General features: G+C 40.8%; 1 protein-coding gene and 1 pseudogene across 1 annotated transcript; one reads left to right on the top strand and one right to left on the bottom strand.

Annotated features, from left to right (window-relative positions):
* The first annotated feature begins 38,570 nt into the window (after window positions 1-38,570).
* LOC137035704 (double-stranded RNA-binding protein Staufen homolog 1 pseudogene) lies at window positions 38,571-41,796 on the top strand (annotated as a pseudogene).
* Window positions 41,797-56,809: 15,013 nt separating this feature from the next.
* Window positions 56,810-63,755, bottom strand: LOC137035990 (uncharacterized). Its single transcript, XM_067409877.1, has 2 exons — window positions 61,613-63,755; window positions 56,810-58,299 (listed from the first exon to the last, which is right to left on the bottom strand). The coding sequence occupies exon 1, from the start codon at window positions 63,178-63,180 to the stop codon at window positions 62,053-62,055; it is 1,128 nt and encodes a 375-aa protein (XP_067265978.1). The 5' UTR covers window positions 63,181-63,755; the 3' UTR covers window positions 56,810-58,299; window positions 61,613-62,052.
* Window positions 63,756-72,089: the final 8,334 nt, after the last annotated feature.

Here is a 72,089-nt window from a genome sequence, read left to right as displayed (position 1 = left end):
AAATTAACTTGCTGGCTATAGAGGCCTCACTGAGCCATCGGATTTAATCAAAAATATCTTAATTTGTGTTCCGAAGATCAGATTTAAACGAAGGTCTTATGGGTGTAGAACGTCATGATGGTGAGTAATAATTGACATTATTTTAATTTTTTGGGTGAACTAACCTTTTAAGGCATTTCTCCTTATATAGAAAATGGCTATTAAGTGTTCTTTGAGTCAAGAACCCTAGGGTTCTATATAGCAGCCCCTTGAACCTTTTGACTCATTACATTTTTGGTGGAATGGACTTTCTTTGGAGGGACAGAATTCTCTCAAGTCTCATTAAAAATATCTTCATTTGTGTTTTGCAGATGAATGAAAATTTTGTGTATTTCGAATGACGTAAGGGCGAGCAAATTATGACAGTTCATTGTGTTTATGTCTCTTACCGTTCAGAAGCACACAAAGGAAGCCTGAATCAATTAAGGAGCTGGGTATCATAGGGGTTCTGTAATTAAATGCGTTGTGAGTCTCAGGGTCCTCACACCGCCCCCAAGGCCCTTGTTAAATGAATGAGCAGATCATAGAGTTGATAAATGAATGTGAAATAACATGGAGAGGGACAGGAGAGGGCCACTGACTTACTGTTTATAACACAAATAGTAAAAAGAAGAGCACACACAGGAAATTCTCGAGGGAGTTGCCTGTGCAAACTGTAGCATTTTTTTAAGTTAAGAACGCTCTATTCTCGTCTGGCTCTCTTTTCAGCATCTGGACCTAGTGGTTCGGGTCCCGCTCACGCTGAGACAGATCATGGGGCTCTCAGATGGACTTTGCCGAACAGTTTGAGAGGGGTGTGACCGCTTACCGCTTCGGCGGCTCATGAGAGTGAGCTGCTGGGAGAGGATGCATTGTCATCTGCATCCTCAGGTCCAGCGGCGAGTGCACATCCAGCCAAGCAGGAAATGGCTGAGGAGGATAGAGAGGGTGAGTTTACTGAATCCTCTCAGCCACCCTGTCCCACGTATGCTGAGCTGTTGGAGATTATGGAACGCGCTGTCGGCAGATTACAGTTGCCATGGCAGCATGTTAGGTGAGAGACCGCGTGCATTTGAAAAGGCATGACAATCGTTTTCTCTCTGGCCATAATCCTACAGCTCAAGTGAGCTTTCCATTCCTTCCTGACCTGCATACTGAGGTTGAAGGGGCATATTCAGAAAAAAATATAATGCCCTTTTAGGCTCGAAAAGAGTGGTAGACCTTAACATTTTCCATGGTGCTAGGTCACCAGGTTGAACTGTTTGAGGTCTGGTTACTATTTAAATACTAAAGTATTTTCTTTATAGGCCACTGTTCCCTGTGTAGGTTTTGTGGAAGGAATATGGGTATGTGTCGATGCCACCATCCGATAGTAATTATAATAATAAATGCTCCTTTTTGGGCCTTATAGGGTGGAAGACCTCACGTTCTTCATCGTGTTAGGTCGCCAGGGTCGCAGGGTGAACTGTTCTAGGTCTTTTAAATTAATTAAATACTTTTGGTTTTTTTCTAGATCGATGTTCCCTGTGTAGGAAGCGTTTGGGCATTCATCTAATTCTAGTAAAGGATTTTTAATGTGTGTGCAGGGGTGGCGTCAAGCACCGAATGTAATGACTGTCATTGAGCAAGTATGAAACTGGACAAAACCCCCGAAATCATAAGTTGCTTTATTTCATTGCGCTTTGGCTTTGCATATACTGCATACAGTATCCGACCATACACCGGCAGCGCTTTCTCTCTCTCCTCTCCGACAGCGAGTTCACGCGGCATGCCTCGAGACTCTGGGTGCTTCTCAATTCTTATTTGTGCATCCTTGTTTCCTTTCCTTGCTTCCTTTCCTTGCTTCTTAGCTCCACCCCTCCAGGATGCGAGGGAAGGACACAAGGAAAAGATGAGAGGACGGAGGAATTGAATCAAGTGAAATGATAAATCCTTGCTCCCTTTAGCATCACTTCAAAGCGTCATCAGCTACACTCGAGGGATCTACCCACATGTTGTTAAAGTTTGGTTATTTAAAAAAATATAATAAATATGAATAAAGCAAGATGCCTAGTTGAAATATATGAGATATAAAGTTTATTTAATCTGTAAAAGTAAAGCATACATTTAAATTATTGTGACAGATAAGAAGGGGGAGGAGAATTTGTGCATGCGTCAGGTTACTCGATGAGAAAGACTTCCGCAAAGGATGCACCTGTGTATCCTCGCTCATAACTCCTCAGGAAGTCTCCTCACTCCTCGTTCCTCGCCTCCTCGCGGTGCAATTAGAGAATTGAGATGTCCTTCAAGATGGCTGAGCTTGATCGTTTTCCGGGTCATAGGATGGAGGACGGAGGAGTGAGGAAATGAGGAGGGATATTGAGAAGCACCTCAATATCTCTCTGTCCGGTGGAAGGGTTTTTGTTATATTACAAGCGATATGACAACTTTAGCACATTTATCAGCTATACATTCATTCAGTGTTTCCCATTAATGATACTCGCTGCTGCCACCATTTCATAATGAGCTGAAAATTTAAAACATACTACGTTTGCCAATGAGCTAAAATCAAAACCGTGATATGGCTTTGTGCCTTTATAAAACAGCAAAAGACATTGATTAAGTATATATACAGTCTGTCTGTGCTGCGTGTTATAAAGAGAAGTGTACACATTTGCGCACGTGATCAGCTGGTGATCAAAATCAAGCTCAAGGATTTATCTTTTAAAAAGAAATGAGTACAAAAGTATTGTAAAAAAGATGTTTGAACCCTTTTTAATGTCCAGGTTCAAGTCAATGCTGTTTCGTTGTTCAATTTGCACACTGTACATGGGTTGAAGCTCTTAATTTTGAGTTTCCAGAGTGCACCAGATTGATGCATTTAACCTTAAAATGTACAAAATTTTCTTCCGGGGGTGCATGCCCCCTAGAGCTGCTACATCCAACAAAGTTTTATAAATTACAGTGCCAATTAATGTACATTTTCTAAACAAGAATACGACAACAAAAGCTCCTTTCATGTCAGTAAAGCTGTTAATAGAAAATTAAATTGTCTTTGGACAAATATAGATTTGGGCTAAGCCCCGAATGTTAACAATGTCTGGCTCCGCCCCTGTGTGTGTGTGTATTATCTGGTTAGCATCACTCATCCTAAAATTAATTTAGGATAGCTAAGGCTTTTTATGGTATTTTTTAGCCACCTTAGCGGTGTCAGTTTGAGTGATCATGCCTCCTCTCAGATGAGAGTTGTTCTGTAGAGGCTGCTGCTCTGAGGAGCGCCAGGTAGATATATATTTTGTGGGCTGGCCCTTACCCGGGCCACCCTGACAGCTGGCCTAGGCTTAGCGCTAGGAATATGAAGGCAGTCTGTAAAGCATTCTGCCTTTGACCCCTCATTAGGTGAGTGTAGGTTCCCTTTTGCATCCCTAGTGCTGGCCTCCTCTCCTTTGAGAGTCGTTTGGCAAAGGCCCGCCCCCTTCTGCATTGGGGCATAATGCAGTCTGGTGTGGAGGCAGAATAGGCTGTTTAGGCCCCTTCTTTGAATAGCATCTCTTTGCTGTGGCCCGCTTTTCAAAACTAGTTACTGTAGGCCCTAGCTAGACTCTCCTAAGCCCGCTGAATGGACGCTCAAGAGTTGGGTTCATTATGGGTGGCTTTTTAGATAAAGAGTGAGGCTTCTACGAGGCTTAGCTGCTTTTTAAACAGTCTATCTCTGCTACAAGACTTGCTATAAGGTAGTTGGCCTTAACAGGCCTCTCTTCAGTGTGAGTCCTCACCATGTTGGGCACTTAGCAGCCAGCACATGCGCTGTCAGGTAGCTGGCCTTAGCAGGCCTCCCTGTGAGCAGCCCCCAGTAAATGGGTTCCTGATAGCTAGTATATTTTTATCAGATAGTAGTCCATCAGTGTGGATGTTGTAGCAACAAGACACGCTCTTGGCAGCTAGCTATGGCTTGCTATCATTTGGATGGCCTTAGCAGGCCTCTCTGAAGGCAAGCCCCAGCAGTGTGGGTGCTGTATTTAGCCATATAGTACTGGCTGCCAGGCAGCTGGCCCTAGTGGGCTGCCTTGGAGGCGAGTCCCCAGCAGTGTGGGTTTCTGGCAGCTATCGAATGCATGTTATCAATTATTGGCTTTAGCAGGCCTCCCTGTGGGCGAGCCCCAGTGTTCCAGGCTTTGACAGCTAGCTAGACTTGCTATCAGGTAGCTGGCCTCAGCAGGCCTCCCTGAGTATTAGCAGGCCTCCTTGTGGACGAGCCCCAGTGTTGTAGGCCCTAGAAAGCTAGCTAGCAGGTAATTGGCTTCAGCAGGCCTCCCTGAGAGCCAGCCTCTAATAAGTGGGTGCATGGCAGTTAGCAATGCTACTTCAGCCAGTGAACTTTTGCTATTGATTTGTTTGTTCTTACTGGCCCCCTCTGAAAGCAAATTCCCCACAGCGCGGGTACTTCTCTACCAGTTAAGACTCGATAGGCCACTGTAGGCCTCCCTGATGCGAGTCCCCGGCAGTTGGGTATCGGTCAGCAAGGTCATGTTGTCAGGTAGTTGGCCTTTCCGGCCTTCCTGAGACTGCATGCTACTATGTGTTGCTGGATTGGCTAACCTAGTTCACCTTCGTATACTAAACTACACTGCAAAAAATGCTGTTCTTACTTAGAATTTTTGTCTTGTTTCTAGTCAAAATATCTTAATGTTCTTAAATCAAGAAGCATTTTCTTGACAAGTAAAAATTATTTTCTTGTTTTCAGGAAAAATAAGTCAAAATTAAGTACGTTTTTCCTTAAAACAAGCAAAATAATCTGCCAATGGGGTAAGCAAAATAATCTTATTTCAAACCAAGAATAAGCTATATAATCTTGTTTTCAGTTTGGACTAAGATTATTTTGCTTACCCCATTGGCAGATTATTTTGCTTGTTTTAAGGAAAAACTTACTTAATTTTGATTTATTTTTCCTGAAAACAAGAAAATAATTTGTACTTGTCAAGAAAATGCTTCTTGATTTAAGAACTTTAAGATATTTTGACTAGAAACAAGACAAAAATTCTAAGTAAGAACAGCGTTTTTTGCAGTGTACAGCCTGGTCGACCTAATAGGTCGGGCTTGTACTCTCCTCATTCTGAGGGTGGGTTTGAGTACTTAACTCTCTAAGTCTTGTCAGAGGTTGAAGGCTTCTCTCGAGGCCTCCCAGTTAGATCAACCCTTGGGTTGTGAGCATTCCCCTCACAAGGGTTTCTTTTTAGAGTGCATGGCATCCTTAGCAGTTGGGTTACCTTATCCTTACCTCCTTCTGGGGTGCCTTTGGGCCCCGTAGCTACCCTCCTTTAAAGGGACCCCTTCTGTTGAAGTTGTTGGTTCCAGGCCTTTGTGCAGCCTTGGCAGGCCTTTATATGTAAATTATGGAGGCCACTTTGAGGCTTATAGCTGAGGGTTTGCCCACTGGGAGCGCTGTCACTGACAGCTCATTTGTGACCTGTAGGGTGAGTGGGTCTGGTGTTTCATTTGAAATTGCTTGATTCTGACAGTTGTCACTGCCATATGTTGGCATGCACTCCCCTCAGCATGGCGGCATGGGTATATCGTTCCCCTTAGTGCTCTGACGTAGATCGAGATCCCTTCTGAAAGGGAACGTCTCAGGTTACGCATGTCACCATGGTTCCCTGAGAATAGGGAACAAGATGCTGCGTCTCTTAGCCATGCCTTAGTGCCCACCTGCTTAAAGTCCCTTCAGATAATAAGCAGATGACATGTTATTTGGCCGCCCCTTATATACTTGTGGGTCACATTGTTATGATGTCATGGGCTGTCGCCGGTCAATATGATATTGGTGAAATTGGATTGGTGGTTCCCCTAGTGCTCTGACGCAGCGTCTTTTTCCCTGTTCTCAGGGAACCATGGTTAAATGCGTAACCTGAGACATTTTCTAGATAATTATTATTGGTGTGCAGTCACACAAACAAAATACAGATGGATAACATAATTTCTCTGAAGATGACTTTATAAATTGCTTAATGTAAAAAAAAAAAAAAAAACCTTTGGCCTGTACAAAACTACTGGTCTACTCTGCTTTAGTGAATCTCACGGAATATGTCAAGTAAATGTTTAAGTCCAATTTCACGCCAACCCCGTTGTTTTTATGATACATTTCCCAGAATTCAAAAAAAGAAGAAAAAAAAAAATAGAAAAAAAAAACTATTTTACTTTGAGGTACAAATGTTTTATTTTAAGGTACAACACAGAATTCTAAGCTCTACTGACATCTGTGGTAAAATAAAAGAAAAAAGGGAAGTTACTTGTTTAATAGCAATGCAACAAATGATAAAAGTCAAATTTCTCACCATACTCAACAGCTCTAAATATAAATAATAATTATAGGCTTACCAGAATTAATTTACTGAAGAGTACATTAATGAGTCTTGTCAAAAAAAAATTGATTAAAAATACTGTAAAAACAGTAATATTGTGAAATATTATTATATGTGACAGTATGCCCCCCTCTGGGAAGACGCATTCTTGCACCGTAACAGTCTAACTGAGGAGGGAGGGTGGGGGCCCTGGAGGGAGGAACCATGGTGGAGGCTTGGCTCTTGACACCAGGGGGTCAATGGATGGAAAGCAAATGGGACCGTGTGACACTGATGGTCCTGGATGCTGAATTGGAGCCGCAGTGAAGAGCATCCGAGGTGGAGCCAGGGTGCCGAGAACTGAGGCAGAGCCGGTGGGACTGAGGACCAAGGCAGAGCCAGAGGAAAGGTGGAGCTAGACAGAGCCAAAGGGGTGGAGAGATGGAGCATAGCAGACGGCTCAGAAGTCTCTAGCATAGGCACCAAAGGTGTCTCAGAACCAGTGTGGGCACAGAAGAATTTGAGATGGGCAGAATCAGCATGGGCACAGAAACTTTGAGCTGGGTGGAATCAGAGGAATCACAGGAGACTTTGAGCTATATGGAACCAGCAGGGAGGGGAGATTTAGGAACACATCCTCTTCCAATGTAAAATATATTACAGAGGCCAGCTTTAGCTCACCCTCAGTGGTGGGAGTGTGGGTGAGGTCTTCCTCCATGCCCTCGTACTCCACTTATACTCCCATTATGTTGAAGCACATGGTGAGATTTTTCGTGGCATTTGGGCTCCAGGGCATCATTTGGCTCAGTCCTCTTTACAGGCGCTGGCTCGTGGCAGCGTGGCATGCTTGTAGTGATTGTGGCATGCTTGAGCATTCTTTGGTTTCTGCATTCAAGCTGGTACAATTTTGGGTTGCACAGGGAGCAGCCCAGAAAATCCATGTAGCACGCCAGTTGTAGGAATCCTGGGATGTGTTTTTTTAATCCACATTTGGAAAATATGTCACAACACTGAAGTAAAGTTGATCACAACTTCCCATTTCTTTAAGAAAAAAAAAAAAAAAAAAAATCTTACTGACACTAAACCTTTAAACAGTAGGACCTTTAATTTATGTATTTTTATTATCATTAGATATTATCAAAAATTCTTTGAATTTGTGGTGACAGAATCATGAAGGTACATGAACAATGTTCAGAATAATGTTCATTAGATACTTAGCCAGCTTTCCTTGTGGCAGAGCCTCAGAAAGTTCTCGGTTCTGTTCACAGCTCTTCGTGAATTGTGCTGCAGTAATTTGTCAGTGGAGACAGTAAGCGTTCAAACAGAGCTTGTGAAAGCTCAAGGCTCAGCTATTTACTTCTCGAGATCTGTGGGAAATATCTGAGGTGTGACTTTTGACCTGTCATTCTCACAGCTCTCAAACACACCCTCACAGCATCATCACAAGACTTCCCCTGTGTTTTACATCACAGCTTTCAATAACTAAATCACAAGTACATAAACACACCGTCCTGACCCTGGGCTGCAGTTCATAAAGTTCTTGCCGAGTAGCAATGTACCTACTGAGTTCCTTTCAGCCATGCACATGAAGAAAAAAAGAGAAATATTATAAGAAATGAAGAAAAAAAAATCATTAAAAGAATGAAATTCTTGGAAAGTAAACCTTGGCATTGTCTTTTAATATTATTTCTTAGACAAATATATTTGAACAAAACCTCTTCATATCTTGTTGGAAAAACTGAAACAGATATTTAAAGACTTTTTTTAATAATTAAGATCAGATGGAAGGAAACAAAATATTAAGGAATAACTGGTGACGGACCACTGAATTATTAATAAAATAATGCACACCAGAGGTGGTAGTGTGGCCACGACTGCCCTGTATTACAATTCTTTTAACTTAATGGTTACACCACATTTAAACTTTTAATGAAAATGGTATGAAAGTTTTTCAATACCATATGAAACCAAGAATAATATTCATTGGAAAATTATACCTCTACCTACATTTTTCTCCAAAAACATAGTTTACAATTACAATTCACTGCAGTTTCCAGATAAAATGAACACTAGTGGCAGTAAAACACCAACAACTTTTATTTCTTTTCTCACAAATTATGATTACAGGGACACATAAAAATGTATTGCCCTTGCATTAAACTTGCTTGGTAGCTTACCTGGTACAGCACTACACTTGAGATGGAGAGCTTGTGTACAAGTCCAATGCCTTGGTTGCTTTAGTGCATGCATTTTTATCTCATGTTTGCTTTTGTTGCATCAGATTGCTAACCTAACACTATTGGTTAGGTTTAGGATAGGGTTTATTGTGTGTGGAATGTTATTTTCAAATGCAATTGAGCATTAACCATTCAGGGGCACTCACTGGACATTTAATTTACAAACTGTCACGATACATACAACAACCAGCATAATAAGGTTGCCAGATTCACATTCATCTGTTTTGGATAAAACTCAACATGCTTTTCACACCACTTACTGGATGTTTCCCCTTGAAAGTGTTGCAACACATGCAAGCAATCTAATATTTTACAGAAATGTTGCCAGAGGTATGTTTTCCCAATGAGCCTGGGAACTTGGTACATTTCTAAGAACTTGGCACTTTTTTTTTTTTTTTTTTTAAACTTCTTTGTTACTGACCCATGCGATGAGAGGCACTGCATGAGGAACTGATGTTTTTGGGCTGCACAGCCTGAGGCTTTGGAGGCCTGTGACAGTCTGATGCCCGGGGCACTGACCTCACTCACCCGCTCTATGATCCAGTCAAGCCTAGGAGTATTTGAAACTGTGTGCCATGACATAAGGCCAAAAATATAAAACAATCAGAAAAAAAAACTATCACAATATAAACAGCCTGTTTCCTGATTCAATAAATACAATGTAAAAACATTTTTATGTACATTAGTACATTAGTGCATTACAATGTACATTTTTTTTTTTTCTGGTGAAAATGCCAAATGTTCACAGACAGCTGCAAGCTAAGCTTGATAAGAAAGCAACAATATCTGAATGTGTTTGAAATCAATTTAGGGATGCAAGTAAAGCACATTAAATTGAAATGAGAGAGAAAAGGACAGGCACTTTTCAATGCTGAGACATAAAATGCTGCACAAGCCTAGTTCCTCTTGTTAGAGCAGGTGTCTCTGTTTCGTGTCAATTGGGTCTTTCACTCTCTTTGTTCGCGTCACTGTCACTCACACCCACATGTCCCTCCTCCCTCTTTGTGAACTTGAACATATGTCACTATCCAGCATGTCTGTCCACGTGCCCATTTCTGCTTCCACTTCCACGCCTTGTTATAAACATACCACGTATGAATATCAGCACACACGTACAAACACCCCGCGACACCTGAAAGGTGGCCAATCAACAACATATGTGTGTGGGGTGTGCCAAAGCCAAAAGGCGTCTCTTTAATTAGCCACCCGCTGCTTTCTGGCAGTGAGGTGATCACGGGAAATTGCCAGTGTTCACGTGTCCCCCATCTGAGCTTCTCACTGCAGTCTGGAGTTTTCTCATTTTACAACAGACATGAGTCAGACCCACCAGGAGAGTTAGTGATTTGCAAACACGCAGCTGAGTAATGCTGAGAAGCCTGATGGAGAGGAAGAGCCTCAATGTTTGTATCAACTTATGCAGTTGATTTACAGTGCAATTGTCATACAAAATACTGCTCTACTTGTGATGTAAAATCTGCCAAAAGTATAAAAATGACATATTTAGATTAAAGTTGGCCCTATTGTGACATATATTTCTGAGTTAAACGGCTTCTTGAGCAAGAAAAAAGATGTAGGGCAGGACTTGGTTTTGTCCATCGGGAATTGATTGGATCATTGTGGTTTGCTACTGCTGCGATGTCATGTGATTGACAGGTTGATCACGCCCTTATGCCAGTAAACACATCATCAAAGAAGAAAAGAAATGTTGCTGCAAGAGGAAGGGAAAGTTAATTTGATGATAGATTACGGGGGCACTTGAATTAAATATATTTATATTAATATATATATATAATTATATTATATATATATACAGCTATGGAAAAAATTAAGAGACCACTTAACATTGATTTCTGAACTTGGAGTGGTCTTACAGACATACACACACACACACGCACATAAAAAAGAATTGTCTATTTTAATTTCAGTGGTCACTTTAAGTTAGTGATATCAACTTTACAAGAGTTCTATGCAAATAAACCATAATGTGCGTTCACACAAATTATGAAAACTATAACATTAACTATATATAAAGATTTAATAATCATTCTAATATATGAAAATAGGGTCCACACCACATCTATAATGATAATGACACAATGGTACAATATCATTGGAATCACTTTCAGAACTATTTTTATTGCAGTTAATGAATGATAAAATCATTGACATTCAATCAAAATTTGCCTGACTTTAATGAGCTCGAGCATTTAAAGCTTTAGAAAACAAAACTTCAGCGCCTGCTTACAATAAACAGATTGTTATTCTCTGTTTGTGGGGACGCTAATATAGTTATCATTATACTTATAGTAATCAAATAAAATTAACTGTGACAGTAAAAATAAACCTCACTGCCTCTTTCTCATTTGTTAAAAATTAAGTATGTTGTCTACACAGACTAAGGTCTATTGTTCCTTTATTTATGAGGCTTTAAATCGTTTAATATGCACCTCATCCATTCTATGTGAATGGGCAGCAAAGTGCTTATGATCTTGAACTACTGAAGACAACATCACATGAGAATTTATTATATGAATTCTTATGAGACAAAAAAATAGTCAAGAAATAATCAAGAAACACCTCAGATCAGCCAAACAGACCTCAAGATTTGGTACATAAATATACAACAAGGACAACTATCCATAAACAAATCATTTTGTTGAAGAGCAACAAATTCATTCTGACATTCTGACAAAAACTGAGTAAATGGTTATTTTTTAAGCATTATTTACTTGATCTAAAAAATCATTTACAATGACTGTGGCTTTATGTTTGATTGAGAAGCACCTGCTCCACACAAGCTCTCACCCCAGGCCACTTGCTGGTGGATGTGGCATGCTGTAATCTGATCATGGAGCCTTTGATATCGAGCCGACCTCCAGATGAGCTCAACCTTGATCTACAGCTGCAGAGATGCAACATGAAAGGACGTGGAGTAGGATGGTGGTGGTGTGTTTGCAGAGGCCTCAGATGCACTCATACAGGCACACTTACCCATAAAGCTACATGTCAGCATTTTTGTGAAGGTGATTAGGATTCTGTTCAGAAGCGCAAATCTGTCAGACACAGCTAAACAACTGCTTGAAAATCCTACATAGTGCTAAACAGAATGATTCCGGTGTTATCTGCCTTAGTGACTGTGGGTGTGAATCAGTGTCTATGTACAAGTTCTCACAATCATGGAATACATGTAACAGTGTGGGAGAAATGTGTCAGGTTACACATGTAACCATGGTTCCCTGAGAACGGGAATGAGACACTGTGTCCAAAGACACTATGGGAAACACCTCCAGCGTGGTGGTGTCTGAAGCACATGATTCAAACGGCTGTTAGTGACACTATTCCATAAGCCACAACCTAGGCCCATGCCCTAAGCAATTAAGAATGGCGGCCTCAGCAGAACAACTTAAAAAGGGAGAGGAGGCCAGCCCTACTCAACCTTAGAGACAGTTTACCAAGTAAGCGGAGGCCTCAGCAGAATGACTCTCAGAAGCCAGCCAAACTCAACTAAAAGACAGTTATCAAGGTGGCCACACAGAGTGCCAAACACTTGATGTCACTGTTTAACTGGAGCTCAGGTGAGCGGAGGCCTCAGTAAAACAACTCTCTATAATGAGAGGAGGCCAAACACACTCAACCTAAAAGACAATCTTTCAAGATGGGGGGCTCAGATGAGCAGAGGGCTAGGCAGAATGATCCTCAGATCGAGATGAGGCCAAACCACACAAGCTCACCACAGTGGCCCACAGAGGGCCAACACACTTAGTGACAATGTCTAGATAGAGCCCAAGAGAGCGGAGGGCTCAATCGAACAATCCTGGGATCGAGGTGAGGCCAAACCACACTCAAGGCTAAAGGACAGCTCACCACAGCACACACTTAATAACACTGTTTAGATAGAACCCAAGAGTGCAGAATCTTCAACCGAACGATCCTCAAATCAGGATGAGGCCAAACTCAATGCTAAAAGACAGCTCACCACAGCAGCCCACAGAGGGCCAACAAACTTGGTTTCACAGTCTAGCTGCAGCTAAGGTGAGCTAAGGCCTTAACTTTTGCATTGCTTTATAGTAAGAGGAGGCCCAACATACTCAATCTCAGCCACCACAAAACCTCAGAATTATGTAAATAAAATCAAATAACAGTACCAGATCTTGCAACAATATTCCTGTTTGACTGCCGTGCTCCACCTACAACCCTGATGCTCGATCCCGCCTAACTGCAATGTCGGCTGCGGGACCTAAGATGCAGAAAGTAGGTTCTTAACCAAACGCACATCCCACATCCGTAGTAATAAGGATGAAGCGAACATTCATTGAGAAATCCTCACAATGTGCTCATTCAGCTCCCTCGAGAACTAAATGCATGTGCTACTCAGTCATGCACAGAACAGACGCTTTCTGTTCAAAAGCTCAGCAGAGTGCTTCTTCATGATAATCACGTTCACAAGTACGCAGAAAAACGTCTCCTGAAGACAAAAGAAATTGTTGATGTGTACTACAGGTGGCCTCTTGTACTCACAATAGCACATGTAGCCACGTCACAGGCTGTCGCCGGCCAATGACATTGTCGCAATTGTCTTCAGACACCGTCACACTGGAGGCGATAATGAAATTTTGCAATAAGAATTATGAAATTTCAATTGTATAGAAAGTTTTGATATCATAAAAATCTTATTTAAAGCAAAAATTACTATATTGTGATATATATCATTATCGTGATATAAAATGTATCATATCGTGATATAAGATTTTGGTCATATCACCCAGCCCTAGCTATCATCATGTCTAGATGCAGGTCCTTCATCTCATCTGGATACGGCCTGGATCTGGCAGGCTGCGGCAAACCTCAGGATAAACAGAGTTCCAAAGTTTAGCTGCTAAATAGAAAAAGGATCTGCCGCCTGCAGTTGATTTTAATATTCTAGGTATTATCAACTGGCTTGAATTCTGAGATCGCAATAGACATGAAGGACTATAATGCATTAAGAGTTCGCTCAGGTACTGGGGAGCTAAACCATTTAGTGCTTTGTAGGCAAGCAGTAAGATTTTAAAATCTATGTTTAACAGGGAGTCAATGCAGTGTTAACAGAACCGGGCTAATATGGTCATACTTCCTGGTTCTAGTAAGAAATCTAGCTGCTACATTATAGACCATCTGTAGTTTGTTTAACAAGCAAGTGGAACAACCACCAAGTGGAACAACCACCAAGTGGAGCGTTACAGTAATCTAGCCTTGAGGTCATAAACACATGAACTAACTGTTCCACATTCGTCGTTGAGATCATATGTCGTAGTTTAGATATATTGTTAAGATGGAAGAATGCGGTTTTTCCAATGTAGTCTTCATCGTCGCTGCTCGTCATGCCCAGAATAAAGCCCATTTCCTCTGCCTACTGTATATCAAGTCTGTCATCATCGCTGATCCCAGCCAGCCTCCCTCTTCCACCTCCTCTTCATCATTCAGCCAGTTCATCAGCCCCACCTCTGCTGGTTCCCTTCAGCCCACTATTATATCACTCCATTTACATGACCAGTCTTCTGGTCTCCAGCATTGCCCAGTCAAGTGGATCCCCTGGCTCTGCCTCCAGTCTCTGATCCCATCACTCCACCTCAGCCCGTTGACCTATCGGCTCTGCCTTGGCTCCTTCCTCCCTCTGCTCAACGAGAGACCATCATCCTCATGGCTCCACCGGGCTCCTTTGTCCCTCCAGTTCCGCCTTGGTCAGACATCACCCTGCCTGCACCACAGACTTACAGGCCTTCATCTACGCTTTGTCCCTCCAACCCTATGAGTCCAGCAGGCTCTGCCCTGGTCCTGAGTCCCACCGGCTCTTCCTCAGTCCTCTGGCACCCTGGCTCCATCTCGGATGCTCATCGTGGCGGCTCTGCCTTTGTCTCCAAATCCATCAGTGTCATTCAGTCCCATCAGCTCTGCGTCTGCACCCTGGTCTCTTCTTCCAATAGCTCCATCTCTGTCAGTCGTTTCCCTGGTGTCATCAGCAAAGACTGGCTACTCTTCCTATCATCGCCTCCCTGGCTCCTCCCACCATCATCGCCACACTGGTATCCTCCAACGGAGCCTCTTCCTCCAAAAAAATGTCCCCACAAAGTCAAGGATTTAGGATATTCCCATCACACACACACACACACACACACACACACACACACACACACACACACACACACACACACACACACTTGTATAGATGGTTTACAGGGACTCTTCATAGACGTAATGTTTTTTATACTGTACAAACTGTATATTCTATCCCCCTACACTACCCCTACCCTTAAACCTTCCCATCACAGGAAACTGTCTGCATTTTTTGATTTAAAAAAAAAAAAAAAAAAAAAAAAACAATGTTTAGTATGTTTTTTAAGCCATTTGTTTTACACAGGAAGTGTCCTCATAAACCATATATACAAGAACACTTTTTTTTTGTGACAAACAGAACAGGGCAGGTCACTGTGTCAGTGGAGATAACTCAGTCTCTATCTCTCAGAAGAACTGCGTCTGTCACAAAAACTTTGATCCAAATTTAGTTTCTCATATTTAAATTTTGATGCCTTTATACAAGGAACGTTCCACATATGGGCTGCCACATGTTCTGTAAAAAAAAAAAAAAAGAAAGAAAGAAAGAAAAAGAAAAAGAAAAAAAACTTTCAGTATCTTAGATAGAGGCCTGATGGTTAAATTGTCACTGATGTTTGACGTTATAAGACATAACAGATGTTTTGTGTAGTAAATGATTTGTATGTTAGTACTTCTACTTGATCTATGTTGTCATTAATAATGTTGCCATGCAGTAACTTTCTCTTTGCTAAAGCCAAATTTTACCTCCATTCAATGTTTGATGAGTGGTTATTTTGGACCTGTGTATATGTAATGACTTTTATTTTCTTTACAGTTTTTTTTTCAACTACTTACACACAAAATCCTTACTTGTTACACAATTTCTGAAACCTGACACTCAAACACCAGAACCATACACCAAATCTGCAAAACCATACACTAATTCTTGGCCTTTGACTCAGTTTTCAATTTCATACAACACTTTTTGCAAAACACAACACACAATTCTCTATGTAACACACACAACAAAGGAAGTATCTTGATTTCCTTTTTCAAACACAGCATTGTTTCTGTCAAACCACACGTTTTATGTACTTCTTTTCTTTCATACTTTGTAATACTGTATACACAACCACAAATGGTTACACGAAAAAAAAAGAAAAAGAAAAAAAAAAAAAACTACTTTCAATCTTGTACAGAAATGTACATAGGAGCTCATGAAAGAAGAACTTTTGGTTTTGAATAACTGTGTGTATATGATATATCAAAAAATATAATATTATGGCAAAGGTGTTTGCAATGTAAGACAAATGTTTGCTTTTGAAATGTGTTTGTGATATTTTTGAATGCAGTGCTTCATTTTGCAAGAGAGGTGAGGCATTTTGCATTTTGTGTGTGCAATTCTTGGATTTGTGTGTAAAGTTTAGAAAAAAAAAAAAAGAGGCAAAGTTTTAAAAATGTGTATAAGTAGTTGAAAGAAACTGTAAAAGCTGTAAATGTGCAATTCTTCGTTTTCCAGCAGTCCTGTTTCCACCCAACTAAGAAGATATAGGACCACCCAGGCTTTTCTGAAGATGCTTAAGGCAACATACTCCCAAGGAAATTCACAACTATTATTTGGTTTACAGAATTCGTAAAAAATTGTAGGAGTAGACCTGGATGTGTATTTTTTCTTCTTCTAAAAATCATATTAATCAATCGCCAATTCATGAAGTAGTAACAATTTATCATGTGATCGTGTTGGCTTTAGGATGACATTGTGACCTCTTTTGTCCCTGATTGGTTAACATTTTTTGATGCCCTGATTTCTGATTTATTTTTACAGGACAGTCCATTCTTTGCCTGGAACAGGAAACAATTTACTAGACAAACGGTGGCCATAATTTCTAGTTTTAATAGCAGACAAATTTGTCTCATTGAAAGTTGAAACACATTGTTCTTGACTAGTATGTATTATACTACAGTGTTTGAGTGATGTATGAATGATCAAGCATAAACAGCTTTTAATGTCATGCCAATTTAGCATGTATACTGTAGATGATCGAAGTCATATGCATCAATCATAATATAAGAGGCTTCATCTTTTAAGCAGGTAAAGTGATTACATTGTAGACACATTTTCGAAGGATACATGTGTATGTGTAGATGCATGTGTGTCATTTGACACATTTGTGTGTATACACATTTAACACTCATTGTAAATGCATTATGTGTTCTCCTTGAAGCACACATGTAGACTACACATGGCAGGATACCTATGACCTCATGCAATCAAGCCCTTTAGGCTCTGAGGATCTCTCATTGGTTGGTGCGTGGCTTTAGGATGCTGTCATTGGGTCGATGAGTAAGAAGAGGGGACAGCTATGAAGGCTGAAGAAGCAGAGATTACTCTCAACCTCAAGCATTTCCTCCCCTCTTGTGGCCTTCCTCATCACTTGAATGCACCAGGTGTCTGTCTCACTGATGCAGCTTGACGATTTGGCCTAGATTCCCACAATCCAATCAGGACCCTCTTCTCCCCGACTCTGGTTTCAAACAGGGAGCCCACGCTGATGCTGACAGCTCTCTGTTGTTCCCGGAGGAGGTCTGAAATAGTTATTTACCTAGGTCTGAGTGGAGAATCTACAGCTTTCTGATCTCGAGTAACCTCAGTATCTGAGAGCTGTCAGTTTGTGTTAATGATTTTGCAGGATATTCTGTGGTTGAATGTCAATGGACTGTTTTATTATTCTATCATACTGTTCTCCTCATGCACTAAACCTGCCCTCTGGCAATAGTTCATCCAACAACTGTGATGTGCAATATACAAAATAAAGAACAGTTTGAAGTATGGCTTCAGAAGGAGACTTTTGTCTTATTTTTGTTTAGAGCTTGAATAGATATGCATTTAGAGAAGCAATATTTTTTTTTTTTTTTTTTTTTTTTGCCATGCTTAAACTTAGTCCACCATTAATCTGCTTAGCTTTTTGATAAACCTACTTTTACAAACACTATTTTTTGTCATTATTGTCTACAGATGGTAAATGTGTGTGAATCAGTCTAGTGGTTGAGGTAACTCAAAATGCCCAGTGGACTACTAGCCTGGTAATACCAGACTCTGCTACTTCACTTCGTAGACAGAGTCTGGAATGGCATAATAGAGAAGTGTTTTCTCTCTCGCCAGGGGGCGCTTGTCTGAAGTTTAAAATCATTGGTTACCCGTAATCAGATACGTTTAGTTATGACGTATGTTATGTGCCTGTACAGCCGCATCGAAGCACAGACATCATGCATCGAACTCAAATCTATGATTGAACTTCCACTGTAAACCTGTTGTAAACACATGATAAAACAAATGTTTATCAAACACTCTTCTTGTTCTGGCTTCAGTTTGAAAAAGAGTTGAATGTTCTCCATAACAGAGCGAATTGCATCCCGTGTCTCGTTTCCCATTTCCGCGGTCGTTTCGGTTTTCGATTTCTCTAACCTACAATGTAAAACTCGGCGCTTAGCATCTACGTCACGGCTCTCAGCCCGCCCTCTGTTCGTTGATTGGCCCGGCTGTTTTCAGGCCGGTGGAAAACTGAAAGATAGGCTGCTATCTCAGACTGAGTACAGAAGCGAAATGAAATTAGCGGAAGTAGGAAGTCTGACGTAGTCAGGCTAGTGGACTACAACACTTTGTATTAAAGTTATCCACTAGAGAGAGCCACAGAATAAGAAATCTATTTTTTTTCTATCAGTTTCCATCACTTTGAATTCTTTAATCCAAATTTCACAGAACTTCGTAGACATAGACAACAAGACATTCTGTGTAAACAAGCCAAGTTTTACAAACTTCTGATACTTGGGGCACTAACAGCAATTTTTAAAATATAAGCCGTTTGCATCAATGGGATTCGGAGATGAAGGCTGTAATACTAATGTTGTCCACTAGAAGAAACCACAGAATAAAAAGTTATCACATTTAATGCTCTCTCTCTACATATATATATATATATATATATATATATATATATATATATATATATATATATATATATATATATACATACATATATATATATATATATATATATATATATATATATATATATATATATATATATGGTAATGGAACATGAAGAGAGTGTTGTGGCTCAAGCCCCCCACTTGAGCAACCCTTTCACTTGAAGCCTGCAAAGGAGAAAACGGATCTGAGGACCGTTATTATCTCCAAGAAAGCTTTGAGAAAGAGGTCCTGACATACACCAGAGACTGTTGTCATTCCCTCACAAACTACATGTCCCAGAATCCATTCCCCTGACTCACGCGTGATTGAATTTATCTGTGTCTCATTAGCTCATACCGATGCCTATATAGAGGACTGTTTACACGGCACTGTTTTCAACTAAAAATTTAATTTTTAGCCTAATATTCAAGCAAGAGCTCCATACATAGTTTATATCATCAGCAAAGATTTTTTTTTTATCCTTAAGAAACTTTTAGTTATAATTTAATTTAATATATTTGAAGACAGAAACACAATTTGTTCAGTTAGCTACTGCTTAATAATAAAAAAAGAAGTAATTTTAGGTTTAGTTTTCTCCCTACCTGCTGTACCGAACCCTTACCGAACCGTGACTTCAAAACCGAGGTATGTACCAAACCGTGAGTTTTGTGTACCGTTACAACCCTAGCATAGGCGTGTGGTACGAGTGCTCTGTAAAAGAATGCATATGTGCAGGCGCGTAGTCTTTCTTTACAAAGTAAGATCACCAACTATTTGTCTGGCATGCATAATACAGCTTAATCATTTCCATAGATCCGTGTGAACTGAGATAGTTTTGATAATGTTGACATCTGTACAAAGAAAAACTTTTCCGTTTTTAGTACACTATTGTCGTGTAAACATTCCCTAAGCCTAGTTCATTTTGTCTTTCATTGCAAAATCATGTGTCAGTACTGCTTTTCTGAGCACTCATTTTGTTTCATGTTCCTTTGTTTTAACCCTGTTTGCCTGGCTTCTGGATGTACCCTGTTTGCCAGTCTCCCTGGATTTCCCTGCTTGGCTGTTCCCTGGACTTATTATCTGGTTGGTTTTCCCTGTGGTTTTGACCTATTGCCTGTTGTATGTCTTGTCAGTGCGTCTTGTAAGCCTTCGTCAAGGAACTTGCTCGAGGACCACATCCAGGACTTCCCAAGTATTGCTAATTTCACTGACCTCCCAGAATTTGCCCTCATTGGTTTCTTTTGCCATGGACTGAACAAATGCCTACAGTCAACGCTGATCCGTGATGGTCCTCGAGGATCACTGAGCGAGTTCCTAGATTCTTCCCTCCAGCTAACTGGATCCTCCTTAACTGTCGGGTAGATTGAGATTTCCCTTAATCATTTTTGGTTTTTTGAAACACCAATCTCTGGTTGCCATGGAGCTTGTCCCACCATGGTCACCAACATTTCCAGTTATTATGTTTGCTAGTCCTGTGTTTTAGTACCTTCCCATCCTGTGGTTCATACACCAGAGCCTTTTTACATCACGGATGCCATGCCAGTCTCCAGCCAACATGGATGCCACAGTCTTCAGCCGTCATTGTTTCCATTCTTTATGAACGTTGCATCTGAAGTTATCAAGACGATTCCTAGGCATTTCTAGTCTTCCTGTTTGGAGGACACATTTGGAGGACAGACATCAGTGTGAGTATGTGCAATGGCCATTTTGTGCATTTGTCCAGAGCCTGCTCCAGCCCATAAGTCCACTTCAGAGCCTGCTTCAGGCCACAAGTTAGCACTGGAGCAACAGGTCTCTATGTCCGTGTGGGTCTTTAGTCCATTGGTCTTCTGCTCCACTGTGGGGATATTCAGTCCCACCGGCTCTATTGTGGTGGTCTTCTGCTCTGCTGTTGGGATCTCCAATCCTATCTGCACTGCTGTGGTGGTGTTCTGCTCCGGTCTATTCTGCTGTAGTGTCCTTGATAGCCACCATAGGGCACTCCACCCCAGACTATTGTCATTCCCTCATGAACTACATTCACCAGAATCCATTGCCCGGACTCATGTGTGATTTGTATTCAGCTGTGTCTCAACTTTTGCATCTCCGAGCAGTTCATGACAGCCGCTGTCAAACTTTTCCTTTTCAAAGTAGAAATAATCATTAATGGAATTGTAAAGGAAATTCAATTATTGAGAAGAATCTAAACCCAGAATTTGTTAAATTCTTCATGATTTCCCTTTCTAATGTTGAATGAATAACGTAAAAGCTAATGTTTTTGCTTCTGTCAAGCCTCTTTTACACCTGACATTGGCAAACATTTTTGGTAATCTATCATAGTTGCACTAGACCATTTTAAAAGCCAGGTGTAAATACACCCAAGACATACAAGATTGTCATCGGGACACTGGAACCACTTTCAGAGGTGGTCAAGGGACGGATTGTGACTACATTCAGTGTGATTAAATATAAATGAGCATGCATTTTCATCATCCTCCAAAGTAATATGTCAAGTCAGAAAAACATATGTTCATGCCAAGTGTAAAGGAGGTCTCAGTATGTGCAAGATTGTTTAATTAATCTCCAAATAAAACTGTGGAACAATTTCTCATCTATCCAACACCATATCTGTGCTTGTAATTGTGGAGGTTGACTTGAATTAATGAGCCATCCACTCCTTACATCTCATGATATGATTTCTCACACCTTCTCTCCTGATTTCCTCTCTGCATCATCCTGTCTCTCTGGTACCACAGGGAGTCATAGCGGTGGGTCAGGTCTCTGAGTCCTGGCCAGATGGAGGGAGCAGACCCCTGTTGGAGCCAGTAGATGCTCTTGCATAAACAGCAGAAGGCTGGAGCTCCAGGGGTTCTAGGGCTGAGAGAGTGTTTCAGAATCCCAGTCGAGAGGCCTGGATCCCAGCCCAGATCCCTTGCTCACCCCTGTCTCCTCCACTGGAGATGTGGAATAGTGAATGCATGCCACCCAGAAATGATCACAGACTATGCAAGAGTGAATAAATTTGCACTTGCCAAGTTTATAGAGAGGTTGAAAAAGATATTGGGCATACGATGAGATTTTTTTAAGAGTGAGAGGTTGTTAAATAAAATAGCTAATAAATATCCCTACTAGAGCCCCTTTAGCTCTTTATACTAAAATTTTTCATCACTGTCAGATTAACTGATAGAGGCATATTCTGTAATTATGTTTTAATGATATGGATATATATTATTAAGCACCTGTTTTTCCATTTACTGGTCTAGACCAGTAAGTCAAAGCACTGCAATATATAGAGACATTTCAGTGTCCTAATAAATCTGATTTATTTTGAATGGAGCAGGTCCTTATAGGGGGCAGACATGTTGAGATTACATGACCAGCTAAATACTATTTTCTTTATATCTGTAACTGCCGTCATTTTCTTTCCTAATTAATCGTCATTGGTAACAGAGAATGTCACAGTCATTCTGAAATGACAATGATCACTGAACATTTTGTGTAATACTTCATCCATACCACTAGTGAACCTTTGACAGATTAAAATGGATTCAATATGATTTTACATATGAATACAACATACAGCATTACTAGCTTACAAAAGAATAAACAACACACACACTTTGAAGAACTGGGATTGCAGTCAAGTCCTGTTTGGCATGGAAGACCGTGTTTGGATTCTACCCTCATCCAATAAAAATGTATTGATGAGTATGAAAAGTGAGTGAGTGTCCATGTAAGGTCTCTGTGTCCCAGCTGGACAGGGGCCAGATAACCTCCTGTCCGAAAAGGTACCAGCCATCGATTCATTCTGCAGTCTTCAGAGTGACCAACACTTTTCCTCCTCCCATTAACTCCTAATGCCCAATGCACATTGTACGATTTTGGGCTGTCCCAGATGACCAATCGTGACGATTTCTGTGGCCGTGGCTCCTAAATGGTGGTCCAACGTCATACAGTAAGAGAGGTTCAAAGATGGCCATTGTCACATTCTTGCAACCAAAGATATCCTGCAATCATTTTCTGACAGTGTCAGAAATTTGCATCTCACTGTGTGTTTGCTGCTATGACCTACATCTACTGACTAGCCAATAAAAATGCATCATAAAATGCTGTATTGATCAATGCGACATGGCGCTAAAACCTAAAACCACTTACCTGAAGCTCCATTTACAAAATTGGCATGCCAAGTTTGTCTCTTTTCCCTAGCCATGACCTCATCCATATTCTCTTCTTTCGCTTCCTCCTCTTTTTTCAGCACACATAAAAACACAATTGCCAAAGTGCAATTCATCTTGCTCTATTTATTTACCACCAGCACATGCTGATGATGTTTTATTCTTCTATACAAACTTGCATCATAGCCTATGATTCAATAGGTGTCATCATCGTACAGCCTACATACATGTCGTACCCAAGTTAATGATCTAATAGGATTGCTGAAATCGCACAGTCTGTAGCAGGTTTAACCAGCCCATGATTCCCTCAAACTGTAACAAATGTAGTTTGCTCCTGTCAATATTCACAATGAATAAAGCTGCTCCTTTTCCAATTAATAAGAATGTCATCAGCATCATGCAGGCAGGAGCTGCAGAGTTGGTCATCAATATGACCATAAGCATATTACATATTCAGAGGGAAGAGGGTAATTTAAGAAAAGTGCTAATCATTGAAGCAGATATATGTACTTACTGTGTGTGTATTGGGACAGCGTGACCTGCTGTAGTCCCCCGCTCTGGTCAAATGACACAGCTGTTAACCACTCACTGCACAGGTGCTTTTAACCTTAACTACTAAACCTGAAGAGATTGTATATTAGAGCACTCGCAATCCAAACAAACTCAGCAGCTCTTTTTCATTAAAATGAATTGCTCATAAACCACACACGCATACACAGTTTTTTCTGCAAATGAAAATAATTCTCATACTTTAAATAAAAACTCTGTTCCAAAACCTAAGCTAAGTGAGCCGAGACCATGACACCATGGGTGCGCTTTTGAAGTAAAGTCTGTTCTAATCCTTACAACAAAAAATAAATAAAATATGTTTCAATGCAGATTAAGGAAATAATACTTATTGAAAATGTTTTGTTTAAACGCTGATATGTCAAAATATATTACAAAATGAAGTTCAAGGAACAAGAAAGTACATTTCCAATCTTAAAATACATTTTGGACAATATCACTGTAAGAACAGAAAAGGTACTGCTAATTTTCTGTCAGGCACTATTTGTTAAGTTTAAGTTTATGAACATCTCCTTTTATCCTAAAGCATAACACAATGCAAAGCATAATTCAAAATACGAGTTAACCACTTGTGAAAATCCAGAAAATTCCCTCATGTTAATACAGTTGTGTATGTAGCGTGTAATTACTCCCCATGTATTTAAGCCTTGAGTCTTCCTTAGTTCCTTGTCTGTTATCATCATTGTTTATGTGGTTGTGTTTATGCTACTGCTACAATCTCCTGTATTTGTCCATTGTGTATTTAATATATTCTGTTTAGTTCCTTACTCCTTGGACTTACTGGTAGTCCAGCAGCTCTGCCTGGGGCAGGGGCAGCAATTCCTTTGAGGTCCACACCAGTGGATTTTTACATCTGGCATGCTGTACTTACTTCCTGGAACGCTCATTGTGCACTTTCTACCTCACATGCTTAAATGTGAACAGAACAAAACAAAAACAAGCCTGCCTGGTGTGGGTCCTTGGGGGAATTTCACCAATTTTGTGGAGTGGGTGCTGGGGAACTGCGGGTCCCGATTAATCATCTGCCCTGCCAAGGAGGACGTCACCAGCCCTGCTCCAGACCTAGAGCCCAGCCAGCCGTCCACACTAGCTAGCACAGACTTCATGCCAAAGCCCACCGCCGACACTGAGCCCAAGCCCACCATGGAGAAAACAAAAGAGCCAATGTCTGATATACTTCGCCCTGGAACCCAAGGCCAATCGACAGTCAATGTACCAGTGTACAATGTGACCATGTGCGAGAGACGGCAACATCGTCCGTCCCTGTGGGGTTGCTTGTGAAATTTGAAGGTGTGGAGGGAAGCTCCGCCCACACAACTGCCGCTGTGGATGAGTTATGCTTGGCCTCTGAAAATTATTTAGAGGAATTGGAGGAGGTAATTTCCCTGATTCTCCCATCCCTGCTGGTTCTGTCCAGCTTAAATGGGCATTCTGAAGGCATATTGTAATGTGTATGTTCTGTTTTTGTTTCTTTTTCACTCTGTTTGCTCTGTTCCTGTTTTCCTTCCTTTCCTGTAGTGTGCTCTGAAACAGAATCATGAACTGACTGGCTGGCTCAAGAGTGGATTCTTGGACTGAAGTAAGCTTAGGATTTGATCTTTCATCAGTGATGGGAAATATCGGTGACATCGTACCCACCTCCAAGACCTCCACGCTCAACATTACCGCTGAGATGCCAACTGCTCTAACAGATGTCATCAGTGTGTCTTCTAGACTAGAAGCCAGTCTTAAACACCTTGGAATTGCCATCCTGTCTTCAAATGCAATGTCCATGATGACTGGAAACACAGATAGGTCATCCATGATGGCTGAAGGCTCTGGCATAATTCCCACAATGGCTAAATACTCTGGCAAAACATCCTTGACAACTGGAGATTCTGACGTGGCAGCCATGTTGGCTGCAGGTACGTGTGTGTTAGCCATGTTGACTGTAGAATCAGAAGTCATGATAACTTGAGCCAACTGGTGGCGATAGATCAGGTACTCAATGAAACCCCAATAGCCCAGAGTTTTAAGTTAAAACATTTCACATGACAGTAAGGGGTAATCCAAGCTATTGTTAAAAATGTCAGTGAGTTCTGATTCATGACATTTCAGTCCCATAGCTACAGTCCAAAAAATCAGAGAAAACCCAGAGATCCCAAGTGCCTTCTGACGCAAGGCAGCCAATGCCTGACACTTTGCTTTTAATTCTTACTTAGTGGAAGCTAGAACAATACGAAAACTCATATTGTCAAATATGAGAGGTGTCAGAGGTATGGAAGTTTCTTATCAGAGGTGTTTTAACAGCATGAGGGGGGGCTATATGATATTAGGTAGGTGGTTTTAATCAGCAAATTATTAATCCAAAATATAGTCAATAATAAAAATGTGTTCAGCATTCTGCAACAAATATTTAAATTTAATGTACTGACTTTGGCAGGCATCTATTATGATACTAAGCGGGCCAGCGTATGCCTGAGTCATGTGGGGTAAATTGAGCCACCATACCCCACCATAAGGCAATGAATTTAAGTTAAATCCGAAGTATAAACTGGTGTAATTTCAATGTAATATTACACAACTGGTTTAGTTCATCTTTATTTTCGAGTTTATTTGATAGGAATAGTGTACAAGTACACCAAATCCTTCTCTGATACGAACCAGAGGATGTTTAATCAAATATATCTTCCCACCTGTAGTCTCTAATGGCCGCAGAAAACGCGACATTGCAGAAAAACTACCATTTCAAGAACCTTTTGACTGAAGTATTTATTAGTTTCAGTGATATTTATTCATTCTTATTAAGTTTTTATTTAAAGGTGCCCTAGAATTAAAAACTGAATTTACCTTGGCATAGTTGAATAACAAGAGTTCAGTACATAGAAATGACATACACTGAGTCTCAAACTCCATTTTTTCCTCCTTCTTATATAAATCTCATTTGTTTAAAAGACCTCCGAAGAACAGGCAAATCTCAACATAACACAGACTGTTATGTAACAGTCGGGGTGTACGCCCCCAATATTTGCATATGCCAGCCCATGTTCCCAACAAAATGAAAGGCATTAGACAAGGGCAGCCAGTAACGTCTGGATCTGTGCACGGCTGAATCATCAGACTAGGTAAGCAAGCAATAACAACAGTGAAAAATGGCAGATGGAGCAATAATAACTGACATGATCCATGATATCATGATATTTTTAGTGATATTTGTAAATTGTCTTTCTAAATGTTTCGTTAGCATGTTGCTAATGTACTGTTAAATGTGGTTAAAGTTACCATCGTTTCTTACTGTATTCACGGAGACAAGAGCCGTCGCTATTTTCATTTTTAAACACTTGCAGTCTGTATAATTCATAAACACAACTTCATTCTTTATAAATCTCTCCAACAGTGTGTAATGTTAGCTTTAGACACGGATCACTATCAAACTCATTCAGAATCAAATATAAACACCCAAATAAATACTATACTCACATGACCCGAAGCATGCATGCAGCATACATGACGAACATCTTATAAAGATCCATTTGAGGGTTATATTAGCTGTGTGAACTTTGTAAATGCACTGTATTATAGAGTCGCGAGCTCGATGGTCAGGGAGCATGAGATTTAAAGGGCCAGCAGCCCCTGAATCTGTGCATAGTTAATGATGCCCCAAAATAGGCGGTTAAAACATTAATTTAAAAAAATCTATGGGGTATTTTGAGCTGAAATTTCACAGACACATTAAGGGGACACCTTAGACTTATATTACATCTTGAAAACGTTCGATGGCACCTTTAATTTTACTCAACAAACTCTCTGTTTAGTCTGTTTATGGGAAGGTTACAACTTTAATGTTCGACATATTGTTTCAGAAATGCAAACAATTAAAGATACTGACATTTCAACTTCATTTGGTTGGTTTTATGTTGTTTAATTTAGCTTTAAAAAATAAATATTTGTAAAATATTTACAAAGAATATTTGTAAAAGGAAATTTGATTATTAAATTAGTTTTTAAAATAGGTACATTATCTTTAAAATTTCACCTGGGTTTGATTCAGATTCAGTCAGATGGTCAGTTTACACCCACCTACTGACTCGGATCAACTTACCCCTAACCTGGGGTAAATTGAGCCAGAAGAACACTTTATTATAAGAAGCCATATTTTTAGAACCCTTTGTCATAGATGTATTCTGATCATTTAAAATGATAGGAAACATACTGAAATTACTTTAAATACTTTCATTGTACGTCTGCCTCACTTTTCCTTATCTTGAGGACCACATAAGTAAAACAATGGCTCATCTTACCCCACTTACCCCTACGCACGGTCTAGAGCTCCTGTACGGTGTGCACATTTACGCTAAGTTTATTTTTTATATAAATCCCGATATGTGCGTGGAAAATTGAGTATGCACATTTCAGTGCCTTTTTTGTGTGTACGCAACATTAATACATCAGGCCCCAATTCTTTAATTATGTTACCTTTGCATTGCTAACAAGCAGAGATTGATCTCCAAACTGCATGCGGCACTTCATTTTTTTTGATAGAGGTGGGGCGGAGTTATAAGGTTTGACTAAAAGTTTAAGGATCCAATGGAGTTACGATGTTTTGTCACAAGCTCTTGTAAATCCTTTTCATTGATTAAATATTTTTATAACCCACATACAGGCGTAAAGAGTGACCGATAGCATTGATTTTTTTAAAAAATGATGAAATATAGAGATGAGGTTTCCGCCTGACAGCAACTATAATTTAGTTTAGCATTATAATTATAGCATATAATTTACCATTTATTTTATTTATGTATTTTTTGGTAATTTTCCACGCCACACAAGCACAGTGGTAGGGAAACACTGCAGTAGAGTGTTCAAAATTCTCCATTAATGAGGTTACAATAACCCTGCTGCCCATGTAAGCAAAAAAAAAAAAAAAAATGGCTTAGTCTTCTGATGGCCACGGACTTAGACTAGCATAAAATTTACTCAAACCACTGACTGCTGCAGGTTCTGATGGCTTTTAGAGGCACAAGCTGCCAATAATTGCTGGTATAAGATCAGTTTCCTCTGTAATAATAGTATGCTGGCAAAAGAGATTTGGTGTTTTTGCTCTACTGAGTGTCAAAGGTTTCTATTTAAAACATGTTTTTGCAGCTAACAGCTGACACTAAACTTGTTTTTTTTTTTTTTTTTTTTTTTTACTCACACAGTCATTTTCATTTTGGGTGAACTATGCACATGACATATTTTCACTCTCCACGATATGATATTGTCGCTTTTTTTTTTTTTTTTTTTTTTTAGTATTGTTGCAATTGTGTGTTTATTGTCTTCATGTTTCAGCAGTCAAAACATTTCAGCTTTTTATTCAGCTACAGTGATAGCTGGATGCCTTTGTCCATATAAGGGATTTTCTGGAATGTCATAAGTGTAATGACTTCCCACTTTCAGTATGGATAATACAAGACATGAGTGTTTATTGCTCTATATTTTTCACATCGCCTTGTTTTGGAAAACAATAAAATGTCAGGTATTCAATTTGGCCCATGAAAACCTTTACGCGAACACGCTTGCCCAAAAAAATGCCGGGGAAGAATTTAAGTTTTATCAAAAGTCCCCGTGAATTCTATGCCCATGCTTTCTTATGAGTTAACGTTTTAATCATTGAGCAGTCAGCTTCATTGATTATAGTGAACTTTATATTTCTGTTCAAATTATAGTGGTTTGTGAACTGGCGTTTGTGTAGCCACTTTAATAACAAATAATTTATCGGGTATGTTTATATTGGGATTTGTAGGTTGTTGCTAGGTGACACGTAAATTGAACCTATTTCATGACATTCTAATTAAATTGTTTTTTTAAAGAGGAAGCACACCTCCTTAGCTGGAGTTGGTTCACCCTTTACCTATGGGCATCAGTCTTGGGATTTAGAGTGTGTGTACAGCCGTTGTTGCAATTGAGCTCAGATATATTTCACCCCACAGGCACAAATGACAGTGGGACAGGACACAACCTCTCATCCCTCTTTCTGAGCATATGATGTAATCCCTCTTTTCCTTTCTCCTGTGCTTTGGGTAGTATGTAAATACTTAGCTCAGACAGAGTAAAGGTTGGAGAAAAAAAAGGTCAAAAGAGAACATCTACAACTGAAGAAACAAAAATCTGGGAACATCAAAAAACAAAAAGAAAATGGTAGATTGTCAGGCAAAAAGGAAAAGTGGTGCGAGAAAACTATTTAGAGCAGATGGGTAAAGTGGGAGCGAGAGTGTCAATAATAGGTGAGAATGAGACGAGTGTTTTGCAAAGCATTGTGGGTAAGATAAGAAAACAGAGAGAGAAAGAGAGAGGAGATGTTGGCTCAGGGAGAGTAAAGAGAGCTGAAATATGGACAGACTGAGTGAGTGCAAGGTTCCTGTGTTGATTTGGAATGGCTTAGATGTTGTAAAGAGGCACAATGATGTTCATATTATCATGATCATTCCAGAGATCACATGGTCTTTGTGGGTTCATGGTCATTATCCTCACTGAAAATTACAAGTGTGAATGCAACTCCCACACGTGTTTCCGTGCCTATGTATGTCCCAAGAGGCTGGGATAGGCTCGAATAGCCCTGAGATCATACATAGGACAAGCCGTTTGGAAAATGGAATTCATTAATTATCAATATCTATTTATCAGTTATGAACTGTAACAAAACTCCTTGTAGTAATCAGAAAATCTAAAAATTGTATCACTTACAGGAGGCTCTTTTTCTGATCAGACTCAATGGTGAACTGGAGCCTGTTGCAAACTGGCTGTATTTGAAACAATCTTTCCGGCCTAGAACCCCCCTTTCTGCAGCAGAAATGCACATAATGGTTTGAAAACGGACACAGGCAGGAAACCCGCACCAGAATCATGTCGGTGGAAAAGGGGTATGAGATGCTCCTAAAATTAATTAAATTGCATCATGTTCAGGAACTGAAATCGTGAGATGACGAGGGAAACATTCCACTGTAAGTTATAAGAATCAGATAGAACAATTTGGTAGTAAAAAATAAAGTGTTGCACATTTTATTGGTGCAAAGATGAGCAGTGGCGTGCAGTGGTGCTCTGAAATGAGGAGGCACATTTGTTTTGTTTTTTTGTTTTTTTATGAATCATTGTAAATTCATGTGCATTACTCTTAAAGTTGACAAATCTTCCTTGTTAAATGAACATTACTTTACAGTACAAAAAAAAAAAAAAAGAAACCAAATACAACTCTATTTTGTAATTTTACATTAACAATGCAATGTTCTATTTATCAAAACCAAGTCAATCTCATCAAGCATCAAGTGTTTTAAGCATTTCTACATTCATTCCAAAATAATAACTAAAGGCAATAATAATTTAAACAATATATTTTATTTGTTTATTGCGGTTTTTCTTTTTAATTGTCAACCTAGAATATTTTGGATCATCAGTCATGCTCCATTAACACCGTCTGTCACAGACACGAATTGCATTTTTAATTTCACCAAGCTGATTGCACTAAACAAACCCGCAGTAATCATGCTTTCAGTCCATTTCAAGTTTGATTTTGACGTAACATAAAGCAGTAAAAAATATCTAACTGGGTGATCTGTTTACTTACTTTTCGATTAGTCTTCCTATTGACGCCATCATTTGTTCAGTAAAACCTACGCGCACGTCAACGAGAGGTGGGATTTATCGCACAAACCAATCATATCCAATCATAACCAATTACATCCAATCATAGCGCGATGGAGACATTGCCTCCTCTCACGTGACTTTCCCCCATTCATTCTCAATTACCCCCCACAAACCCACCGCACGCCGGGGGTCTGATGATTTTCTATGGTTTCCTATGAGAGGAAAGGGAGGCATGACTCCATAGACTGTAAAGCATGACTCCTCTGTGTAACTTTACCTGCGGGTGTCGCTGTTGGGCAGTGTTCCTTAAGAAATACGCGTGACTTGCGCTCTTTTTAATGTCATAATTTGTAATATTTGTGTTGTTTTATATGTAATATGGATTATTTTCTCATCCTATTTTTTTGAGGAGGCACTGCCTCCCTTGCCTACTCGGAGGAAACGCCCCTGAAGATGAGTATGTGTATTTTGTACAATATTTGCAATTGCTTTTTAACACTAAAATTAGATGCACCACAAATACTAAATTGTGTCGTCTGTTACATAGGTACTACTGAACAGACATTTAGGCCTAGTTTAACAAGCAAGGCTTAGATTAAGCCAAAATTGGCTATAGTAGTATAGACGCTCATGTGGTCAAATGCATTCGAATAGCCACAAAAGACCGCCTACTCTCTGCCTACTGACCTAATGCATAAACATTGTGGTAAGTGCATTAGCCAGAGAGGATTTAAACTTTGTCAGCTGAAAAAATGAACCAAGCACAATGTTCTCTCTCTTCCTAATTTCTAACACACGCTCACCACGTTTAGCATGGTCTTGGTTTAGCATGGTTTAGCATGGGCTATCAGAGCAGAAACAAAAGCTGCTGCTCTCCATGTGTTTTTCCGTCATCTCCCGTCGCATTTATATGTAAATTACATGAGCTTATTTTATTCATTATATCAAAAGATCTGAAAAAGCCCATACGTTTACTCACCTATAGACCCTCAACTCCCCTCAAAGAAATCAGGACATAAGTGGTCGAAAATGGACAAAAGAGACAGAAGCAAACACCAGGAGTAAACGGGAATGTCTCCCCTGACTACTTGTGATCTGATCGACCAAAGCACATCTTAATAACAGTTGTAAACAGGGCCACACTTGAACATTTAGGCCAAATAGAGAAAACATGTTATGTAAAGTTAAATGAAAAAGTTAGGACATCCTACTGAATTCCATGGGTTTCCATATCAGGACATAACAAAAAAGCATCTAGTGCTTGGCAGGTCTTAAAATTTGGAAAATAAAACCTCAGATGAACAACAACACCTGACATATCACACCATGTCATTATTTATTTAGCAAAAATAAAGCCAAGATGGAAAAGTGACAAACTTGGGACACCCTATGATTCAGTTGCTTGTAGATCCACTTTTAACAGCAATAACTATAAGTAATCATTTTCTGTATAACTTTATCAGTCTCTTGTCTCGTTCTGGAGGAATTTTGGACCACTCTACTTTATTACGTTACTTTAGTTTATTGAGGTTTATTGGCATTTGTTAATGCACAGTTCTCACCACAGCATTTCAGTCGTTATGAGATCTGATCTTCGACTGGGCCATTGCAAAAACTTGATTATTTTCTTTTTCAGCCATTCTGTTCTAGATTTGCTGGTGTTCTTGGGATCATTGTCCAGTTGCATGACCCAATTTTGGCCAAGCTTTAGCTGTTGAACGGATGGCCTCACATTTGACTCTAGAATACTTTGGTATGCAGTTGAGTTTTTTTTTTTTTTTATTAATTATTATAATTTTTGTAGACTTTCTTTCTTAATGCTCTTTCTTTTTTTTTTTTCTCCAGGGCCAGTGAGGACTTGTGTGGAACTGGGGAGGCTAGCTGCTTCATTTTGCGGTGTTTCACAGTGTGTTGTGTGTGCTGATACAACTTCCCTTTGGTGGGTGAGTGTGGTGTTTGCTTTGGTGTGAATTGAGGTGGGTTTTGGATGACCTCCTGAGTTGCAGCCGGCCTGCCTGGTTCCCACTAATCCTGGCCCTGGAAACTATTTCTGCCATTGTGGGTGTGTTTCTGAGAGAGTTTTAATCAATGTTTGTGATTTTATAATAAAGTCTATTTTTGTATTGGTAAAAAATAGTTTCTTTGTTTGAAAGTGAACTCATTTTCATGAGGGGAGTAAGCTGGCAGTTTGTGTCCATTTACAGTCTGATAGAGTCATTAAATGATGATTATTTTGATAGGAGATATCACACAGATTAGGCTTCATTAACTAGTAATTCTATCATCAGACATGCATAACACTATACAATATGAAAAAAAAAAAAAACTCACATAATGTGAATAAGTTGTCACAGAATAAGAATATGTGAATAACTTAGTTTTGACAAAAATGTCAGATAGAACATTATAAATCCAAGGTGATGAAATGTCAGTAGACAGAGAAGATTTTAAAGCGAGAGGTTCATTCATAAATTTGCAAGATCTTACCTTCATTCTGTGGAAATACCAACCGGAAGACATCACAGTGCTGAAAGGGGGCGGGGCCAAATAAGGTCTAAAAGGATGGTCTAACATTATGAACTTCCATCAGACGCTGGGATCTGATTTAAGAAATGCCCAGAGGGTCTAGGCCGTGCCTTTACCGGCTGCAATCTAGCAGGTTGTCAGAAATATGAAAAGCTTGGCATTCGTAAATCAACTTATACTCAAAACCCAGCCCACACTGGTAAAAAAAGATAGAGAAACAAAGAAGAGGTAAAAAGGGAAAGGAAAAAGTGAAGGGATTGAAAGTGAGAAATGAGAATGGCAGAAGAGAGAATGTATGGTGCAATGTGGCGAAGAATGTATTGGACATAAAAGAAAGTGTGAGATATAAAGTAATAAGATTCAAAATTGTGAGAAATAAGGAATATTTCAACTCCAGGTGCCTATCTCCAGATATGTAGTTCTTCACAATAACCAGTCTAATACAAAAACACATGCCACTTTTGCTTAGATTTGAGTTAGTTTGAAGCAGAGATAGTTTGTGTCACTCACTGTCTTCCTCTCACGAGCTTCATTCAAGACCTTCAACTCACAAGGGTAATGCCTGGACAGCCATTCCTTCACACTGACTGATTTCAAACACTGCACACACACACACACACACACACACACACACATGCATTACATCGCCTCAGGCGGCTGCCTACCTGTCACGGTGACCTGAGGGCGATACTAAAAACTGGATCGATAGTTCCTGGTGGAAGGAGGTCAATCCAGACTGTATATCCTTGCAAGTGAGGCAATTGGGATGTAAGCCAGAGCTGTTTTTCACCCCTACTAGCGCTGCTGCAGCAGCAGTTGCCAGAGCGCCATCATCATTGCTAATTTATACTGGATCCCGTCTGAGCTCGAGTGGTTGACAAACTTTCCGAGGTTCAGAGGTGGGTTTGGTACTGTATGCCCAAGTGTTACAGTGTGGCAGGGTTGAAAGCAACAAGAAAGTGCTTTCTTGCTAAAGACCTTATTATGACACTTCAAAGCAGCATGTGGGCTGTCATATGTATAACGGAGCCGGTGGCACTCTTTCCACAGAGCTAATGCTTTTGTTTGTGTTTAGTATTTTCCAGCATTGGCAAGATTGAAAAAGTGGCACCTTTATATAAAACTAACCAGTGGCTTGTCTAACACATCGAGATCAACCCTTCTCAGATTGATGGCAGCACAAATTGCTTCTCTAAGATCATTGCTGATGTCCTTCCTCCTTGGCATTGTGTTAACATACACCTGAATGCTCCAGACCAGCAAACCTTCTGCTTTTATAGAAGTGATTACACTTGCTGATGATCAATTTATCAAAGACATTTGATCGCCTGACCATTACTTGCCCTCTTTCTTACCCACAGAGCTAATGCTAGTGTTTGTGTTTAGTATTTTCCAGCATTGGCAAAATTAAAAAAAAGTGGCACCTTTACATAAAAATAACCAGTGGCATGTCTAACACATTGAGATCAACCCAAACAGGGCTGTTTCACGCCACTGCTACACTGGCGGTGAGTGGCACATTGTGACAAAATTAGATTGCCCCCAATGTTGTGTATTGTGCTTTCTACATTTTGACAATAGTTTTTATTCAGTTGACAGCAAATGGATCTTCACCTACAGTTAATCCACTGAACAACTTTTAGGCTCTCTGTAAATGCTCCCCTGTTACATTAAGGAAAATATTTTTAAATTCTAGCATATTTTGAAGAAATAGAACAAGCAGATTTTCCTGATGCAATGATGACAGATGCAATTCTCAAGCAGGAAAGTTTCTTTGTTTGAAAGTGAACTCATTTGCATGAGGGGAGTAAGCTGGCAGTTTGTGTCCATTTACAGTCTGATAAATATTACAAACATACAATGCATTCTATGAGATGGTAATGTCCACCAAAGTGTGAGTCATTAAATGATGATTATTTTGATAGGAGATATCACACAGATTAGGCTTCATTAACTAGTAATTCTATCATCAGACATGCATAACACTATACAATGTGAAATATATATATATATATATATATATATATATATATATATATATATATATATATATATACAAACTGTAATAACACAAAATGTATTGGGGAAATGCATGTTCATTCATTAGAGAGATTTGTCAGTGAATTAGTGGAAATGATTCCATTTCCATGGGACTGCATGTCTGTTTCTTGTAGCCTGTACATTTCAAAGCATGCACTATTTCCTAAGTGTCTTTTTTTATGTACGAGGGGAGCAAATTGTGATAGTTCTCAGTGGGTGAACCAGACATCACAGAGTCTGCATGGGTGAGAGTTTGTGAAGATTAAATTTTACAATTGTGTGTTTGATCGATCCAGTTGTTACCATGCTAAAGCACATGTAAAGTACATGATTATAATTTTAAATATTACATTGTTAATATATTTATGCAGCCTTTACATGATATCAGAAATGTCCTACTTCCCATTTCTAAATTCATGACTACGAGCTCGTTGCAGTCCTTTGTTGTCGGAAAAAACAGGAATCATTGCGGACACCAGGTTTATTCTTACATATTTTTGTGGAAAATCTTATTAAAGCCAAAATGATATTTAGCGTGCCATTCATTCATTGCCATTCATTCATAGCGTGCCATTCATTGACAACCATTGTTTACCATGCTAGATAGCTTGCTGACAATTCTGGAATTTCTGGAATACAGCTATTTTTGCTATTTTGTATTTTGTATAAAAAATACAATATGCTTCAAATGATTATTAATTTATGTTAACGGATTACTCCACTTTTATATACAATTTTCCTGATAATTAACTCACCCCCATGTCATCCAAGATGTTCATGTCTTTCTTTCTTCAGTCAAAAAAAAATTAAGGTTTTTGATGAAAACATTCCAGGATTATTCTCCTTATAGTGGACTTCAATGGCCTCCAGACGGTTGAAGGTCAAAATTACAGTTTCAGTGCAGCTTCAAACGATACCAGACAAGGAATAAGAGTCTTATCTAGCAAAACGATCGGTCATTTTCCAAAAAAAAAAAAAAATGTTGATTATGCATGTTAAAACTGTATATGCTTTATAAACACATATTATTGCCTTGCACGTGCTTCCACTTTCCGTGTTCTTCAAAAAGCTTACGCTGTATGTCCTATGCCTTTCCTATTCTACTTACGAAAAAAAAAAAAAAAACGAAACTGGCGCTGCGTTTGTTCCGTAAGTTGTCTGATTTTTATAGTAGACCTCAGTTCCCTGAGAAGTAGTGGGGAGTTATTATGTTAGTGATAAAAAGGCCTCCATCCCCCTAGGGATTAGCACAGATAACACTTGGTAGGCCTCCACCCTGTAGCATTTCCCAGTGTCATGCTGATAGAACTCCCCTGTTAAATTCAGGGTCTTTTGCTAGAGTTCTTCGCTCATAGCTCATAGATAGTTTATCTGCCCTGTACCATTGCGGCTCAGGTTAAGCGGAACAGTTAACCTTCCACTTCGGTCGGGTTCTTGAATACGTTCCCTTAGAGCCTGAGCAATGCCACGAGCTGACGCCTGTGATCTTCTGGAGTAGTAGGCCCCTGGTTGGGCCTCCTCCAGAGCATGGTGGCGTAAGACTGTACTCCCCTTGCTTAAAGGGTAATATGTGTTTTTACTGAGTACACTGCTTGCTGGCAATATGATTAGGTATTCCAGGCCTGTAGGCACTGTGCAAACAGTCTATTTATGCTAGTAAAGACTTGCTATCAGGTGGTTGGCCTAAACAGGCCTCCCTGAGAACGAGTCCCCAACACTTTGGGTACTTAGCAGCCAGCAAGACTTGCTATCAGGTAGCTGGCCTTAGCAGGCCTCCCTTAGAGCTAGTCCCCAGCAATTGGGTACTTGGCAGCTATCAAAGAATTGATATCAGATAGCTGGCCTTATCAGGCCTCCTTGAGTGCGAGTCCCCAGCAGTTTGGGTACTTGGCAGTCAGCAAAGACTTGCTTTCAGTTTGATGTCCTTAGCAGGCCTCTCTGAGAGTGAGTCCCCAACAATTTGGGTACTTTCAGCCAACAAATTCTTGCTATCAGGTAGCTGGCTTCAGCAGGCCTCCTTGAGGGCAAGTCCCCAGCAAAACTGGGTAATTGACAGCTAGTGAATACTTGCTATAAGGTAGCTGGCCTTAGCAGGGCCTCCTTGAGAGTGAGTTCACATCACTTGTATTTTTAGAGTGGCTAAAAGCAGATCACTTTTATGTTGCAGGCTCCCCTAGGAGCCTCCCTGATTCTAACCTACAGCCTGTTTTTTATCAGGTTAAGCCTAGTACTCCCCTCATCTAGAGGGTTGTCTTTAGAGTGCTTAGCTCCCTAAGTCTGATCAGACAGTTGAATGCCTCTCGTGAGGCCACCCTGTTAGATCAACCCTTAGGCTGGGAGTACTTCCCTCACAAGGGTCCCTAGTAGAGTACACAGCCTCTTCAGTGCTTTGAAAAGTGCTCTGTAGATCGTAGGATCAAGCAGAATTATACCCCTCAGTTGCAAGGGTTATAAAGCGCTATGCTGAGTCCTGCTCTCCAGGATGCCCATCTCTACGATCTGCTCTGCAGTTTGCAGTCCCTCTTACTGGATGCCTCTTTTGGAGGTAAACATTTTAGAGACTCTGTTTATAAAACAGACAGGTTACTAGAAAAGTAAGACCAGGTCGGACTCCCTGGTGGCATTCGGGGTTGACTATGTTCCCCTGAGAAGTGACTGGCTGGGGCTCCTTTAGGCACCCTGGCCATATTCCCTTAAAAGGACCTTCGATGTGAAGTTGGTTCCAAGCCTTTGAGTGGCCTTGGTATGCTTTCATGCATTATGGAGGCCTCTTTGAGGCTTATAGCTTGGGCTGTGGCTGTAGGGAATACTAAAAGCATCATTGACACAGTGCGAGTTCCCTTTTGTCTCGGGTTACGTATGTAACCTCTGTTCCCTGAGAACAGTGAACAAGACACTGCATCTCCCTGCCATGCCTCAGGGCTGCCTGCTGGACAGTCCCTTCAGACGAATAGTGAATGACTTGTTCTCTAGGCGCCCCTTATATACTTCCGGGTTGCACTAGTAGTGATGTCATAGACTTTCGCCAGCCAATATGATTGCTGTGATTTGATGGGCTATTCTCTTTAGTGTTTGCCCTGTCTACACTCACCCTCTCTACCTCTTCCCCGTTTTTTCATACTAAACCAGTCCAGAACCCCTTAAAATAGGACGAAACCGTACTGTCACTACGCTTTAACATCGTAACTCATGGAGTAAATCACAACCGGGGAGAGATATAACCGAGGTAGAGCTTTGCAGTCATCCTTCATTCTACAAACCCACTCGTCTTGTTCTTTCTCTTTCACATACACTCCTTTCTTTAATTAAGTTCTTTTCTTACCTGACTGCAAAGTCTATACCTGGTCATTCAATCAACCCATCTTCCTAACAGCCAATCAGAATGTCACAGCTTCAGTTCCAGGCGCCTGCCAACCCTGCTCCCAGTGCCGCCCCTTTACAGCTGGTCCCGCCCCAACCCGGGTTCAGCATTCCCTGTGCCACTGCTCCCTTACCCTCAGAGAGTGCCAGTCACCCATTACGAAACTCCGCCCTGCCTTCTGCCTCTGCCACACCCTTCTGCAACCCCACAGTATCTAACATGGCAAACCCTAAAGAGAAGACCCCAATGTGTCTGGTTAATGAGTTAGCCCGTTACAATAAGATCCAACCTGAATACAAGCTACTCAGTGAACAAGGACCAGCCCACTCCAAGATTTTCTCAGTGCGGTTAACTCTGGGGGATCAGCACTGGGATGCAGAGGGGACCAGTATCAAAAAAGCCCAGCACTCAGCAGCATCATGTGCCCTTGCCGAAACTACTCTCCCCAAACCCAGTCACAGAAGTCCCCGCCACCCTGGCAAGAACCCAGGTGGAATCTACAAGGGCTCAGAGTATAACATAACCCACACTGTGGAGCTTAATGCACTTTGTATGAAGTTGGGCAAGAAGCCCATCTATAAGCCTATAGATGCCTACCATGGGATGAGACCAGCATTCAACTACAACATCAGAGCACCAGGCCCTTACACACGCTCCATGCAACATTATTACTACCCATTTCCTCCTGTGGGGCCAGTACTGTATCACATGGAGCTGTCTATCGGTGGACAACAGTTCCAAGGCAAGGGCCGCACGCGTCAAGCAGCCAAACACGATGCTGCGGCCAAAGCTATCAAATACCTGCAGAAAGAGCCAATAATGCAGCAACTGGCTGAGATGAAAGAAGAGCCAGTACAAGAAAACCTTAACAAATCCGAGATCAGCCAAGTGTTCGAGATAGCACTGAAGCGCAACTTGCCTGTGAATTTCGAGGTGCTAAAAGAGACTGGGCCTCCTCACATGAAGAGCTTCATAGTGAGGGTAACAGTGGGTGAGTTTTCAGGGGAGGGGGAGGGCAAAAGCAAGAAGATTGCCAAGAAGCTAGCTGCCATCGCTGTGCTGGAGGAGCTCCGCAGACTGCCTCAGCTACCTGTCGCAGACAAGATACCACTACGCATTAAAAAGAAAAGCAAGTCCATTATTAAGCTGCAGACCAGTCCAGAGTATGGTCAGGGCATGAACCCCATCAGCAGACTGGCTCAAATCCAGCAGGCTAAGAAAGAAAAAGAGCCTGAGTACACCTTAGTGACGGAGAGAGGTCTGCCTCGACGCCGGGAGTTTGTTATGCAGGTGTCAGTTGCGGGTCAGAATGCAGAGGGAATGGGTCCTAGTAAAAAAGTGGCCAAGCGAAATGCAGCCGAGAAGATGCTGGAGCTTCTGGGCTTCAAAGTGCCTCAGCCACAACCACCCAAACCGGCATTGAAAACGGATGAGAAAGCACCGGCTAAGAAACCTGGAGATGGACGAAAAGTGACCTTCTTTGAACCGGGATCTGTGGAGAAGGCCGGTCTTGTCAATAAGGAGGAGGATTTCCGACTTCCCTTTCTCAGCCATCAGCAGCTTCCTGCTGGCATTTTACCCATGGTGCCTGAGGTGGCACAGGCGGTAGGTGCCAACCAGGGACCCCATGCAAAAGACTACAGTCGCACAGCTGCCCCCAACCCAGCCAAGGCCACAGTGACGGCCATGATTGCCAATGAGCTGCTGTACGCTGGCACGTCTCCGACCGCAGAGGGTATACTAAAGACCAAAAACAGCTTGGCACACAGACCCCACGGACCCCTTACCAGACCATCTGAACAGCTCAGCTACCTGGCCACTGTACAGGGATTACAGGTTGAATATAAAGACTTTCCCAAAAATAACAAGAATGAGTTTGTGTCTCTGATCAACTGTTCCTCTCAGCCCCCTCTCATCAGCCATGGCATCGGCAAGGATGTGGAGTCCTGCCATGACATGGCTGCTTTGAACATCCTGAAGCTCCTGTCAGAACTTGACCAGCAGTCCAACGAGCGTACAACTAATGGACCAATGTCAGGGTGCAACAAACAGGACCTAGAGGGCGATGCATTATTAAAACCGGTTAACTCAAGCACCATCGGAAAGACTCTGGATGGCACAGTGTAGAATTGACTATTTGATTGGTCGTTTTATTTGCGAAACACTAGAGAAAAGTCAGAAGCAGAGTTTTGATTGGCTGCTCAAAAAGGCCTTTGAGTAATTCTGAATTTATCTTAGACTTAAATGGATTTAAAGTATTCAAAACTCACAATTAAACAAGGTTGAGAGATATTGATGTTGTTTAATTGTGCACATGCGGTGACACATTTTTAAACGCTAAGGCTTTGGAATAGTCGCCTCATCATATCCAGTGAAGTGGTGGTTTTGTTTTCGTTGTTACATTGTAAAATGATTATCGTGAAGTTTGACTTGAGTAGATTGGCTTTTCTTCGTTGTTCCAAGGAAGTCATGTTTTCAGTGTTTTTTTTTTTCTTGCTTTTATTTTTCTATTTTATTTTTAACGTTGTATTATAGGAACCCAGCGCGTTGGGTTGTATTAGCGCTGTTGTGAAGTGCAGTATAAAACCCCGTTGAAGGATATGATGAAGCTCTCAAACATGTCTCTGCTGTGGCGGTTTTTCTCCAGTGCGTTTTGAGTTACAATGACGACAATAACACTCTCGAGGAAAAAAAAAAAAAAAAAAGAAGGAAAGAAATTTCATCTACATTTTCATGTAGGTCTGGGAAAATGTTATTGTGACTTCAGTGTAGAGTGTGTGGTGGTGTTTTTTTTGTTTGTATGTGTGAGTGAGTGAATGTATGTATAAAGCACGATGATGTTCAGTCATGTCAGTTAAACTGATGCATTCTCCTGTCAGTGTTGACCCCACCCACTCTCTGCCAGTTGCATCCTGTTTTCCTCATGGAATATGAGTAAAAAATTATGTGCCTCTTGCACAAAAAAAAAAAAAAAAAAAAAAAAAAATTGCTGTGATTTGATAAGCATTTCAGACACCAGTCACGCAGAGGCTTTTCCCCAATAGTGTCAACGACGCAGTGTCTCGTTCCCTGTTCTCAGGGAACAGAGGTTATATACGTAACCTGAGACATTTCATTGAATCTAATGACTTTGATAAGCTGTTTCAGGTGTGTTTAATTAGGTCTGGAGATAAACTCAGCTAGAAAAATTTGACATCCCCTACCATAGTGCTTTCTTTTGATATTAAAGCATTAATAGTTTTAGAAAAATAGATTACATAAACAGAGTTTAATCAGTCTGTAATGATTAGAATATTTTGTGTTGAACAATAAAAAAAGAATCATATTGTGTTAAGTACATTAACATTATTGATTGTGACTGCATGACAACTAAATTGACTTGTTACATCATGCTTTCTTTTTCAGATTTCAGAGAAGGAAAAGAGGCAGTAGTCTGATGTAAGACTGATGTAAGATTTTTAAAACCTGAACCACTGGACCACCTGTAGTTATAATAACATCAGACTTCTGAAGCTAATTTTGTTTTTAAAGGTTGTAATGCTTTTGTCCTATTCCTCCCCCTTTTCTTTTTAAAATAATGATCTTTTATATCTTTTTGTTGATTGTGTTAAACTGTGAAATAAAATAAACTGACAACACTGTTTTATGTTGTCATTACATTTCAGTTTGTGTGTGTGTGTGTGTTTCAACAAAAGTGATTTAGAATCAACATCACATTGATCAAACAATATTATCAAAGATTATTTTTGTTCATTTCAGTGTTGATTCAACAGCTGTGATGTAGAATCAACATCATAGTGTAACGTTGATTCAACAATATTACGATTGATTGTTTTTGTTAATTTCAATATTTATTCAGCATTAGTGATGTAGAATCAATCATAGTGTAATGTTGATTCAATAGCAATACTGTTGTTTTTTTGTTCACCATTGTTTCAACATTAAATGCGGGTGCAAACGTAATAACATCACCATCATTAAATATCATTTAATGATATTATCATTGATTTTTGGTTGAAATCTCAACATTGTTTCAACAGTAAATGAAGGTGCAAAACATATCACTTTGTAATTTTAAATCAATAATATTACCATTGATTTGTGGTTGAAATCTCAACATTGTTTTCAACATTATCTCAGGGTGCAAGAGTGATACTGAAGCGACATCACTTCGTAATGATAATTCAATGCAATTAGTGTTGACGCATCAACACTGACTCAACATTATTTTAATGATTACATGCTATCTGAGAATGTTGGTGGTCTATGAGTTGATTTTGTTACTAGTTGATTTTGTTAATAGTTTAGTTTACTCAGCTGACGCAATGGGGATGTGTGCCACACAGCACACAGACAAGCGGCTTCCTGAAGACATTGAAATTGACGACGTGTTTTCAGGTACCCTTTTTATAAGCCGGGAGCACCCTGTGACATCATCACTTTGTCGGCCATGATTAGCTAAGATGCTACAGGACGCATCCCCATTGCGTCAGCTTATGCGGTGTTGAGTTCCCTTGAAAGGGAACTCCCTGCGCATCCATGCAGCCTAGCATGGATAAAAGCAGGGAGAGCAGCGATAACCCCCTTAGGGTAAACAGAATAGAACCAACATAAATATATTGTAGATATCATTAATGTTAAATAATTTAAGCGATAACTGCTGATAATGCTGAAGGAGCATACAGTGGGTACGGAAAGTATTCGGACCCCCTTAAATTTTTCACTCTTTGTTATATTGCAGCCATTTGCTAAAATCATTTAAGTTCATTTGTTTTCCTCATTAATGTACACGCAGCACCCCATATTGACAGAAAAACACAGAATTGTTGACATTTTTGCAGATTTATTAAAAAAGAAAAACATGATAAAACAAATATCACATGGTCCTAAGTATTCAGACCCTTTGCTGTGACACTCATATATTTAACTCAGGTGCTGTCCATTTCTTCTGGTCATCCTTGAGATGGTTCTACACCTTCATTTGAGTCCAGCTGTGTTTGATTATACTGATTGGACTTGATTAGGAAAGCCACACACCTGTCTATATAAGACCTTACAGCTCACAGTACATGTCAGAGCAAATGAGAATCATGAGGTCAAAGGAACTGCCTGAAGAGCTCAGAGACAGAATTTTGGCAAGGCACAGATCTGTAACCAAGGTTACAAAAAAAAAAAAAATTCTGCTGCACTTAAGGTTCCTAAGAGCACAGTGGCCACCATAATCCTTAAATGGAAGACGTTTGGGAGGACCAGAACCCTTCCTAGAGCTGTCCGTCCAGCCAAACTGAGCTATCGGGGGAGAAGAGCCTTGGTGAGAGAGGTAAAGAAGAACCCAAAGATCACTGTGACTGAGCTCCAGAGATGCAGTCGGGAGATGGGAGAAAGTTGTAGAAAGTCAACCATCACTGCAGCCCAGTCGGTAGTAGCGGAAGCCTTTTTTTTTTTTTTTTTTTTTTTGAATGGGATGAAAGATATAGGATGTACTGAATGTTAGCATGCATATGCCTGAGAACATGATCTATTTAAATCCACATGGCATTTTAACAAGACACTGTGCTTATAACTACAGCCAGACAGCTATAGTTCCAACCACAAGTTTGCGACGCTGTTGTAACTATGGATTTTGGAAATAAAACTATGTTGGCAACGACGGAACTTGTGACCATAGTTGGATGCTTTTGGGAAGTGCACCCTAGGTAAAGAGGATATGAAGAGATCATGCCTTTACTCTGCATATTTCTTGAGAATCAAACATACAAATGTACACAGTATAAACATTATCATCATTCTCCATACACCTGATTATAAACCATATTGTTATGACTGTGATTGGAGGAAATCATCATAAAATGAAAATAAACACCTGTGAAGCTTCAGTGCTTGGAAACTGCAACATGTTGTTAACTTAATGAGCTATATTACTTGGCAGAAGACAGAAACTTATATAGGGTGAATTCAGTTTGATTGGGACACATTTCCAATTCATCTCAATGGCAAAAAGTGTCCCAATCACCCTGAATTCACCCTATTGTTGTGGAAAATAGAGGGCAAAAAAAAAAGAAAAAATGTAATTTATGAAAAAAAAAAAACTGCTTAAGCCATATTTCAAAAACGCTATTGGACATTTTTGATATTTGATATCAACCCAAACAAACCCACCCCTCAATTAATTGCTCGGCCTCCACAACCTCCAATCCTAACCACCCTGCTCCAAGCAGTAAATACAAACAAGAGTTTGTTGTTATTCGACAACAGCACAGCATCTCCAGACAATCAATGACACTCAAACCCAGTGTTACTCACGTGTGAAGGGGAATGATAGAAGCCAGTACTGGAAAGCTTTTCTAATTTTAACGCAGGTCCTGAAGCGCTTGCCCAGTCATAAACCTTCATTCCAGTGATATTCGTTTTAGCTCTTTTGTATTGTATCTCATCTCTCTTTCTGCCATCTGTTTTTCGAATCTCCCTCTTGCTCATTCTCTCTCCTTGACCATCATACACCTCCTAATGCTGATTGGCTACAAGTTTGTTGTTGGTGTGGGCCCTAACTTTGGACTAACTTCCAAACAGTCTTTTTGAAAAATGGCCCACCTTTAAGCAAGAGAAATCAACTCTTTTTTATATAAACACTGCTATAGTATTTCCATAGCATTTTATTACAGAAAAAATAATATCGCATTCATATGCATTGAAATACAGACAGATGCACGCGCACCCAGACTGAGACAGTAGGAAGCATGGCACACTCATATAATTTCTAAACAGGCTTATGGGAGATAATGAATGTGATCAGTTCAGGAGGTGGGGAGACTGCAGTCGTCGAGAGGCTGCTCTGCTTCGTCCTCTGTAATGCATGAGAAGCCCTGGAGAATCACAGCAGCGCAGAGAAGAGATCAGTGATTACACTGTGGTCAAATCATCTCACTCAGATAGCCATGATTCCATCTCACCACCCTCAGGAACATCGACTACATCAGTGCCTGCAGAGCAGAGAACAGACCTGTTACAGCGACATGCACACACATACATCGCTTTTGTTTTATTACCGTGGTGTTTTTGGACAAGGTAAAATGGCAATATAATTGTTTTATTTATCACTGTTTTATTTTAAATACCTTTAGCATGAAATTAGGATGGAAAAATTACCACAGTAGTTATTACTAACTACCCTGGTATACACTATGTGAGGTCTACAAGAAAGTAATCTCTTTTAAACTAATATTGTGAAATTTTAAAATTTAAAGCAACTGTTTTATTTTTGAATATTTTATAACTAAAAAAAAAAAAAAAAAAAAAAAAAAACCCTGAATTATTCCAAACGGTTGACTGGTGTATACTGTTAACAATTTCCCTGTATTTTGCAGTACATTAATGGCAGCACAGTTGCCAGCAAGTTGCTATATTTCAGTTTATAGTAGTGTACTTTGATGCAGTTTTATAGTGTAAAGAACAATGCTGTATAACTACAAAACGTCTCGGGTTACATCTGTAACCCTGGTTCCCTGAATAAGGGAACGAGACGCTGCGTAAGCGCTTTGGGAACGCCTCTGTGTGTTACGTCTTGAAGCACTCGTGAAATCGAACCAATAGTGTGACGGGACGTCAGAGCGGGTGACGTCACGGACCAGGAAACTATAAAGCACCCTTGAGAACAAAGAACGCCAGCTTCTGAAATAGGGATGAAGCAGACGCTCACAGGCGTGCTGGGAGTATGGCTAAGCTACGCAGCGTCTCGTTCCCTTATTCAGGGAACCAGGGTTACAGATGTAACCCGAGACGTTCCCTTTCATGGGAACATCGACGCTGCGTAAGCGCTTTGGGAACGCTATCCCAACTAGGCCATAGGACCAAATGCATGTCTGTTATCTCTTCAGGACGACAGTACTGAGGACCCTGGAGTGGAGCCCAAATCAAGGTTATAGAACCTAATAAAGGTATGCTGAGACGACCACCCAGCAGCCTCACATATGTCATTGAGGGGAACCCCTGACATCAAAGCCTTTGAGGCAGCCATACCCCTGGTGGAATGTGCCCGGACAGCCAATGGAGAAGGCTGCCCGGAAGACTCATAGGCAAGCGAGATGGCCTCGACCACCCACTTACTCATTCTCTGCTTGGACGCCGGACCTCCTTTGTTAGGAGATCCGTAACATACAAATAATTGTTCAGATTTTCGCCACAGGGCAGCTCTGTGGACGTAAGCATCTAAAGCCCTCACTGGGCAGAGCAGATTTAGTTTTTCCTGATCCGCATTTGCAAAAGGTGGAGGACAAAAGGCCTGCAGCACAATCAGCCCCGGGACACTTGTAGGGACCTTGGGAATATACCCAGGTCTCGGATGCAGAAAAGCTTTGACCATTCCAGGTGCAAAGTCTAGACATGAAGGAGCAACGGATAGTGCTTGTAAATCTCCAATTCTTTTGAGAGATGTTATGGCCAGAAGAAATATGGTTTTCAAAGTGAGAAACTTCTCAGACACTTCTTCCAAAGGTTCAAAGGGAGCCGCAGCTAACCCTTCCAACACAATGGCTAGGTCCCAGGACGGAGTTTTTGTGCGTACCACAGGCCTCAGCCTCTGAGTACCACGGAGAAAACGTATGACCAAAGGGTTTCTACCCACAGAAACGCCTTCTATTTTAGCGTGATAAGCAGAAATCGCTGCAATATATACCTTCAATGTAGAAGGGGTTAAACCGTCCGAGAATTTTTCTTGGAGAAATTGCAGTACATGACTGATGGAGGAGTGGAACGGATCCACCTGTAGTCGGCTACACCAAGTAGCAAACAGCTTCCACTTATACGCATAAAGTTTTCTCGTGGATGGAGCTCTGGAGTGGAGAATGGTCTCTACAACCTCGGTTGAGAGACCAGATTCTATGAGCTTGGCCCCCTCAGGGGCCAGGCCCACAGTTTCCATATCTCCGGGCGGGGGTGAACTATTGAGCCACCCGCTTGAGACAGAAGGTCCTGCCTGATTGGAATCTCCATGGGGGAGCCTTCTAAGAGGGATACTAGATCCGTGAGCCATATCCGGGTCGGCCAGAACGGGGCTACCAATATTAGACGGACCCCGTCCCGTCGAACCCTCTCCAGAACTCCGGGGAGCAGAGCGATCGGGGGAAATGCGTACAGACGCAGCCTCGGCCACGTCTGTACCATAGCATCCAGCCCCAGAGGGGCTGGATGGGTCAAAGAATACCACAACGGGCAATGAGACGTCTCTTTCGAGGCAAACAAGTCGACTTCTGCGCGACCGAAATTCTTCCATATCAGCTCCACCACCTCGGGGTGGAGCCTCCATTCCCCGGGCCTCGGCCCCTGCCTCGACAGGATGTCTGCCCCCACATTTTGATGTCCCGGGATATAAGCTGCTCTCAGAGAGAGAAATTTCCCCTGGGACCATAGGAGGATCTGATGTGATAATTTGCACAGCTGGCGAGACCTCAGACCCCCTGATGGTTGATATAGGAGACCACCGACATGTTGTCTGTACGAACTAACACGTGATTGCCCCTTAGGTCTGGGAGGAAGTATTTGAGTGCTCGAAATACCGCCATCATCTCCAGCTGATTTATGTGCCAGGAACGATGATGGTCCCCCCAAAGACCCTGAGCTGAGCGACCACTCTTGATCGCCCCCAGACTGTGAGAGACGCATCCGTCGTTAGCATTTTGCGACGACAAGGAGCCCCCAACACAGGACCTTGGGACAGAAACCAGGGTTTCTTCCACACTGCCAAGGCACGAAGGCATCGCCGCGTGACCTTGATTGTGCGAAAAGGATTTCCCCTCGGAGAAAACCCCTGGTTCTGAGCCACCACTGTAACGGTCTCATGTGCAGCAGACCAAAAGGTATCACGTTGGAAGCGGCTGCCATCAGACCTAACAGTTTCTGAAACTGTTTTACAGTGAGTGACTGGCCTAATTTCACCCCTTTCATGGTTGAGAGAATAGAATTCACCCGGGCAGGAGACAGATGTGCCTGCATCGTCGTGGAATTCCAAACTACCCCTAGATAGCTGGTAGTTTGAGCTGGAAGAAGCACACTCTTCTTGGTATTGAGTCTCAACCCTAACCTTCTCATGTGTGACAGAACTACATCTCGATGTTGAACTGCCTGTTGCTCTGATTGAGCCAGAATCAACCAGTCGTCGATATAATTCAGCACGCGGATGCCCTGGAGTCTCAGCGGAGCCAGAGCCGCATCCACGCACTTTGTGAAGGTGCGGGGTGAAAGAGATAGGCCGAACGGAAGAACCTTGTATTGGTAAGCTTCGCCCCCGAAAGCGAACCTGAGGAACTTCCAGTGTGAAGGATGGATTGACACATGAAAGTACGCGTCTTTCAGATCTATTGTCACGAACCAGTCCTCGGACCTGATCTGTGTGGTGATCTGTCGGAGTGTAAGCATCTTGAACTTGAGCTTTTGTACTGAGCGATTTAACATGCGTAAATCTAGAATAGGACGCAACCCTCCATCCTTCTTCGGAACTATGAAGTAGCGGCTGTAAAACCCTGACTGTTTGCCGGGAGGAGGAACCCTCTCGATAGCTCCTTTTTGCAAAAGTGTCATAACTTCTTGTTCCATGACCAGAGACTGCTGGGGGCCCACCACTGTAGGGAGGACCCCGTTGAACTGGGGCGGGCGAGACCCGAATTGTATTTTGTAACCCTTTTCTATCATCTGCAGTACCCACTGAGAAATATTGGGAAGACGTTTCCATTCTTCCAAAAATTCTACTAAGGGAACCAACCTCTCGAGGCTGGTCTCTGGTGTTTTTTGAGCACTTGGCTCGACGCCCTGGAGCGGCGCACCGGCAGGAAGAAGTCGAATCAAGCGCTGACCGGCCCTCCTCAGAGGGCCGCTGCGCCCCGTAACGCACGAGACGGCGGGGTTGGCAGAACGGCCCCCTGAGGGCGCCGAAGAGGGGTTAGTATTATAGATTTTAATTTTACAAGACCCTCTTCGGAGGGGGCTGCCCTCAGAAGTCCTGAACCCCTGACGTCAGGACTTCTTCGAAGCCTTCCTCGCGATAATGACAGTCCGCAGATCTGTCTTACCCTTGGAAGGCTTCGCTTGCGTTGCCCTCCCCGGTCCCCAAGATCTTTGCGGGGGAGCACGGGTGGCAACACTTTGTTTCTGTTGCGCTCTATGCGCAGTCGAGGAGCTTGTAGACGGCCGAGGCTGCTCCCGCTCAGCAACCTCGGCAGAGCGGCGAGGGAGGAACTTTTGGAAGGCCGCCGACTGTCTTTTTGCCTCCTGGAACCTCTCAACGACAGATGTAACCGAGTCGCCGAAGAGGCCCAGGGGAGACACAGGTGCATCTAGAAGCACAGACTTATCTCGCTCTTTTATATCTGATAAGTTGAGCCATAAATGTCTCTCCGTGGCCACCAGGGCTGCCATAGAGCGGCCTATTGATTTTGCCGTCTCCTTGGTGGCCCGGAGAGATAAGTCGGTAGCCTTCCTGAGCTCTTGGATAGCGTCAAAAGTCGCCTCGCCACTCTCGTCTATCTCCCCCAGCAGGTCGGCTTGATATGCCTGGAGGATGGCCATAGTGTGGAGACATGCGGCCGCCTGACCTGCTGAGGCATAAGCCCTGCCCACCAGCGCTGATGTTGTACGCAGGGGTCTGGTGGGCAAAGTCGGGGATTTTAGGGACGATGCTGTCTCAGGCGAGAGATAGCTCGCGAGCGTCTCCTCAACCTGAGGCATCGCCCCATAACCGTGCTGTTTACCTCCTACTATATTACTATATAGAGTGGTTTGTGGGTTGTAAACACGAAATTGTGCTGGCTTGTGCCACGATCTCGACACCTCGGTGTGGAGATCGTGGAAAAACGGCAATCCCCGGGGCTGAGGCTGTGATCGGGCGGGGAGAAAGCGCTCATCCAATTTGCTTTTTGTTCGCGCTTCTGATCTTTCTTCTGGCCATTCTATTTTTAACTTTGCCACCGCCCGAGTCACAACATCTAAAAGCTCCTCATGAGCTGGAGATGAGGATGGCGGGTCCTCCTCTCCAGCCCCGACGCTCGCTACATCCATCTCCTCGGAGCTGGATAAGTGAAGCGCCGGTGCAGGTGCCTCTACCCTGGGGGAAGAAACCGCAGCGCGTGCTTCCGCAGCCAGGGGAGAGACACTGGGTCTGGCGGGTGAAGGCTGAGATAGGGCAGGACCCGTCTCTAGCCCCTCCGCCAGATCCATCTGTGAACCCCAGGACTGAAGCCGCCGCTGTGCCTCGGCAGCAGCGGGACCCGAACCCTGGGGAACACTCGCCGCGGCGCCCTCTTTATTCTTGTCAAAGAACGCGCGGCGTGAGCGGAGTGTACGGAGCGTCAGTTTTTCACAATGTACACAGACAGCTCCCTCGAGAGCTGCCTGTGCATGCTCCACTCCCAAACAAGCAACGCACATCTCGTGTGTATCCCCGCCCGTGATGAAGCGAGGGCAGGGATGAACGCACTTAACAAACTGTTGCTTGCTTGAACTCGCCATTTGTGTCTCACAATATATATATGTATATATTATATGTGCTTGGTGAACTAAAATACTCTTGTCCTCGGACGAAGAGATATTTTGTTTGCTGTGTAGATATAAAGGGACAGACAACACCAAATAAGACACACGATAACACAGAGCGCTGCTGAAGACTTCAGAAGCTGGCGTTCTTTGTTCTCAAGGGTGCTTTATAGTTTCCTGGTCCGTGACGTCACCCGCTCTGACGTCCCGTCACACTATTGGTTCGATTTCACGAGTGCTTCAAGACGTAACACACAGAGGCGTTCCCAAAGCGCTTACGCAGCGTCGATGTTCCCATGAAAGGGAACAGTATTTTACTGTATTTTTACAGTATTTTGTCATTGTATATTTTACTATACTGTAATATCTATACCCATACTTCTAAATATTAACAATTATTATGATTACTAATAATGATAATATATAAATCATATAATATAATATATATAAATCACATAATTATTTAATATATAGTTAGTAGAGTATATACATACTAAAGTTCGTAATAATGTAATACTACTAAACGTTACTAATCACATTGAAGATCTCCTGTGGAAAGGCATCCTGCATTGTACCTTCATAGCCTATTAGGAGGTCAACTTGCATGCCCTTCATGAGTACATCCAGTGGAAAAATTACAAACAGTTGGTTATTCTAAATACACTATACAGTGATAAACTTTAATATAAACAGAAATACTTTGATAAACACATTTGTAATAATAACCTGCTACCAATAGCCAATCTCTCTGGCCCCAAAACCACCAATTTACGTTGCAAGTGAAACTTAAGTATTTTTCAAATTTACAGAAATTCTGTATTTATAGAAATTCTGTATTATTGCTTGGCATATTACAGTCAGGTTACAGCAGGGTTACAGCAACACTAAAATATACTGTAAAATATTTCTGCTCAAATCAGAATTACCCAGAATGGCATATACATTACGGTATTTTACTGTAATGTAGAAATGTGGTATTGTTCTGTTGGGTTTTTACAGCACTGTGCTGCTAAATCTACAATGGCATTTAACAGTTGTGCATATAAATGCAAATTGGTTTGATATTTTGCATAATGCAAAGACAGTCATACAGTACATTTTCAAGTTTGAATGTAATAGTAACACCATTTTTCTTTTTTTTTTTTTTTTTTAACTTGAGGAGGGTTTAAGGTTTTAAAGGATTTCCTAATTAAGTACATTCATTGCTGATGATCAACCCAACCCATCCCAGAGAAGATTCTGATACTATTTAAATGACATTTTAGATTTGTGAAAAGTTATTGATCAGCTTGAAAGGGAGAAAAAGTGATGCTCATTTGCAAGGGAAAGTTCCTTTTATTAGTTAATGCCTGCTTTCACTTCATAGGAGGCACTCTAATTGCCACTAAAGACATCCAGCAATTTCCACCTAATTTATCCCTGGCAGGGCCCACAGAGGGCACCCACACATACCACATACACACAGACTATACAAAGCAGTCAGAGTCACACACAGGGCAGCTCTCTCTGTCAGAGATATGTCCAATTATTACATTCAGCTGATTAAGCCCCCGCTTTGTGCTCAGATTAGTCAGTGATGACTGACGTGAAGAACAGAAAAAATAAAAAAAATCTATCTCAGAGTCTGAAAAGAAATATAGTTTCTTCTCATTAATTGAACATGTTAGATCCCTTACTTGACCCGCTCACTCTCTCTATATCTCGTTTACAAGTTTTTGTTCAATAGAATGCTCTTTAGAATTAAAATTTAGAGTTAAAATCAGCTATAACAAACACCAACAACCATAGACTGACACTACTGTACTGTATTGTAGCTAATAGCTTTGAAATCAGGAAGTGAAAATTAGAATGGACGAGATGGAGGAAAGTCCGTACTGTAGAAAGGTATAAACAGAAAATCACAACATATGTTGGATGTGATTCTTATGTTATCTTATGTACGCTCAAGAAGAGCGATTTTTTTTTCTACTGAATTGAAAGACTTGCCTGTCATCTAAGCAGAAGATATAGAGAATGTGAAGCTGCTGTCACGCCGTGTTCAGATCTAGTCTGGTTTGTTTATATCGCGTTGCCTTTCTGCTAGTGGCAGTATTTTGATTTTCTGTCATGATTGTGAAAAAATGTCGCCATTGTAGGACATTCATGCTGAATGGAGAATTGCAATAGGAACTCACATTATCGTTCAGGGAAAAAATGGACGGTGTAATACAATTTTGGCCTTTTCTATGTGTGGAAAAGCCTTATAGCACATCTAATAATGTCACTGATTAAACCCACTGCCTATCACTCAATAAAATAATCACATTGGTAAATGTTTTTGAAAGTTTTGTATTTTGTTTGGTTTAATAATTAACATTACATTTGCGAGTATATGACTCTCACTTGTCTTGTGAATGAGCATAAATTGCACACAGCCACTTCAAAACTGTAAGCATGGGTAGCTATGGGTTTGATTTTGGTTGTCATTTGTTGAAATAAATAGAAAAAAATACAGTGTGTTAGTGTCTGTGCGCTGAATGTGATCCTCCGATTCTCTTCCGTGGCCATATGGGAAAGTGAATATTTACAAAGACAAAATTAAAACTACAGTTACATTTACACCCTTCCAACAAAGAAATTGATTGACTTCTATCAGCTTGTTGAACACTTTTTTTTTTTTTTTTTTTTTTTTTTACATTTTCTACCTTATGATGGCTGAAGCAGCAGCGCTTGAAACTGTTTTTATGGTAACCAGATAAACATTGTGAACGGAATTCTACAAAACTCACGTGAAAACACCAAATGATCATGCAATTGGATAAAATAGCTTCTCTTCCCTGCAAATGAAACCATGTAGAATGTGAATATTTACCCAAGTCAAAAACAAAAGGGTAAGCATATCCATATTAATTTCAGCATCAACAGAAAAAAAAAACAAAAAAAAAACATAACCGATAAAAGCTCCTTGTGGTTTCTCGGTTTGATCGATTTGAGAAACCATAAACAACGCAAAACATTGGAATTTTGAGTTTGCGATAGCGATTCCTATATAGAAAAATCACTTCCTGTCCTCCAGCTGCATTTTGCTCCAGAGCAATGACATCATGTGCAAACAACCAATGGTGTTAAATTATACAAAAAGTATTTTGGATACAATAAAATATGTCCTATCTGACATATTTATATAACACAATGGCAATAGACAGAGGAAGTCATTTTCAAGCCTTAAGAGCTAAAAAAAAAAAAAAAACCACTATCTATTTTAAAACAACAAATTATTTGTGTAAATCTTAGTTCATCTCCATCAAGGAACATACTTTTTACCCACAGAATGGTGTCGAAAGAACATCTACCAGCAGGGACTAAATGGACCATGCTAACCAGCCAATCCTTGACCTCATGATTATTAATACATAATTTTTTTGGTTCATGAATGGTAAATAGAGTAAATACCAGAGAGACATCAGTGATTAGCCAGAAAACCAGCAGATACCCAACAGTGCAGAATACACACGTACGCACATGCATGTACACTCTCTCAGTGGGAAGTGGTGATGGTGACTAGAGGCAGGTTGTGGGTTTGCTGGCTGGATGCTCAGATGTACTTCTGTCCAGGGTAATACTGCCAGACAGATGAGTGGGCTGGTGTAAACAGTCGGAGCGGATCTTTGGCAGCACAGTGACTGCGCTGTAACGCAAAGCAATGATCACTTCTCAAAGATGCCCATTAGCCCCAAAGCTTGCTGTTACACTAGAGCTCTGCCTTGAAAAGACATCCTCAGTAATAGGACGGCGCTCAATGGGGTGCAATTCATTAGTCTATCCCCAGCAAGGCAGTGTGACCGCTACATGTACAGTCTTGTGCCTTTAATCACCATACCATAGAGAAGTCGCAGATGTCCCCCATACCATATAACCAAGATAAACACACATGCGTGGCAGTGGCTCCTTTCTGTCAAGAATGTCTTCATGTAGTACCTAATAAATTCACAAACAAAGCAATGAACACATACATGCTCAAATCATTTAGGTTTATTTGGGATATTTTGACACAAACAAACATGTACAAGTTATGCATGGATACAAGTACATATTGTATACAAATAGAAAATGTAACTCATAGGGAACTCATTACCTGCATCTATTAGGAATCCTACATCTTTGGATTGTTTTAAGAAACCTCTTAAGAAACATCTTTTTAGGCAAGCTTTTAATTTAATTTTTGATTTGATTTAATTTAATTTTAATTTTAAATTATTACTGTGTAATGTTTGATATGATGTATTTTTGCTTTGTTTGATTTGTTATCTGTTTGTATGTGTTTGCGCTTGACAAAATCTAAAGGCATATCACTTCTACCATTTTGAAATACAATGAAGCATTTCAATCAGAGCATAGGAAGGAGATAGGAGGGACTAACTGAAACTCCTTTGCTGAATGGATACAGCCTCTTCTGAGTGAGCTGGGGATTTTGGTGAGGGCCTTGAATCGATTCCACCTTGTTCTCGAATTCCACATAGCGTATTTTATGTGGAGGTGGCTCATACACACCAGAACTGTTCTGTTGAAAAAACATACATATTTATGTAATGTTGGGCTTGTTTAATGAGTGTATTTTAAACAGAATCTGAAGGCATAACATTTCAACCAATAAATAAAAATAAGAGATAGGAGGGACTAACCAAAGTTCCTCTGCTCCATGGACAATGCCTCTTCTTTCATCTGTTCTTGCAACTGGCGGGCTCAACTTCTTCATGTGTGCTCCCAGCAGGATCGAACACTTCCGGTGGGGTCTTGGAAGGCATTGGTACTTCTTGTTGGAAACTGGCGAGCACAGGCTCATGTGTTCCCTGATAGAACAATGTGGCAACAGGTGCTCCTGGGAACAAGGCAGGCATGGGTGTTTCCTGGGGGAAAGACGTGTGCACGGATGCTGCCTGTTGGAAAGTCACAGGTGTTCTCTGAGGGTACAAGATGGGATCAGGCACTCTTTCAGGAAACAAAGTGAGCACAGGCACACCTTGTGGGAAAAAGGTGGGCATGGGTACTTCCTGAAGGAAAGTATGCATGAATGTTGCCTGTTGAAAAGAAACAGGCACAGGTGGAAACAAGGCAGGCGTGCGTGCTTCCTGTAGAGACTGCTGTGGGATCCTGATGGCCACAGTTGCTTCCTCAATGGTCACTTTGGCCATGGGTGCTCCCTCTGAAGTCACGTTGGCCATGCCTGCTCCCTCTGTAGTCACGTTGGCCAAGGGTGCTCCCTCTGGGGTCATGCTGGCCACAGGTGCTCCCTCTGTAGTCACGTTGGCCAAGGGTGCTCCCTCTGGGGTCATGCTGGCCACAGGAGCTCCCTCTGGGGTCACGTTGGCCATAGGCACTCCCTCTGGGGTCATGCTGGCCACTGGCACTCCCTCTGGGGTCATGCTGGCCACAGGTGCTCCCTCTGGGGTCACGTTGGCCATAGGCACTCCCTCTGGGGTCATGCTGGCCACTGGCACTCCCTCTGGGGTCATGCTGGCCACAGGTGCTCCCTCTGGGGTCACGTTGGCCATAGGCACTCCCTCTGGGGTCATGCTGGCCACTGGCACTCCCTCTGGGGTCATGTTGGCCACGAGCACTACCTCTGGGAAACATGTTTGCACAAGTGGTCCCTTTCTGGTCCCGGAAGGCTTGAACACTCTCTTTGCTGTCCTGACAGTCATAAGTGCTTCCTGTGGGGTGATGAAGGCCATGGGAGCTCCCTCTGGGGTCACAACGACCACGGGTGCCCTCTGTGGGAAACATGTGTGCACAAGTGGTCCCTTTGTTGTCTTGGCAGGCACAAGGGCTCTTTGTGGGGTGCTGGCAGTGACAGCAACTTCCTGTAGTGACTCCTGTGGGGTCACAACAGCCACTGGTGCTCTCCTGGCATGCACAGCCTCTCTCTGTAGGGTCCTGATGGGTGCAGATGTATCCTGTAGAAACACCTGTGGTTTCATGACGGCCACAAGCATTCTATGTGGGAAAAGCACAAATGGTACCTTTGTGCTCCTGGTAGGCACAGTTATTTTCTGTTGGGTTCTGTTGGGTCCATGTAATCCCTGTGGGGTTACAATATCCACTGGTGCTCTCTGTGGAAACACATTAACCCAAGTACTTCCTGAAGAAACAAGCCTTCAGCTACAACTGTGGCTGCCTCAGGTGCTTTGAAATCTTGAGCTTTGCTCTTTGTGGGATCTTGTTGGACCCAAGAAGTAGAGGCAGAGAAGGCATTATCTGTAAAAGTTGTTCTCTCAGCCGTTCAGGGATCATTAGTTTTGCTCCCTGTGGCAACCTGCCAGGCACAGACACTCCCTTCGGTGACCTGATGGGCTCAGAAACTACCTGTAGGGACCCCTGTCTGTCTGCTTCTTGTGGGGACTCCCCATGTCCACTTGCTCTCTGTGGGGACACGATAGGCACTGGAGCTTCCTTTGGGGTCCTAGTCATTACGGGATCTTCGTTTGGGGACCGGCCATTACAGGATTTTTCTTTTTGGAGCCAGCAAACTTGGGTTATCCTTTTGGGATCCTGGTGGGTATCAGCTGCTGAATAAGCTTCTGACTCCGCTGCATCACCTTCTGCATCAGCCACTAATGGGCCTTTAGTTTTGTTCCATCTGGAGACCCGGCAAGCACAGATGCTCCTTTTTGAAACCCAGCAAGTACGGATGCTCGCTTTTGGGCCCCAGCGGACATGGGTGTTCCCTTTTGCGACCCAGTGGGCACGGGCACTCCCTGTTGGGACCTTACAGACACAGGAGTCCCCTTTGGGACCCATCGGGCATGGGTGCTCCCTGTGTGAAACAGCCTGGGACTGCTTCTTCAAGTGTCAAACGGTGGACATGCATGGCATACTCATTTTGCTGTACAATATTGCCTTGAATTGTGTACGCAGCACTATCTATATCTGTGAAACGCTGTGAAAGAACGAGAGAGAAAATAGATGAGTTGAGTAAACACTTAATACCAAAATGACTAATCAGAATAGATATTCACATAATGCAAGAGAGGCTAAATTAAATTAATTCTACATATACTAATCAATGTCAGGAGTAACTATTAAAACCAATCAGCTGTCAGTATTACATTGTATCACTGGAATAATTGTTAAGACAGAGCAACTTTGAAATTCAACCAATCAGACAACATTCAAATTAATTAAGGATGTTAGATGGAATGGGGCTCATTGATAATAATGCTTATAATGGCAGTGTGTATGACTCTACGACATTTGTTGCATTGACGTGTTGGTGGAGCTATTTTAAGATATCAGGGAATCATCTGCATATGGGAGCATAATTATATGCAAATATGTAAAAGCCAAACACAATCTATAATTGGTTTACCTATCAGCCTCCCCCCAAAATCCCCACAGACCCTAGACGGACCACTGAGTAGTAGTAGGCCTTTGTCTAATCTTTAATCTCATAGTACAGCGCATATTGGGTTATGCTCACAGTCAGTTCAAATACGATTAGGCTATGTGTGTATCTGATTGGAATCTGCTCTAAATTATTGTCAAAAATGCACCTGGTGCAGATAAGTTTGAAGGACAGTGTTATAGCTGTTCAGTTGCTTACTCTCCTGTGTATTAAATTACTTAAAAAATACTTCTATTGAATTTATACATAATTTGTTTGTCTACAAAAATAATTTAAAGTAGGCCTATTTAAGCAGTATTTAAGATAACATAAACAGGTAAGTGTGTCTAAAAACATTATGTGTGCTTTGGAATATATGCGCTTTGAAACTGTTGTCACAGGGAATGCACTGTCAGAGAGTTTCAATGCAATATCAAGAAGCCTCTGGGCTGTGTGGACTGAACTGTCTGCTGTAATTGAGTTGTGGAACTGAGAAGAGCATGTTTGCCAGCTGTCAGTCTTCACTGCACATACTCTATCACTCTGTTCATCACATACACAAACTCATATGGACAAACTTGCATGCTTTTTTCCCATAAGGCGCTGAGTAACATCAGTCCGCATGAACTGGACCCAAGCATCTAAACTGACACGGTGACAGACCAAGTGTACCTGCTGTTAAAATGAACCAGGATTTGTTTGAGCATGTTTTGAGGGAATTTCACTTAAACTGTTTCCATGAAAATTTAACTGATACATTTTTTTTTTTTTTGTATGTGGGGGAGGAGGGTGTTTTTCTCTCTCTGTGGTTATGTTACACTTGCAAACATGCATTATTTACATATACAGATGTGTTATGACCAGTCCAATTTGTTTCAGCAGCTACTGAATGTACATCTGCATTATCACAGCAGTAAACAGAATTTGAACAATTTATATGCTGATATATGACCCAAACTCACAAAACCCCAGTGCTGTCACCATGGTGACTGATTGATGCAATTGCACTTGCCAAGTGTCCAATCACAGTTCATCATGCTTATGCCGACCTTGCATTTGTGTGCCAGCTGTGACCGTGATGGGTGTGCTCAGAAAGCAGCCTCGTCATTGGCTGTGGTTCCTTATGGTTGTCCTGGTGAGGCTGTAATTGACAGTGCTGTAAGTGAGTGGTGGAGATTGACAGATTTTGGCTTGAAGTGACCAACAGCTGTTGCTCTTAAGGTGAATGAGTGTTTTTATGAAACTGCAGTAACCTCTTTGAATGCTTAGGAATCTTGGGATATGAGATCATCCCCTTAACTGTCTGAATGTGAGATGTAAAACACAAGCTATAAAAATGTGGAAATTGCTTTTTCTTGTTTCTTTGCTGTGCTTTATTTTTTCCTTGTCTGGCTTGACATGGCATGACAGTTCTATATATTTGCATTATATACATTACCAGTCAAAAGTTTAGGATAATGGATTATATATTATATATTTATATATATATATATATACACACACACACAGTACAGTCCAAAAGTTTGGAACCACTAAGATTTTTAATGTTTTTAAAAGAAGTTTTGTCTGCTCACCATGGCTACATTTATTTAATTAAAAATACAGTAAAAAAAACAGTAATATTGTGAAATATTATTACAATTTAAAATAACTGTGTAGTATTTAAATATATTTGACAAAGTAATTTATTCCTGTGATGCAAAGCTGAATTTTCAGCATCGTTACTCCAGTCTTCAGTGTCACATGATCCTTCAGAAATCATTCTAATATGATGATTTGCTCCTCAATAAACATTTATGATTATTTTCAATGTTGAAAACAGTTGTGTACTTTTTTTTTCAGGATTCCTTGATCAATAGAAAGTTCAAAAGAACAGCATTGATCTGAAATACAAAGCTTCTGTAGCAATATACACTACCGGTCAAAAGTTTGGGGTCAGTAAGAATTTTTATTTTTATTTTTTTGAAAAGAAATTAAAGAAATGAATACTTTTATTCAGCAAGGATGCATTAAATCAATCAAAAGTGGCAGTAAAGACATTTATAATGTTACAAAAGATTAGATTTCAGATAAACACTGTTCTTTTGAACTTTCTATTCATCAAAGAATCCTGAAAAAAAATATTGTACACAAATATTTTGTACAATTGTACACATTAAATGTTTCTTGAGCAGCAGATCAGCATATTAGAATGATTTCTGAAGGATCATGTGACACTGAAGACTGGAGTAATGATGCTGAAAATTCAGCTTTGCCATCACAGGAATAAATTACTTTGTGAAATATATTCAAATAGAAAACAGTTATTTTAAAATTGTAATAATATTTCACAATATTACTTTTAATTAAATAAATGTAGCCTTGGTGAGCAGACAAAACTTATTTAAAAAACATTAAAAATCTTAGTGGTTTCAAACTTTTGGACTGTACCATGTTTACCAAGGCCGCATTTATTTGATCAAAAATACAAAACGGTAAAAGTAAAATATAAAATGGTAATAATGTGAAATATTATTCCAATATAAAATAAGTTTTTATTTTATTTACAATTATTTTATATTTTAATATGTTATTTATTCCTGTGATGTTTTCCTATTATATGAAATGTATCTATAGATATCTAATTTGCATATTCATGTTTTTGGGGCAATATGTTGTAACGATCAGCCAAATTGGTTGAGTCACATGATTTAAAAATGGGGTCAGATTTTACTGTGTGAGTTTGTTAGTGGTTAAAAGAATTAGACATAAAACGGTGATAAAGTTAAATAAGAATTGTGTATTTACAATATTCACAGGAACTTTAAAACACCACAATAAAACCAGGAAAACTCAGTCAGTTAAAAGCATACAGTCTCAAGTACCATACCCTAAAACAGTCCAAGAATCCTAGTGTGCTGATAAAAGTCCCAATGTGAGTGTCCACCAGTGTATATACAAATGTCCAAGTAGTGATAGTCCAAAAGTTTTGTCTGGAGAGGTAAGTCCACAAATGGTAACTCCACAATCCAGTTAAGATGACTGTTAGTGAGTCTCTGTTTGTTGCCATGCTGCTCTCTTTATACAGATATTTTTCCTGCTTCCTGTCATTTGACTGGTCACATGACAGGCCAACCATTCATCTCTTAAAGACATACACACTAAAAATGTTAAGAGGAATAAAATGGACTAAAACACATGTAAACCAATTAAAACTCCATTATACATAAAATCATTGTAATAAATAGAGCGGTAAAACATGCATTTTGTGTGACAGTGTCACATAGGCTATGTCAACATGGGGAAGAAACTAGTCTGTTAAGAGTACTGTCAACCATAATCCATAAAATGGGTATCCTCTTTAAAGTGTGACTTAAAATGTCTTTGAAATAAATTAGCTAAAACTAGGCACTCCCATGCAGGCACTAGTTGGCTGAAAGGAACTGGGGAACCATTACAGAGTGGAGGAAGTCGGTACCAGCCTGGGTAACCCTGGTGCATACTGTACCCAGCTTTGCCGGCACGCCTCTCCCCTCGAGCATTCCTCCTTCCTTGCTTGATGGTTGGTGATGATGACGATGCAGGGTGACGAGATGGTTCTTTGATCTTTCCGTTGACATTACACACTCCGCAGTCTCCCACATACCGCCAGACATCCTTACGGACCGTTGGCCACCAGGCGACCTCCAGGACGCTGAGAAGAGTTTTCAGCCGACCATGATGTCTCTCCGTTGTCCTTTCGTGGAGGCTCCGTAGCGTTCGTTCGATCAAGGCCTTTGGGACGACAAGCTGTAGTCGGTACTGGCCGCCCTTGCACTGGATCTGTCGGTACAGCAAGCCCTGGTGGTTGATCACTGTGATCCTGTCGGTCTGGGGTGTGGAAGAGATGATGGCGAGTGTGTAGTCATCCTGTTGTGTGCTGTTGGCTTCCTCACTGGAGAAGGGTAGAACAGAAAAGATGTAGCTGACATCTGGCCCTGATGAGGTATTGGTGCAGCTAATTCCTTGCTCTGTTGTGCTGTCCGTCTGTGAAAGTGTTGAGATGGTGGAGCAGTCAGTGGGAGGTGAAGAGGTGTAGATGGTGGAAGGCACAGGGTTAGAAGTCTCTGTAGGAGTTGGGACAGTGGCTTCTGGAAGTTTCTTTTCCTTCAGTTGTTTTGTCCACTGTTTGTCTCTCCTCCGAAAGCACTCAACAACCTCTTTTTCTAATGCCGCCATAGCCTCTTTCACATATTCCTCCATCTTATTGAATCTTACATCCACAGCCTCTCTAAAACACATTTCACGGTTCAACTGACTTTCAACAGAGTCTTTACAATCCTTCTCCAGTTTTAAAACAAGGTTAAGAGAAAGTACTTCAGTACGAAGCTGTTCACAGTCACACTGGTGTAAAATCCGTTTATCATTAAAATTAGCAGGTGTTTTAAAAGGAGCAGCATTACCAAAATGAGTCGCCATCTTTTACCACTTTCTCAACACAGTTTTTAAAATCTTAAACGTTCCACGTACGGGCCACCATATGTAACAATCAGCCAAATTGGTTGAGTCACATGATTTAAAATGGGGTCAGATTTTACTGTGTGAGTTTGTTAATGGTTAAAAGAATTAGACATAAAACGGTGATAAAGTTAAATAAGAATTGTGTTAAAACAACACAATAAAACCAGGAAAACTCAGTCAGTTAAAAGCATACAGTCTCAAGTACCATACCCTAAAACAGTCCAAGAATCCTAGTGTGCTGATAAAAGTCCCAATGTGAGTGTCCACCAGTGTATATACAAATGTCCAAGTAGTGATAGTCCAAAAGTTTTGTCTGGAGAGGTAAGTCCACAAATGGTAACTCCACAATCCAGTTAAGATGACTGTTAGTGAGTCTCTGTTTGTTGCCATGCTGCTCTCTTTATACAGATATTTTTCCTGCTTCCTGTCATTTGACTGGTCACATGACAGGCCAACCATTCATCTCTTAAAGACATACACACTAAAAATGTTAAGAGGAATAAAATGGACTAAAACACATGTAAACCAATTAAAACTCCATTATACATAAAATCATTGTAATAAATAGAGCGGTAAAACATGCATTTTATGTGACAGTGTCACATAGTAATGAAAAAAAAAAAAGAAGTGTAATAACTGGAGTAATAATTGGCACGATTTTCATAATATTAAAAGTAAAAGTGGGACCATGGGAAATTGTGGGTCCCATGAACAAACCAGTTGAGAACCACTGATGTAGACCAAATAATAATGACCATCAGGGAAGCAACATATTTATTTTTTGACAGGAATGAAAACAAGGCTGTGAGGGACAGAAGAACAATTGTACTGTTGTTTAACATCATACAGATTGTTCAGCTGACAAAATGGCTTTCTCAGGAAAAAAAATAAAAAGAGAAAAGAAAGAAAAGACTTTCATTAGTTTTGAAAAGTTATGAGGAGTTTTTTTTATAAGGACCTTTATATGCTTGCCATTGTAAAGACTGCAGGTCTATCCCTCCCTCAAAGCCTAGTTTTCGTCCGCGTTAAATTCAATATGGCGTCTAACCTGACTAAGGTCTATTATTGTCACATTTATGTTCAGTCAGTGTCACCTTTATGGACTTTTAGTTTGTCTTCAGTCACATGTTTCCTTTGCTCATCATTTAGTTTGTCATCTCTGTGTATTTAGTTCCTCTGTTTTCAGTCTTCAGTTGTCGGTTGATGTTCGTGTTTGGCTGCACACTGTTACGCCTGTCTACTTTTCCTTTAAATAAACCATGTTTATATTTGTATCCTGTCTTCAGCTCATCTTCATCTTGTGGCAGATCAACCGAAACAAAAGATGGACTACGCAGCCAAGTTTTCTGTGTTTGCCCAGGAGGGTGTTGATTTTTTTTTTTTTTTTTTTTTAACTGTCATCTTGCCATCACCTGTTCCTTCGACGATGAGACCCTGAAGCTATTGCTCTGGATCGGGGCAAACTACCACCATCCTATAGACCTCCTAGATACCTTTGGACTTAACTGGAGGGACGCCATCATCCGGTGTCTGGAGAGTGTCAACCCCCGATCCAAAACACAGCCAGTCCCAGAGCCTGTTTCACCACTTGCGACCACGGAGGAATCATGTGAGCCCCCTGCAGACTGAGAACTACCACCCACCAAGACCCGTCAGAGCGGACAGCGCTGACCCTCTCCCCGGAAGAGGAGCCCCCCAGTGATTCTGACCGGGGGTGTGAGCAAGTGAGATCTGCGGCCGAGGTTATACTGGTGGAAATAGAGACTGAGGACTGGCTGATGGACTTCAATACAGAGGTATTGTGTCCCTCCTCGTCTCTCATTCTTCATTGCTGTTTCTTAGACAGCACCACAGACTGTATGAACTCTATTCTGCTATCGCTGTTTCTAAACAGCACAGAGACCTGCGTGGACTATGTACTATTACCTTTAACCCTGTCAAGTCTCCATCTGCCTCCATCACCGCCTTTCTCAGCCAGTCCTCCAGCCCTACCTCTGCTGGAAGTTTGAAGCCCTTCACCATCTACTGCAATACCATGCTGTGATGTTAAGCCGCAGGTCAAGCAACCACCATCAGCGCCTGAGCGAGTGGATCTTGTGGCTCCTTCTCCAGCCTCTGATCACCTCGCTCCGTCTCGGCCCGTCCACCTGTCGGCTCCACCTTGGCTCCTCCCACCTTCGGCTCCACCAGACACCCTTGGCCTTGGTTCCCTTATCCCACCGACTCCCCCTTGGTCAGTTGTCACACCAACTCCGCCACGGACTTGCAATCTACTTCCACGCTCTGTTCATCCACACATTTGGCTGTAGCGGGCTCCTCCTTCCCTTCGGCTACGCCTCTGTCCTCCATCACACCGACATCGCCTCAGTCCTTGGGTAATCTGGCTCCACCTCAGACACTCGTCGGTGCGGCATTGCGTAGGCCTCCTGTGTCAGCGATGTTGCTCGTATCATCAGCCTCTACACCACTGTGGCTCCCCCCCCCCTTGACTCCACCATGGGCTTTCATCATTGTGCTCTGGGTCTGTGCCATCAGACGTACACCATCGTTGCTGGGGTCGCATTGTCTTCCATCTGTCACCATTCTTCCGCCGCCTGCCATCACCATCCCTTCACCATCTCCTGTCACCATCCCTACACCATCTCCATGCCCTCTTCCTATGCCTTCTCCTTCTCTCCATGCCACGAGGTACGTTCATGTTCAGTCAGTGTCACCTTCATGGACTTTTAGTTTGTTTTCAGTCACATGTTTCCTTTGTTCTATTTTCCTGCCACTCATCAGTCACCATGGACACTAATCCTCTACCAAAGCTGCTCATCATTTAGTTTGTTATCTGTGTATTTAGTTCCTCTGTTGTGAGTCTTCAGTTGTTGGTTGATGTTCGTGTATGCTAGTGTTTTGCTGCATACTGTTACGCCTGTGTAACTTTTGTTTAAATAAACCACGTTTATATTTGTATCCTGTCTTCAGCTCATCTTCATCTTCACCTTGTGACAAATATATTATAAAATCTGACAACAGAAATGCCAAAACAAACAATGCCTACAAATAAGTTATGTTACAATTACTACATAAACATGAATATATTTATATATTTTGGAATTATGCTGTTTGGAGGTTGACTGGGAATATTCATACATATGGCTCTGTATCTTGAGTGGTTTCTGAGATGTAGTGCAGTAACCTTTTTGTACAGATCCTCTCTGATCTCTGAGGGTAATGCTTGCTGCTCCTGTCTCAATCACATGCTCCCCTATTTCTGTCTGTTCCTCTTCCTCCAGAGGAATCAGCAGCCTCTTTTTGGCTTCCCCCGTTAACACAGTCTCTGCCAAATCGTTTGCGACGATTTGAATATTTTATCACTGCAGCAATTCTCAATTTGCAGCTGCAGAGTGTGAGACACTTTTAAGAATTTTACTAAATATTGCAATTAAAAAAAAATAAAAAAAAAAACTCTTTTGCAGTAAGTGGTGCTCAGTGACTATATGATTCCAATCCCTGCCTCAGAGGAACATAAAGTAAAATCAGACTTTATTGATCTTAAAAAAAAAAAAAAAGGCAAATTTTACTATATGTTCCTCTGAGGCAGGAATTGGAATCATATAGTCACTAAGCACCACCTACTGCAAAATAGTTTTTTTTTTTTTTTTTTTCTAAGAACATGTGAGAACATAATAATAATAATAATAATAATAATAATAATAAAAGGCTGGTAACTGTAATTGGCCATGCTGATATCAAAATGATCAAATATCATCAGCCAATAAAATATCTGTCTGTTTATTTAATTATTACTATAATGAAAATCTTTTATAACATGTTTGGACTGGATTATAATCTGCAATGATTAAGGTAAAGCTAGCAAAATGTGTTCCAAATGTTGCACATTTAAGCAACAAAGCTTAGTCCATCATTAGAACAGTCATCATTACATTTTTGTTCTTTTAAATTAATTGATCTCATTTCTTATTTATTTATTTATTTATTTATTTATTTATTTATTTTTGTATTACAAACAAACTTGCAAATATGACTTGCAGCCTACAAGGGCACAAATACAGCTCATATATAATATAGGATGATTTAGGTTCTTTTACCCAGTTCAAATTGTTGACCCGCAGCTCCATCTGCTGGCTTGGCTGTTTGATGCACAGTCATTTTATTGAGTTTTCCTAATGTTTACCATGTTTACATCAAGCTTCATAGGAAGGGTCTGGATTCACGTTTTTTTTATTTTTATTTTTATTTATTTATTTATTTATTTTTGTAAAATTAGACATTTAAAGTTTAAAGACTCATGACTGAGGTGATGAGAGCATTTATGCACCTTTATATACCTTAATGTATTTCCCTAAAATAGATAATAAAACCAAATGTTTGGCTGGGACATTTTGAAGGGTTCATCTAGTAAAAAATACCCAGTAGCCTTTACTTTATGTGCTAGACAGTTGCAGGAGATAATAGGGGAAAGGACATTTTTATTCAACAGAGCATTTGAGTGAATAAAAATCTGTTTATGTCCCTAAACACAGCCTATCAATGTTTTTAAATGTGTACATCAAAGTGAATTCTGACAACTTTTAGTAGTAACCCTAGCATATACTAGAATATAGATGACCTCAAAAAAGACTAAAGACTAAAGCTATAAAACAATTTTCTTGGAGTGAGTGTAAGTTATTCCAAATTCTGACTCCCCAGTCCCACTATGTTTAGGGTAAGGTGTAAGTGTGGGCTTTAGGGATGGGATCAATCAAGTGAGCTAGGAGGCGAGCAGAAATGTGGCTTGGGCTCAGAATGTGCAAACAGTATGTCAGCTTGCCTCTGGATACTTGCAATGCATGTGTTTGCCAGTAGATGTCAGTGAATGAAAGCAAATAATAATAAAAACAGACACAATAGAGGTTCTTTTTACAGTTGCTTTTATCAATGTAGATTTTATGCTAAAGATCAGTCTTTTATTCCACAAAACACTAGTTCACTAGTTTAGTTTTATGGCACAATGTAATATTGTGTGACATTAATAGAACAGAACATGGTCTTCAGTGCCACTTGAATGAGATCTTGGCTAATTATTAGAATTAAAGAACAACAACAAGCCTAAAATTGTTTTACAGTTCATTTCAAGGATGCCATTTACATTTGCTAGCTTCTGTTCTGTCTGTAGTCTTTGGTTTGTGTCTTTCTCACACACATTTGTTTTTCTGTCATGGTGGGGACCTTTAATACTAAGCTAATGAGAAATCTTTTTGCATCTCAAGACATTTATGTTTATTAATGTTTTCCTTGTAATGACTGTTGGTTTCCCCTATGAGGGTGATTTCAGGTTTTATTACCCTTGTGGGGACATTTGGTCTCAACAATGTAGGCAAAATCTGACTCAGACTCATGCTTGTTTGTGTCACTATATTAATGAGGAAATTGCATTGCATATATTGCCAAAAGTTTCAGACGCCTGCCTTTGCATGCACATGAAATTTAATGACACCCCATTCTTAATCCATAGGGTTTAATATGGAGTTGGCCCACCCTTTGCAGCTATAACAGCCTCAACTATTCTGAGTTTAGGAGTGTGCTTATGGGAATTTTTGACCATTCTTCTAGAAGCGCATTTGTGAGGTCAGGCAGTGATGTTGGCGAAAAGGCCTGGCTCGCAGTCTCCGCTCTCCCAAAGGTGTTTAATTGGGTTGAGGTCAGGACTCTGTGCAGGACGGTCAAGTTCCTCCACACCAAACTCGCTCATCCATGTCTTTATGGACCTTGCTTTGTGCACTGGTGCGCAGTCAGGGGCATAGCCATCATTTCAAAAGTGAGGGGGACAGAATTGATCATTTTTTTCTCCTTATCTCTTGCTTTTAATTTGAAATCAATTTGTTTTTAATAAGAAATCAAATATGCTGCTGAACAATAACCAATATCTAATATTTTATGACAATTTTATGATGGTTTATGTACTACAAACACTTGTGCATTAAGTACTCATATATTTTATACATTGTATAAAAAGATCATAGAATAAGGCAGTATACCTATCAAGTTTGGAAACATTACAATTATTTAATCAAAAAAATGCAGTAAAAACAGTAATATTGTAAAATAGTATTACAATTAAAAATTGCTATATTCTATATGAATATATTGTAAAATGTACAATATATGTGATCAAAGCTGAATTTTCAGCATCATTACTCCAGTCTTCAGTGTCACATGACCCCTCAGAAATCATTCTAATATGCTGATTTGCTGCTCAAGGAACATTTCTGATAATTATCAATGTTGAAAACCATGATACCATTCAACATTCTTGGTAAGATTAAAACAAAAGAGAAATACTTTTATTCATCAAGGATGCATTCAATTTATCAAAAGTGACCGTGACAATAAATGCAAATAAATTCTGTTCATTGAACTTTCTATTCGTCAAAGAATTCAGAAAAATTAAATGTATAACAACAATTTTAAGCTACTGTTTTCAACACATAATATTCAGAAATGTTTCTTGATTATCAGTTCATCATATTAGAATGATTTCTGAAGGATCATGTGACACTGAAGACTAATGATGCTGAAAATTTAGCTTTGATCACAGGAATAAATTACACTTTACTATATATTCACATAGAATACAGCTATTTTAATTTGTAATATTATTTCGCAATATTCCTTTTTTTTAATGTATTTTATTATTATTATTATTATTAAATTCAGCCTTGGCGAGCATAAGAGATTTATGACTTATGCTGAGATATTAAAAAGGTTGGCAATTAGCACTGCATTAATCATATACACTCAAAAAAATGAACTTTCACTGTTGTTAGTTTCACTCAAACCACTCTTGTTCACATTACTTAAAAAACTCATGTAACTACATGAACGTAATTTAACTGTGTTGTTTCTACTAAAATTGAGTATTGTCAGCTTTACTTAGTAAGTGTTTGTTCAGTTAACTTAACATTGCTGTGTGAAATGCACAGATTATTGTTGACAACTAACTGTGCAGTGGATCTGTAGTTCCCAGCATGCTTTGCAAGGGACTGCATTAGGAGAGTAAATTTAGGGATTAAAGTGTTATTTTATGTGTTTTTCAGTAAAGGGAAAGATGTTGTTAGTTTATGTTAGTGTTTAATGTTCAGTTATGTTGGACATTTAGAGTAGTTTCTGTAATGTTTTTGAATTTTGTGGTTACCATCATGCAGAAGAGTGTCGCCTGTGTTTAGGCTGTGAGCGCTCATATACTCATGTTTATAGGATTAAATTCCTGCACTTATTTGATTGAGTCTGTTTAATTAGTTAGTTTTTGAATGCATTTTAGGGTTGCATTCTGATATGTTGTATCCTTTTTATTTAAATGATTATTCAAAAAAATCAACATATTATTAAGTAAACTGCACATTTAAATATTATGTAACAGTGACGTTCAAATGATTTGTATTTACTCAAAGAAATTTTGTCAGCTTTACTTGAATTCTTTTGTTCATTCAACTAAATTGTTTTTTGTACAAATTACTCAATATTGTTGACTATGTTGTAAGTAAATCCAACAATTAATTTTTTGAGTGTACTTTACTGTCAATAAATACAAACCATAATTTGTCATAATGGTATGTTCATTGTCTTCACGTTTGATCAGTCAGTATGTTTCTGCATTTTATTCGACTGCTGCTAAAGCGAATAGCTGAATTACTTCCACAAAAGCATTTTGGACTTTCTGCGAGAGAGCGCCCTCCAGCTTCCAGTATGAATGAAACATATATTAGATGAGAATAAGCGCTCCATAATGTTTAGATCGCCTCATTTTAGTTAAGAATAAAATGACAAGTCATGCATAGACTATCTTGTCTCTCTGAATTTAAATGAATATTTATTCATTTATTGGCCTCTTTGTGAACACACTTGCCCGAAAAAATTTACGTTTTATTAAAAGTGCGGGGGACACGTCCCCCCCGTCCCCTGTGTATTCTAAGCCCATTTGCGCAGTCATGTTGGAACAGGAAGGGACCATCCCCAAACTGTTCCCACGAAATTGGGAGCATGAAATTGTCCAAAATGTCTTGGTATGCTGAAGCATTAAGAACTTTCACTGGAACTAAGGGGTCAAGCCCAACCCCTGAAAAACAACCCCACACCATAATCCCCCTCCACCAAACTTTACACTTGGCACAGTGCAGTCAGGCAAGTACCGTTCTCCTGGCAACCGCCAAATCCAGACTCATCCATCGGATTGCCAGACAGTGAAGTGTGATTCGTCACTCCAGAAAACACATCTCCACTGCTCTAGAGTCCAGTGGCGGTGTGTTTTACACCACTACATCCGACGCTTTGCATTGCACTTGGTGATGTAAGGCTTGGATGCAGCTGCTTCGCCATGGAAACCCATTCCATGAAGCTCTCTACGCACTGTTCTTGAACTAATCTGAAGCCACATGAAGTTTGGATGTCTGTAGCTAATGACTCTCAGGATGTGCTGACCCCGCTTTGTGATTTTACCACTTCGTGGCTGAGTTGCTGTTGTTCCCAACTGCTTGCACTTTGTTATGATACCACTAACAGTTGATCGTGTAGTATTTAGCAATGAGGAAATTTCATGTATGGACTTATTGCACAGGTGGCAACTTATCACGGAACCACTCTTGAATTAACTGAGCTCCTGAGAGTGACCCATTCTTTCACAAATGTTTGTAGAAGCAGTCTGCATGCCTAGGTGCTTGATTTTATGCACCTTTGGCCTTAAAAGTGATTGGAACTCAATTCAATGATTTGGAGGGGTGTCCCAATACTTTTGGCAATATATAGTGTAGGTTTAAGAAATGGTTATGGGGTAGGGGTAGGACTAGGATCAGCAACCCAAAATATATTTTTACTGCTATATT

This window comes from Chanodichthys erythropterus, chromosome 14 (assembly GCF_024489055.1).
Source record: "Chanodichthys erythropterus isolate Z2021 chromosome 14, ASM2448905v1, whole genome shotgun sequence".
In the NCBI taxonomy this organism is placed as follows: Eukaryota; Metazoa; Chordata; class Actinopteri; order Cypriniformes; family Xenocyprididae; genus Chanodichthys; species Chanodichthys erythropterus.
Note: the sequence above shows the minus strand (reverse complement) of the source record. Positions and strands in the feature narration are given on the sequence as shown.

Coding starts and splice junctions, on each gene's coding strand:
- LOC137035990 (XM_067409877.1), bottom strand. CDS start 63,180: ATGGCGACTCATTTTGGTAATGCTGCTCCTTTTAAAACACCTGCTAAT.